At 39.6% G+C, this 54,485-nt stretch overlaps 2 protein-coding genes and 1 non-coding gene across 3 annotated transcripts; all 3 read left to right on the top strand.

Moving 5' to 3' along the window:
- Window positions 1-10,602: 10,602 nt before the first annotated feature.
- Window positions 10,603-11,328, top strand: LOC125236936. The gene has a single exon (XM_048143855.1). The coding sequence runs from the start codon at window positions 10,603-10,605 to the stop codon at window positions 11,326-11,328; it is 726 nt and encodes a 241-aa protein (XP_047999812.1).
- Window positions 11,329-18,060: 6,732 nt separating this feature from the next.
- On the top strand, window positions 18,061-51,718 carry LOC125237201 (regulator of chromosome condensation-like). The gene is given in 15 exon segments (XM_048144196.1): window positions 18,061-18,196; window positions 18,322-18,417; window positions 20,113-20,224; window positions 20,968-21,055; window positions 21,471-21,650; window positions 21,940-22,071; window positions 34,831-34,927; window positions 35,777-35,875; window positions 35,878-35,913; window positions 36,655-36,817; window positions 40,912-41,033; window positions 42,055-42,206; window positions 43,096-43,293; window positions 48,118-48,169; window positions 48,660-51,718. Coding segments are annotated over 15 exon segments (1,854 nt in total). The 5' UTR covers window positions 18,061-18,183; the 3' UTR covers window positions 48,974-51,718.
- Window positions 51,719-52,889: 1,171 nt separating this feature from the next.
- LOC125237256 lies at window positions 52,890-53,082 on the top strand. Its single transcript, XR_007178317.1, has one exon. It is a non-coding gene; the product is annotated as a U2 spliceosomal RNA (small nuclear RNA).
- The last annotated feature ends 1,403 nt before the right edge of the window (window positions 53,083-54,485 follow it).

Consider the following 54,485-nt stretch of genomic DNA (forward strand, 5'->3'; position numbering starts at 1 on the left):
AACAGTTAAAAAAACAATATTATTATATTTCAAAACTTAACAACAAGAACCACTTCTTTTTAAAATTGAAGTAGTTCGAAAACAACCTCTATAGATTTAAAAAATTTTGGGCCCGACCGACTGCCGCATTTGACAAATTGATAAACTATTATAGTGGTGTGAATAACATAAATTACTGTCATTTTATAGGGCGCGGATTCATTTTGGGGGTATTTTTTGTAGAATATAATATGTTACTAGCTTTTGCAATACTCTATACAAACTGCCGCCCCCCATTTTAGGGAAGTGACGTGGGTTAGAAAAGACAAATAGTAATTGCCTATGTTCTCTCCATCCCTTTAACTATCTCCACTTAAAAAATCACGTCAATTCGTCGCTCCGTTTTGCCGTGAACGACGGACAAACAAACAGACACACACACTTTCCCGTTTATAATATTAGTATGGATTTCGAAGTTACTAGTTGGTGGCACTAGCTTTAGCTATATTATATCCCTGTCAGAGATGTTAAAAAATAGGTAGTGCAATGTATTTAAATACAAAATGCAAATACTTTGGTTTTTTACCTAAAAATTACCATACAAATGGCCAATTTTTATACCTATTATACAGTCAGGTTTTATAATTATTTTTACCTAAATTATATTTTATTCTCGCTAGATCCCAGATAGGTGAGAAAAGATCCGATATCGGATCTAAGATGTAAGAAACAAGTCAAAGTCAAAAATCAAAGACTGCGTCTTTAATGTAGGTTATGTATAATTATCGGTCCTACATACCTACCGGATAATGGGAAAACGAACTAACTTGAAAAAATCTACCTTTTGACAGATCGCAACCAAATCCAGATAAAATGTATAACCTGTTTATAAAAAAATCTTCAAACATTCATTCACAACAACCGACCATCATAAATATAACTCAATGAACAGACATCATTCACATCTTTAGACCATTAGTCAGCACATTGTTAGCGCCCCCCGTTTAATAGGGTACCAATTTGTTAACCCCTGCCGTCCTAGCCGAAATGACAACCGTTGACGCTAGACTCCGATCGAAACACAGTCTGGCTCTGTCGCGCCAATACCAAAGAGGATCGAGTATTAGATCGAGCGTTACTGTCGAAGTAAAATGTGTAATTACAGTGCATAGACTGCCATCTCTTGACACAGGCTTAAAACTTTTGAACCTCAGTTTTGACAATTTGGCCCATATTCTTAGCTTGATATGTTTTAAAATGTCAAATATAAGTATTAGCGCCGTCTAGCTGAGCGTACCCCAAAGGTGTAATGCCATCTAGGCCACCGTACCTTTTTCCGTATGGTACTGAGGTACGTTTTTTTCTTAGACTTTATCTGTCTTTACGGAGTTATATATCTTTGCCAATACGGAAGAGTCGTAGAGATAGCTAGCTAAGCTAACGATATTATCGTTAGTGTTTGTGCATTTGGCTATACCGTGTTAGGTCAGAAATTATTTCACTATAAGAACTAAGGAAATTAGAAGTTGAACTTACTTGCTTTACGATTGAGGTGTGTTTTGAATGAATTACTTTCATACAGTTTGTGTGAGGCTTTTAAAGTAATAAGTTGGGTATATTTGATAGGAATTCCTGGAACCGGACCGGATTTTCGATTTTGGTCCTCTGCAATTCCGGTATTGCACGCAATATCGTGAAAAGTTGGTACACTTGAGCCCTGGTTGGTCATACAAATTGACCAAGTGAGGGGGGGGATCCAGTACGAAGCTGGATCTGATCGAAAACCTATCTTGGGTTAGACTTGAACTAACGGCCTATAGATTGACAGAGTGCTGGACCAGGGATCTAAAGTCTAAAAATTTTAAAATCTCACCCTGATTTGTTAGACCTGTACCCCAAAAGCATAAAATTGTTGTAGTAATTCACCGAATCGCATTTCACCGTGAATGAAAAAGATATCACTAGATTTTTTTACTTGACGCACTTTTTCGTGTAGCTTTTGACATTAGTAGAATTAAATTGTAGTATTACATTTTTTGTATAGTATGTTACCGTAGACGCATTTCGCCGTGATCGACTTTTTCGCGTAGCTTTTGACATTAGTATAATTAAATTGTAGAATTATAGTTATTTGTTATACAAGGGGGCAAAGTTGTATTTTAACGCCGAGTGTGGCATTGAAAAACGAGCAAGTGAAAGGATTCTATAATTGAACCACGAGCGAAGCGAGTGGTTCGAAAATAGAATCCTGAACTTGCGAGTTTTTTAACACACGAGAAGTAAAATACATTTGCACCCGAGTATTTTAACGCCGAGTGTGGAATTGAAAAACGAGCGAGTGGGTCATTCCATTGTGACGGGTGGGATATTTATACTCTTTTTTGCCTACATTTTGCTTTATTTCTGCCAAACGGCAACAATTAGCGTATTAAATATGACATTATCAATTACTTGAATAATCAATGCGTACTGTACCATCAAAAAAATCAATATGAAAATGTCATTATTATTATGAGAAATTGATGGTATAAGAAGTGTGACGGGTGGGACTTCAAAGTGCCTCTCCTCTCCGACTTGACTTACACAATTCGCAATTGGTAAGAAACTACGAAACTTTTGTTAAACAACCATTTTTTATTTAATTCCTGATATTATATAGATTAGGTACTAGTATAATTTACGCAAATAACTCGTAAAACAAAAATAATTTTGCTTCTCAATGCTTGTGACGGGTGGGACAGCGCTTTGTGACGGGTGGGACGAGTAACATTTGAGTATACAAATATATGAAAAATATAAAGACATTTCGTTTGTATTTACTTTAAATCAGCTCTTTTATTAATTATTTAATGTTACAAGTAATAATTTCAGTAGTTTTCTTAGAGCATTAAACCAAAAAAAATATTTTTTCAACTTGAATTTTTAAAGGTTCAGAAAATTGTCAAACCTTGTCAAACAGTCTATTACCACATACTTTTATCAGTGGGTCAGAAATAATGTCAAAAATTTTACCAGTTTTAATGAAAAAGACTTCTTCCTGACTCATAGGCCTCATTGCATTCATTGTGTTCTAAAAAGTAATACCACAACCGAATTAAACAATATTAGACATATAATTTGCTTTAATATAACCCAGTTAGGTTTAACTAAACTTAAAAGAAGGATTTTATACTCATTAACTCAAGTTTTATCAGATAACCCATTTTGCTCACCCGTCACTGTGACGGGTGGGACCTACTTTGAAAAGCGTTAAAAGTATACTTTTATTCACAAAAGCAACGCGTTTTTAGCTAAAATAACCAACCTCAACCTAATTGTTACTTTCACAAAGTAAGACATCAAGAGTTTAGATACTTTTAGGGTAAACAAGAAAAAACTTTGTTTTATTGTGACGGGCGGGACGTGAGTTACGCATTGTGTAGACGCCCAATAAATCCTAACCATGAAACTTAATTTAAATTTACTTGCCACTGGTTTAAACAGCTTTAAATATATTTTCTTTTACACATATCACTTTCTCCATAATGTTTATTAAAAGCGCGAAATAGCGCTGCCAACTTAGGGTATATATATGCCACCTTAGACAACTGGTGCTAGGGGTACGTTTGGACACATATAAAATGCAAAAAAATGTCATAAAAAGGAAAAACTCATTGATTCATAAAATTAGGCATAATGTTCTATTCTCTAGATGTAGATTTAAATGTAAATTAAGTTATTTAATTTTTATGCCTGTGGTGTCGGTTTCGCTGGAATGACCCAGCAGCTAATTTGACTTTATTCAAGGTCCAATTACTTTACCCACTAGTGGATAAAATGCGTTTTTACCCGCTGGTATTAAAGAACAAAACACGTGTTTCCGAGCTAGTGAGGGGAAAATTTTTTTGTGTAGTATGTTACCGTAGACGCATTTCGCCGCGATCGATGTTTGTTTGGGACTCTAATTAAATTGATACGTTAATTTACGTTTAATACGTTTTCTGTTGTGTTTTAGTTTAAGTAGTAACAAAGCAGATTTGTATTAGTTTAAGAAGATAATTATTTTTCTTTTAAGGAGTAATAAAGCAGCTTTGTGTCTTAGATCATTTGTTTTGCTTTCTTTAACGCCAAGTATCCGAAATTAAGAATTACACCCAAGTCTACAGAATCATCAATCTACTCAATCTTCATACTGTTGCGTTGAATCACGTCGCCAATACAATACCTACACGATCGAGGTGAAATGCGACTAAAGTAATTAACGATTGAGTCATAACGCGAAAGTTAAATGCACGGTCGAGGTGAAATGCGACTAAAACTAATAACGACTAAAATAATAAACGATTGAGTCACAACGCGATATTTAAATGCACGATCGAGGTGAAATGCGACTAAAACTTACAGCCACTTGAAAAAAAAACTATTAAGACACAATGCGAAAATTAAATATGAGATCGAGGTGAAATGCGATTCGGTGAATTACTACAACAATTTTATGCTTTTGGGGTACAGGTCTAACAAATCCTCACCCTGGACAGAAATTTTACAGTTTTAAATTTATTCAAGCTAATTTTATACTGATTATTATTTTATAACCAGGCAACCACCCAAATTCAACCAAAAAGCATTACAACGTTACAAGATTATCTTCAGATATTAATTTATTGTGATTTCCCCCGATGAGACGCGACGCGGCCCTATCGCGCTCATCTGATAAGCGCGTAAAAAAGTAATGGTGCTCTATGGTCATAAACTCCAGAGTAAATCGTCTTATTTGTCTCTGGTCGTGTTATTTGTTTGTGATTGGGATTCTTGGGATGTGTAAGTAATTGCACGAAATAAAGCACCACATAATTAGAAGAAAAATATGGACAGTAGTTATTTCTAAACACAATTTCTATTTAATTAGTCAAAAAGAAAGATATAAAGTAAATGAATTGACCGTGACGTCACTCCTCAGTATTTCATAGTAATTCCATATTAGCAAATCGTTTCGCCTATTCTAGCCTAAAAGTGACGTCACAAGCCCAGAACTTTAATGCCCTGTATTTTTGTATTTTTTCATTAATTAGATAAAGCGGAAAATTATGTGTTCAGTATTTTTAGACGATCTAAGTAACTGACGGATTAAACAGAATTCCATTTGTTTAATGTAGTCGTCATTCTAATTGTAGAAGGTCAACCAAATCTTGGCACTAAAAATGGCGCGAAATTCAAATTTTCTATGGGAATGGGTGAACCTTCGGTCCTACATTTTCAATGAAGTTTTAAGTGTTATTATATAGCTGGTCGATGATTCCGTCAACGTTTAGGATTAGTTTATTATTTACTTACGTAAGTAGGTATGTATTTTATGCATTGCACAGTGCCTTAGTGTCTCACTGTAATACTGTGTAATTTGTTTTGAAATAAAATAAAATAAAAAAAATTATAGTACTACCATACTACTATGTAAGCCGATTCGACTTTTTAATTTTGAATTTCGACACTCCAAATTCATATGTAAGAGGCAAAAGGCTTGGCAGTTAGCACCTCTCTCATTTTCAATGTTATTAGTAGAAATTAAAATCTTATACTTTTAAACGAGCAATTCTTGTATATTTATTTATTTATTTATACCGACAATCTCGGAAACCGCTCTAACGATTTCGCTGAAATTTGTTATGTGGGGGTTTTCGGGGGTGAAAAATCGATCTAGCGTGGCCTTAGATCCCGGAAAACGCGAATTTTCGAGTTTTCATGAGTTTTTCTTTCGCGTTAGTAAACGTAAAATATGGTCGTTAATTTCGCCGCGCGCGCATCGATTCCGCTTAGCTCAGTCGCACGAGGTCGGTCTAATGTACGCAGATAGATCGTAGGTGTCAGGGTTTCGAATCCCGACCAGAAATTAAGTTTTTGTTTTTTGTCTTTTTTTTTTGTTTTTGTATTTATAAGAGTTTTTTTAGCTTTTTATTAAAATAGAACCGAGCGAAGCTCGGTCGCCCAGATATTGCATATTAATAAAGGTAACATTTTACTAGACGAAATACATGAACCGAAAGCAAAATTCAAAAATTGACCCTCTTATCCGATTTTTACCCAACCTCCAAAGTAGAATAGCCTATCAATTCACTTGTTTTCATTACAAAATATCTGTGGCAATTGTCAACATTTCAAGTTTATGAAAACTTACAAAATACCCTATAGCCGGGTATTTTTATTTCGAGTTTGGACCCGTGACGAACTGCGGTGTCGGGTGACCGTGCGGTGGGCCCGTCGTCACACGGTACGACTTAGGGAAAGTACAGGCCTTCGGGTCTGACCATCCAAAGGTAAATATGCGAGCCAAATGCAACAACTTTGACTATATGAGGCTTGAAATTTCGAAGAAAGCAAATGTCAGGAAACGAAACGCTAAAATTTTTAGAGAAGTGAAAAAAGCCTTTGCCTTTGGCTAGTCTGTGGCCAAGAGTAAGCCCATTTAAAAAAATGTTCGATCATTAAAATACTCGTACCTACCTACGTCAAATACTTATTAGCTCTATTGGCTTGAGACGATAAGGAACGGATATTTCAGAGTTTAAAGTAAAAGTTTTCAAAATAGGTACATCCTCCTTGACTTGATTTAAAGTACAGTCAACCAATTGGAATCCTAGGCCACTTTAGAACTGTGACGTTATAAATCATATTGTAATGTCATGGTGACGTTATAAATCAGATTGTATAGGTGAAAAACTTAAGAAAGTCACCTGTTGTATGTGTGAGTGACGTGTTCGAATAGGCGTTTGTTTTGTTTGTGTAAATATGTTTTCTCTATTCGAACACGTCACTCACACATACAACAGGTGACTTTCTTTTGAAATCTCTTACTGCTTGTCATTTCGACAAAGTTGTAGCGTGGCCTAGGGTTCCAATTGGTTGACTATACAGTATACAGTCTATACTATACCTATATATTCTACTTCGAATATACGACTATCTCTCCCTTCTCCCACCAAACCACTTTGTAACAGCCCATGACTGTACTTCATCCCACCCGTACATATCAAGATTTACTCGAAAAGAGTTTATTGAATGTGTTACAAGCCCCAAGAATCCCGGGAATCCAGATAACGACACCAGATCCCAGTTTACAATCGAAAAGACCATATCCATCGTTTAATCTGACGACCAGCGTGCGTAGCCGAAAGCAAAACGCTCACGAAACGAAACGCTCGTAGATATCTATCTCTATCGCTCTTGCGTATTGGCGCGACAAAGCCAGACTGCCTTTCTCGGCGTTTCGTTTTCGTTTCGCGTCGCAGAAATGCCATTCGGCTACGGAACCAGGATATGTAGCCAAATGAACAAACAATTACGAATCTTACGATAACATCTAGCTCCATCGCTCTTTCGTATTCAGCGCGACAGAGTCATCGCTTACGATCGGTTTGTCAACGAATTGTCATTTCATCTATGCCGGCATAGTATGTACATCAACTAATTGGAACATCACCATGCTTACTACAATGATGTTTAACGTCAAACATCATTTTCCAATTGAAATTCTGCTCAGTCCCAGTTTTCGGTAAAGGAAAACATCGTCACGAAACCGGACTAATTCGAATAAGGCCTAGCTAGTTACCCTAATACTTACCCTTCGGGTTAGAAGCTCAGAGGCAGTCGCTTTCGTAAAACTAGTGTACTATAAACTGAAATATTACACACACAGACTAGTCCACCATACACCATAGATTTGGCGTATTTGCATCCCACACTGACACTAGTGTACTACGCCAAATCTTGGGATTAGTTGTCAAAAGCGGGCCCCAGGCTCTGATGAGCCGAGGCGAATGACGTGAAAATGCAAGGAGAATGGTGATGAATAAGTTAGTTATGGTATATTTTGGTTAAGTGAAAATGTTTGCCTGTTTGGTTACATTGAAACCGTGTACATTGTATTGCACGTTGGGCTTCACGAGGATAGACGGACGGACCCACCGCGCTGTTATCTGACACCGTCACTTCGTCACGCGCCCAAACTCAAATAAAATCGAAATCTACGAGCTAACTACAGGTTATTATTAAAGCGTTATAAAATGACACAACAATTTAAAACTATAATTTTCGTTACAATGTTAGTATGTTATGTTTATGTAGGCACGTAGGTGAGTTATGTAAAAAGTAAATAAAAGTGTTGCTTTTAGTAGCTTTATTTACCAGGTGTCCTCTTTATTTTACTTGATAATAGAGTCCATTGAAAAATTTTGAGCAACTGAGTGGCTAGAACAACTTCACTTGGATTCCTCCTAATAAAGAGGAAAAGTGCCACTTTATTATTATTATTTTTTTATTATTTATTTAATAAAACATCTTACATAGAAACTTAAATGTAAATACAATGTCCCCCAAAACTGTTTACACAGTTTGACTGTGGGATCTGGGTGAGTCTAAAGGTACATAATTATAATTAGTTGTCATGGTAATGAATACAGATCTACATAAGTATATTGCCAAAGATGGTTAGGTAGTTCACAAATAAATGAAGCATCTAAATTTTGTCTAGGTAGTGTTTGAACAAAGCCCTCTTAAATCTATTTTTGTTTTTCTCCGTTCTAATAGCCACAGGCAAAGAGTTGAGTAAATAAATTATCCCTTCAAGCGGGAAAGAAAACCCCTTTCCAAAATGGTGATGGGAAAACGAAAATCACCTATGATGCTTTTAAAATGCGTATTCAACAGACCTGCACGGGGGTACATCAACATAATTTCAAAATTGAAATTCAAGAATCCAAAGCAATATCAAAACCAACTATTCCACGATATTTAAAAAGTTAACCAACACGAGAGCAAGCGAGATAGATGACGAGACAGCGTGTAAGGCTTTCGAGGTGGGCGGGGCGCCCCGCCCACTGAGGCGGTGGAAATCATTTTCATTGTTTTGTGTATTTGTAGACGGAAAGGTTTTGTTTTAAAATAGGCAGTACATTTTGTATTGTATGTATACTGTACGTATAATCTATCACGAGTTTTATAACTTCGACGTGACAACAAAAATGGGCCATTTTTTTCAAAGTTGTCCACCCCACTTTTTTTATAACATGGCATTTTTTACGCGATTCATACTCAGAATCGCGAGGTCTTTCGATCCTCATAGGAGAAATAAAATGTCCCATGATTTCCATACATTTTTTACACCTTCCATTCCGTTACCGCCATACAAAATGTATGAAAAAATTTGGTAACGGAATGGGAAAAAACCTGGGGACCCTTTCTTTTTCCTATTAGGATTGAAAGAGCTTGCGATTCTGAGTCGAAACCACATAAAAATTTCCAAATTAAAAAAAAGTGGGGTGAACTTTGAAAAAAATGGCCCAAATACTACTGTGGCGTAAAGCCAGAAAGGTCTGCGCGTACTGTAGATAAGTACAATAATTACGAAGAAATACTGACTCTACAAGTACATGTCGGCGGCCGCGAGTTCGTGGCCCATACAGTGGTGACGACCTTCGCTCAGCGCAATAATACTAATTATATTTTCCCCTCACTAGCTCGGAAACACGTGTTTTGTCGTTTAATACCAGCGGGTAAAAACGCATTTTATCCTAGTGTGGGTAAAGTAATTTGACCTTGAATAAAGTCAAATTAACTGCTTTAAAATTGATAAAAGTAGGTGAATCTAGTAATAAAGATGATTTACCACCCGTGGAACTACTTACTGGAAGCAGTGATGAACGCATTTTTTGCGTTGTAGTTTCCTCGCTACAGTGAGGGGAAAAGTTTTGTGTTACACTCGGGTGCAAATGTATTTTACTTCTCGTGTGTTAAAAAATTCGCAAGTTCAGGATTCTATTCTCGAACCACTCGCTTCGCTCGTGGTTCAACTATAGAATCCTATCACTTGCTCGTTTTTCAATTCCACACTCGTCGTTAAAATACAACTTTGCCCCCTTGTATAACAAATAACTATTGTTTTACTAGGGGGCAAAGTTGTTGTTTAACCGCACGTGCCAATATTGAAGCCCGAGCAAGCGGAAGATTCCAATATTGAACCGCGAGCGTAGCGAGTGGTTCAAAAAGTGGAATCTTGCGAGGGTTTCAAGGCACGTTAGGTTAAACAAACTTTGCCACCGAGTGAAACACAAAAATTTTCACCACACCAACACTAACAAAATACGGACTATTGGCAGGGTGCAAAGCGGGTGGAGGGGGTAGCTTAAACGATCACAGCGCTCACTACGGCCAAAATTGACATCTTAGTCGCTGACTTGCGCTGTCAAATCCATATTGCAGTAAACATTTTCATGATGTCGTTTTTGAGATAAATTTAATACGGGCCCAGTAAAATTTGTTATGGCGAATTGTAATAACTCCAAGAAAAGTAGCGACTAAATTCTAGCTATTTCCAAGACCGTGGTGGAAACGAAACCACCGTTTAAGTGAATAGTTGCCGTAAGAAGAAAAGTGTCGTCTAATCTCTGAAGTTTTACTTATAGTGCGTAATCATTTGATACAAGTATTGAATTGAATTTACGGTGCATTTATAGTGCAAATTTTATTGGAGGTAGAAAAGCCGACGTGGAAGCCAATCCCAGTTATATAACACTTTAAGTTCTCGCGCTTTGTACACATATTTAAAGTCACATTGACATTGTGAAGACCATAAAATTGGAACCAGAGGAGATTATGGTGAGTTTCGACGTGGAGTCGTTATTCACCAATGTTCCATTAAGGGAGTGTCTGGGCATTGTTAAGACGAAACTCGTGGAGAACGGTCATCCTGAGGGGTACGTCACGCTGTTGGAGCATTGTCTGGAGGGGAATTATTTCCTCTACCATGGACAGTTTTATCTGCAGGTGGATGGAGTAGCAATGGGCAGTCCAGTAGCCCCAGTAATTGCTAACATATGGATGGAGCATTTTGAAGAGTTAGCATTACGCTCCGGACCGCCTGTGATTACACTGTGGAAGAGATACGTAGATGACGTGTTCTGCATTTTGAGGGGCAGCTCCGATACAGTGGAACGGTTCGTTGACCATTTAAACTCCATCCATCCAAAGGTAAAGTTTACCTTCGAGATGGAGAGCGACAGATCCCTACCTTTCCTGGATGTAAAGTTGAAAGCTAAACCAGATGGAACCCTGGCACACTCCGTATACAGAAAGCCCACCCACACTGACAGGTACCTGCAAGCTTCTTCCCATCATCATCCGAGACATCTGCAATCGGTGGTCACATCCCTGGTTAACAGGGCTCGAGACTTATGTGACTCTGAACACTTAGACGAGGAGTTAGCCCATGTTCAGAAGGTGCTGAGGAAAAATGGGTATTTGCAGACAATCCCGCGCAAGACTAAGAAGGGGAGAGACATCCGCAGGTTGACAGGCAACCAGCCTTTTTGCCGTATGTGAAAGGGATAACGGATAAAGTTGGATCAGTACTAAGAAAAGTCTCCATTAAGACTGTATACACACCGTTATCTAAAGTAGCGAGTCTCTTACGCAGTCCTAAGGATGTCATTCCGTACCAAAGTCCGGGTGTCTACAAGATAGATTGCAGTTGTGGAAGTGCGTATATTGGCCAAACAAAGCGCAGCGTTCAAGAGAGGGTGAAGGAACACATAGCGGCAGTTAAAAATCGCCATGTACACAAATCTGCAATCGCCGAGCACTTGCTTACTGCGGAAACGAATCACTGGATTGAGCTACACAAACCCAAAGTTCTTTCCACCGAGCGACACTATTATCCCCGGATTGTGAGGGAGGCGATCGAAATTAAAAAATATCCTAAAAACTTTAACAGGGAAGACGGGTATAGATTATCGCCAACATGGGGACTAGTGATTCAAATGTTCAAACCAAAAGATCTATCTTCGGACCAGTGCGCGGATGTTGTGAGTGCTGTGTGTCGTGCGGTGGGAAATAAACAATAACTAAAAGCGGGTAGATTATATTTATTTGTCTACCCCGAACATTTATATAAATTAATATCGGGTAGTTTTGTGTTGTTTACATCTCCGGTGACACTTTGCTGGGACGTCAGTCTTCCGCGACCACGGCCAGTGCAACCTGGCCGAAACGTTGGGAAAAAAGGTAAAAATAATGTTAATTAATCGCGTTCGACCTGTGTGTGACTTTAAATAGTGGAATAATGTCTTCAATCTATAGAAAATGCCCAGCTAGCACCAATTTATTGCCTTTATTCATCGTCTCAGGTTGGAAAATGTTTTTTTTGAGCGATGGCACGAAACCCCGTTTTAGTCACCAGTTTGTTAATTTCTCACTGAAAACAACGATTTAATGTTATTGGCGATAATGTTGTAACCACCATCGTCCAAAATTGTCTAATGTAGTAAAATAACACAAGATTTCATTAATTTTTTCACAATGTTTACTTACTTCTCGCTTCACAGCGGTTACAATATTGTCACTGTCACGTGGCGTTGTCGTCGCGCACGGTCCCAATAAAACATCAAACTAAATCAAATCCAGCAATCTATTCAATATTTATAATTCAAAATAATTATTTGTAGGTAAATTCTACCAGCCAGCTCAAGGTATCGAATTAAAATTTGTACGTACGTACTTTGCACTCTTGTGGATAAAATGCAATTTTGCTATCCGTTTTTGAATAGCAAAATTGATCTTTACCAGTTGGTGTGGTGAAAAATGAGTGAGCCTTCTGTACTTGTACTATTAAGTATTATAATATGTATATTCTGTGCTACCACATAAGAATAAGGTGGGCTTGCCCGGTGCTGCGACGGGAACTATCGGTAGTTCTTCTGGTTTACTTTTGCTCTTCAATCAAATAAATATAAATTAAATGATAAATTTTCGGCTGCCTCTCGTATGGATTTTTGATGACACTGAAGTTTTGACGTTTTGACATTTTACTAGCAGGCCAGTTGATGTGAAGAAAAAAAAATGTCAGATATAGGACTCAAACGAGCAGATGGATCTCACAATCGCACTATTTTTTTTTTTGCAACACTAGATTTTTTTTTATAAACCAAAAACCTAGCTAACTTTGCAGTTTACAGCTATTTTACCTAAGTCCGTTTTCACATTACCCGATCAGATATCGGAAGTAGGAAGGATTTCAAAGGAACAAATCAAAGATGGCGGTGTAAATATATGGGATATTGGTCCGACATCCGATATCGGATCGGGTAATGTGAAAAGGCACTACTTAACGGCAACCGTGTTGAGCCTCGCATCCACTAAGTGCGTTTTCACATTATCCGATCCAATATCGGATTAGGATCGATATCCCATACATTACAGGCGCCATCTTGGATATTTTCCATTGAAATCATTCCGACATCCGATATCGGAATGTGAAAACGGACGGAATCGCACGCAACGGAAACGCGGAGCGCAGTTACATACATAAGAAATGCAGAAGGCTACTGGACTCCAGGCTTGAAGCAAACGCGGCAATGGTATGTGAATTGCTGGCTAAGTTGCCCGTGTAACAGCACCTTAAGTGGACGTCATCCTGTTGTGGACGCCAAGCTTTAAGCTAGGAACATACTACGTGAACGTCCGCGGTCGCGCGACCGCGACCGCGACCGATCAATGTGCACGGTCTTCGGGACGTGGCTTCGGCTGACCAAAACATCCAGCGAGCCAGATTTCGATCGGACGCCCGTGCGCTCAAGGCCACGTCCACGACCGACGACCGATAGTTTGCACGGTTAAGTGTATATTCATTGTCTAGATCCGCGTCCGCGGTCGCGCGACGTCGGACGTCCGCGTAGTATATGTTGCTAGCTGTACGCGGCCGAGCAACCTGCCTCGGTCGAAGAACGTCTACATCGGACATCTACCGCGCGAGCACGTTGCGTTGCCTCGCGAGCTCGTGACGTGGCTCGCTCTGTGTGGACCTGGCTGATAATGAATTTTGGTTTTTGTAAGTAATTGATATATCGTTTAGTAATGCCAAGTAATGCTGTCCAATTTTGTAGTAACTACAATTTAAGTATGTGGGTGTGTTATTTTCCGTGGGACTCTCGCTTTTGAGTACCTAACGTATTTAGGTACACATGGTAGCAAAAATGGCAAAACTAATGCATACGTACAAGAAAATTTAACCTGCAGTGGCTGCAGTGCATAGCACGGCGTGGCACCAAAATTGCTTGCATAAATCGACTGCAGCATGCACGATTTGCATTTAGATTGGGACTGCAATTTCTTTTTGGAAGGGTGAACAGAAATTACTATAATAATACACTGAAAAACCGCTGTAGGTAACAAGGTAGGTATATTAAATAGTTGGACGTGGAATTTAAATAACAGAAAAAACGAATTACTTACTTACTTAAAGATTAATCAAGAGATAAATAAAATAAAAAGTTACAACTTCCAACTGGGTGTAACGGTGGAGTAAAAATAAAAAAGAGTAGCATTTATTAATAACAATACTTAATGATGTAAAAAATATGTGATTGATGCCACGGAACCCTTGGAGTCGCAATCCTACTTGTTTGTTTTGATCCATTGAAATCGTACATTCAGCCTTGCATCAAATGAGGTAGTTCTAATTTTTTATACATATTGTTAGGGATGAAATAGTGATGTCAAATCCGAGTTTTCCACCTCGAAAGCCCACCGGGTCATTATTAAATACTTGAAAAACCATGACTTTTTTTGGTTTTTCTCATATTTCACCATCAAAAACTTTCCTAAGGGCTAAAGTCATTATGAACAATTTTAAGAATAATGAATTACCAATAAAATAATATAAAAAGTATCTTTGTGGCCCCAGTAGTTTCTGAGATACGCTTAGTTAAAGTTTTCACAATTTCATAAAAACACACTGTATAGTCAAAGTCATATACTGAGGGTGAGGCATGTCCTTAAACTACGAAAACCAATGTTAGTAGGTCCCGCAAGGGGCCATCTGGTCTGCTACCACCCTCCCGCCGAAATCCAGGCACCAAATAGCCTTGCTGCGTTTCATCTATGTACAGTGCCAGTGCCTTTGGACGATGATTGGGTATCAGGTATGTTACCGGAACCAGTAGCTCACGCTGGAAGGTAGCGAGATCTGAGCATAGCTGGGCATTAACTCGTTAATCCGTTAATCGTTAATTAACGAAGTTAACATTTCGATTAACGGATTAACTTTTAAGTTAACTTTAAAAAATGTTAACGGATTCGTTAACTTCCGTTAAATTTCATCGAGTCCGTTAATCGTTAATCCAGCTCCCCAAGCGGCTCGCTGCGCCGCGAAAACCACGTTCTTTCTTACTGCTACTGTAAAAGCCCGTAGTACGGCAAAACCTAGGTTTTATTGGTAAAAGCAGATCCGTCGGTTATAAACGGTCTAAAGACCAATTGGCGATTTTGGATCTTCTAAATCTTATTAGGCGTGCTAGATCGATCACTAACCTGGGAATAGAGTGCAATCATCAGGCATGACAGACAAATTGCGCAACCGACGCATCGAGTTAGAGTCCGGCGCGGGCTTTAGATTACTCTACCAAGTTACCCACAGCATCGAGTTGTCATCTCAAATCTCAATCTGAAGAACCGACGCACCACGATCGTGACCGCATGAATGACCCAATAATTACCAATCCGAAATAAAACCTAGGATTTAGCCAAACAACGGCGGTAATAAAAGCCCTAAGAGACCGTAATTATTACATTTCGGTTTTTTACCGATTGGCGTCACAAGTTTTAATGGTTTTTGGCGGATACTTAGTAAATAGAAATACATAATACCTACAGTGGAGTCCTATTTTTATGACGTGTTAACGGATTATCGATTAACTTTAACTTCCGTTAAATCTACCAAAATGTATCGCTTTAATGATTAACGAAGTTAACTTTTTAAGTAACGGATTAACGATTATCGAAGTTAACTATTTGATTAACGGTGCCCAGCTATGGATCTGAGGCACGGTCTTGTCGGTGGCCGACCGCAGGAAGTTGGGGGCCAAAGCAGTAAACGCATGCAGCACCTTGACAACTAGTTTTCACCCACCCCGTAGCCTTCAACAACATGAAACGAAAAAGAAAAAAGAATACAAGTAAGTGTAAACACCAGCGGCACTTCCTCTTATTGAAAGTGCACCTCACCAACGTGTACTATATCGATACCATCTTCAAATCGAAAAGCTCATCAAAACATCATCCTCCTGGCTCTGCAATGATTAGTAAATACCAACTCAACACTATCCAAAGCGGTGAGTTGGTATTTAGCTGAGCCGTCCCGCAGGTGGCTGCAACACTACGTATATGATCGGAGTTGAGCTTTGTAGAGTATGGAGAGTGGATCGACATGGATTTCACCAGACAGTGGCCGGATCCCGTGGAGCTGAGACCGAAACCGAGTGCCTGTTTGGATCAGCTGTTAGCAGAAGGTCACTTTCCTGGTTTCCGCTGTACGTCGGTAGACACAGGCATACGATCGCTTTCTCAGAGCCCAAGTAAATAATTATCCACAAAGCGGACCCCTTACCACCCCGGACCAGGTCACCTCAAAGAAACAGAGGCGTTGTAGAAAATGCCGTCGCGGATGTACACACAGACCCCAGCATCTGCTCTGAACTTGTCCTCCAGTGAGTAGCCTGGGTAGTTGATGTACGCCGCGTCCGCTGGGTTTTTAATTTGCGTATTCGTCAAAAAGAATATGTGCGGCTTTTCGATTTCAGGATGGTGGAGAACCGGATCGATATAGTGCACGTTGGTGAGGTGCACTTTCAATGAGAGGAAGTGCCGTTGGCGTTTACCTACACTTACTCGTATTCTTTTTTCTTTTTCGTTTCATGTTGTTGAAGGGTACGGGGTGGGTGAAAACTGGTTGTCAAGGTGATGCGTTTACTGCTTGGATCACTTGAACTAATCAGGACAATGAGGAGCTCACTTAGCGATTGCCTTCTCCTCTCATCCAGTCGCCATATCTGGCACGGTGGAGCTATTCGCGGGTTTTTCACTAGGTGAAGGGGCAGCCGTTTGCATGTGGCTGCCGTACAACTGGACCTCAACTCCCTGCGGTCGGCTACCGAAAAGACCGTGCCTCGGATCTCACTACCTTCCAGCGTGAGCTACTAGGTCCGGTAAACTTTTGGATCCAAAATGACTAGCTGTAAGCAACATAACTGATACCCAATCATCGTCCAAAGGCACTGGCACTGTACATAGATGAAACGCAGCAAGGCTGTTTGGTGCCTGGATTTCGGCGGGAGGGTGGTAGCAGACCAGATGGCCCCTTGCGGGACCTACTAACATTGGTTGTCGTAGTTTAAGGACATGCCCGTGTCCTATTAAGTAGTTTAAGGACATAACATTAACTCACCCTCCAGTATATGACTATACATTGTGTTTTTATGAAATTGTGAAAACTTTAACTAAGTGTATCTCAGAAACTACTGAGGCCACAAAGATCCTTTTTATATTATTTTATTGATAATTTATTATTCTTAAAATTGTTCATAATGACTTTAGCCCTTAAGAAAGTTTTTGATGGTGAAATATGAGAAAAACCAAAAAAAGTCATGGTTTTTCAAGTATTTAATAATGACCCGGTGGGCTTTCGAGGTGGAAAACTCGGATTTGACATCACTATTTTATCCTTAACAATATGTATAAAAAATTAGAACTACCTCATTTGATGCAAACCAACCCCCCCTGAAACATACGATTTCAATGGATCATTTCTATTTTACGAAAATAAAATTCACCATCATGATGATAGCTTGCGACACCTAGTTGAAAGTTAAAGAGTTTAATTGTTATACTTAATAACACTAGTGATTGACAGATGGCGCTCTACTACAATCCTATTACAAAGATAAAAAATTTGTTTTAAATTATATTATTGTGATTTTAAATAATGTGAATTTAATTATAATAATCTCCTATTAATCTTTTATTACAATAAAAATTTTGATATTTTCTCCAGCATAGACAATACGATGTAATAAAAAAAACCGGTAACTTCCGACATGCTAATTTGACATTGAAGTGGGCAACACCGCTCGCTCCTAGTCGTTGGCCAAGCGCAGCAAACGGAGATGCAAAGAATTCGCAATCAGATAAATTAATACGTCATCTACCATTATAGAGTGATATTTTATTATACAATTAGTTCGGCTACAGTTGTAACAAACAAAAACACAGTAAGTAATCCGAGTGCTGAATGGCTTAGGTCACACGCTACTGATGCGTTGTTTGGTTCGCGGTATCTCTATACAAATGCATAATATAACCTATTCTCGCTTTGCATAAATCTGTTAGAGTGTAGCCTTGTAATTGATGCAGATGCAGTGTAAGTGGTAATAGCGTAATGCGATTATAGGCATAGTGAGCACGTCATCGATGCGAAGCCATCGTTTTGTGATCGTTTGGCGCGTTTCGACCTCCACTGATACTGACGCGTCTGGTGTATTGCAGGCAGAATGCCGGCCGCGCGGGGCGTAAAACGCACGGCGTCGAAAACCACCTCTGCCACGTCATCCAACGCCCCGAAGAATAAGAAGAAACGCGCAGGTAAGATTTGGAAGAGTTCACTTGCAGTTGTTTTCTTTACCTTTTTGTCCGACGTCAATGACCTGTCAAAGTATGATGGCGGGAAATGCGTCGGTCTTCTGCCCTTTCTTATTTTTACCTGTTTACTAAGCTTTACATACTCTTAATTAATAACTAAGTATGTCTAATTGAAACCCAAACGTATGTTACACGTAACTGTATCAATTATACTTTGAGTATTGAACCCCAACTTATTAGATTTTGAGGTTATGCATTAAAATGTATGTTTCAATCGTAAACATTAACATAATTATATTGAATAGGGTATTCTAAATAACTTAAATAGCTACTGTAATATTATTCATAAATGCTAAAAATTTATTAATCTCAAGCATGTAGCCACATTTATTATTTTCTCTTTACTATAGAAAAAAAACATGATAAGCTAAACCATAGATAAAATCATGGAAAAGTTTACATGCAGTTGGTGTATTACTTAACACAATAATAACATGTTATAAATAAATTCAGGATTACGCAATGTTTACTCAGTGTTATCTATGACTCAGGCATATGAAAAACTGTAATAACTCTCAATACATCCTTAAATACATTTTTCAACCAACTTGTCATATTTTTATAGGGCCTCTAACATAAAAAAAAACTGATTTCTTAATCCCGTTTTATTATTAATATTTTCATATTTTAGTACAGTACTGCTCTGTTTATTGACTATTAGTCTTGCCAAATAATAGAAGTTTATGGCCTTGACTGGAGAATATCTGTCTCATTTACACAAATGTAGCAGTTAATGATGACAGTCATTTGTCTCATTTATATGGCTGTCATCTCCCTCACTTACTTACACATGTATTTGTATGGGTTCAACTGTGGAGAGTTTCAATCACTGCACTTTTATGTAAACAGTTATAAAAAAATAATTGTGGCATTACATGACTAAAGGGTCCTGCTTCAAGTATACACTTGAAGCAGGACCGATAAATTCTTCTCTGTATGACATTCCAACAATAATACATTATTTATAAAAAAAAGTTAAATAAATCTGGAAACAAAATTTACAGTAATAAAAAACAGGTGGACAGATGGACACAGTTGCACCATAGGGTTTCCTTTTGTAAGGTTTTGGGCACAGAACCACAGTATAATAAAGAGTACTATCATACAGTGTGGCCACTCCCGCTCCCGTCTGAAAGTGCCGCCCACCCCCTCTCGGTTACCTCACAGTTACCGCCTGTCAAAAACGCGAACATCTGACCTGTCATATTTCATTCATACAAGCATAGTACGCGTTCACCTGCATGAGCTTAGCATGTGTGCTAGGAACGCGTCATATACATCTCTAAGGAATGAAAAGTAGTTTAAGTATATTTATTATCTTTAGTTGTGACATCAGTAGTTTTATAACTCTAAAGTTATTTTAGTTATTTTTTGTTTCAATCAGTTTGTATTTTTTTATATCTGTCTCTAATATAATAAGTATAAATTAATTATACTAAATCCAAATTAAATTATCTGACCACAATTATGCTAAATTTTGCTGGTAAAGAAAAGTTGGAACACCCACTCGGCATTTAGATACTCTATACATCTGTTATTAAGTACAGTAGCTTTGTACTGAATTATTAATATTATTACTTAAAAAAAAATTGTTACTTAGCATCACAACTATATTGACCAGTATTTTTTTCCTTTCAGCGTTCCAACTTGAAATACCTAGTGCACCCAAGAAGAGGGGTTCCGTGTTTACATGCGGCCAGGGAGATGTAGGGCAACTTGGGCTTGGGGAAGATGTTATTGAAACAACTAAGTAAGTATTTCTACCTTCATATATTCAAGACTCCCAACCTAACATATCAATTGTTACCCCTACATTTATAATTTTAGAAGGGACTTAATCGCGTAAAAACTTACATTAAGATTTACGCCGTGGCTTGCGTGGGCGACGGTCGCGCGATGGTCGCGCGACGGCGATGCGACGCATACGAAATCAAACCTTATCGATACGGAAGTATGAGACGCGACGGCGACGGTCGCGCGACCGTCGCCCACGCAAGACACGGCGTAAACGAGAGTGATCAAGTCCCGTCTAGTTTCTAAAATTATGAATGCAATTCGTATTAGTTTAAATCAATATACCCCTACATTGTTTTAATAATAAAATATTTTCATTTCCATTTTTTCAGTAGAATGTTGATTTGTACCTTGGTGAGACTTAACTTGCTACGTAAATCTCCGAAATTTCACGAGATATAACTGGAATTATCTAAAATTTTGTGTTAAATTAGTATATATTTTTTTATGCCTGTGTGGTGACGGGTTAAGAATTTCACCACCCCCTTTCTTCCCGTGGGTGTCGTAGAAGGCGACTATGGGATATGGGTTAAATTGTGGTGTAGGCGAGAGTCTGGCAACCTGTCACTGCAATGCCACAGTTTCGTTTTCTTTTAACCCCTTATTTGCCAAGAGTGGTCCTGAAGCTTTAGTAGTTTCATGTGCTCTGCCTACCCCTTTATGGGATACAGGAGTGATTGTATGTATATTTTATTTCAGATTCAAGTATGTGTCGGGTCTCGGAGACAAGATCGTGGACGTGTGTGCTGGTGGCATGCACACTATTGCTCTGGACTCCGATGGAAAGGTATTTTTTATCTATTAAAACTTTTACCATAATGCCTACTCAATAGCCGGGTCCACACTGATCGCACGCTTCGCGAGGCCCCGCAAAACGTCTGTGCTCATGTGCAACGTCAAAAGATGGCGGCACTCGGTCAGCTGTTCAAAATAGTTACTTTTCTTTTTAATCTTTATTTAAAAGAAAATGCGAAAACCACGAATTATGTGCCACGGAAATAAATATGTGCAGTTGTTGAGTGCTTATTCTTATCAATGCTAATTCGACTTTGAATTATTGTAGCACAATTGGACTTAGTAACAGGCACGTATTTTATAGATTTGAGAAGTCTCATGGAAGAAGATAGCAAGTACTTCTCGAATTTACTTTGTGACTTAGGTAAGTGTCACTATATAATATTTTTTTATTTGAAATTCTTCAGGTGTGGACCTTTGGCTGCAACGACGAAGGTGCGCTCGGGCGTCCTACGTCCGGCGAAACTGAAGAAGGCACCGCAGGCGCTGTGAAGCTGCCCGCTAAGGCTGTAGCCATCTCGGCCGGAGACTCCCATTCCGCAGCATTGCTGGAGGATGGGCAAGTGTACGCCTGGGGAGCCTTCAGGGTGAGTCACTTAAGACATTATTATAGAACTACATTTATCATAAAGGTGTAAGTCCTATGTCTGTAACTGAAGCTCACCGCTGGGCGAGTAGCTATAAATATCGCCGTGTCTCTTTTATTTACACAGGAGTGATTTTCTTTTGTTCGTTTTTATAGCCGATAGCTCATAGTTTACTAGCTCGCGATATGGGACCAGTGCCTATGGAGGAATGACTAACATGGTCGCAGTTAAACAGATCATATGGACTTTCAACAAGGACTGATTAATCATTATGTGTGTTTACTCTCAGGATTCCCACGGGAGCATGGGTCTTGTGATGCGCGGTCGCGAAGGCAAGGCGTGTCGGGAACCCATCCGGATTGACATTGGTGAACCTGCTGCCGATGTGGCTTCCGGTGGCGACCATCTTGTTATACTGTCGGTGAGTACATTGTCATATATATACTTGTATTTCACGCCAGTTATACACGGTGATTTAAAAAGGAGTGACTTTTGAGGTCACAATTGACAACGTTTCAAAATTTTCAATGTCCCTAAATCGAAAACCATTTCGAGATATACGCTTGTACATCACATAAATCATTTTTTTAATTTTTTTTTCTGCATTTTTAGTATAAAAAATCTTAAAAATAGTTTAAAGGGGAAGTGACGTCAAATAGCTGATTTAGAGCTGCCACTATAACAAAAAAATCTTCCAGTTGAGATGTAATTTGAGTTTGACAGTGACTTATCACAGTTCGTAGCAAAGATATTAAAAACATGGCTTAGTCTATGATTCCATTCACTAGTGGTTGACAGTGACACTTGACAGTCAGACATGTGACTGTTTAAACTGTTAAAACTTTTTTTTTAGGAATGAGTTTGTCGTTTTCTTAGGTGTATGAAACAACACATTTCACGACTGTGTCTTGACGTTTGTAACTTTCTTTCTGCTCGAAGCATAATAAAAAGAATTTCTCATTAAAATAGCAGTTTTTGGAAAAAAGTTGTTTGAGTTCTTTCAAACCAAACAATAAAAAGAGTACTCAAAAATATGAAATGTTGTCAATTAACAACATGGGACCAACGCTGCAATCGCAAAAAAACTTGTGTGTTTCATACATTTTGACTATCGATTTCAGCATTGATCCCATAATAAAAGTTGTTTAGAAGAGCCCGCTGCCGTTGTAACTTCCGGTGGAGAGATCATCTTATACTGTTGGCGAGGAACTACTATTGTATAGTAATTATCTTTTTAGCTTTTGTGATCATCAGACATCTTAACTTTTCCAGCAATTTTGGTGCAGCATTGTCGCGTTAAAAGAATTTATATGTCTGTTTAATAACCAACCCTGGCTGTCAAACGATTGATTTTGCTAGTCCCTTTGAAATAATTATTTTTTAAGCATATTTTAAGTATTAATTAGTATTTAAAGTGTGAAATTAGTATATTTAACATTAAGTTTTGTATAAATATAAGTAGTGAAGTGCTTTAGTGACGTTTACAAGTGTCTTTGATGTCTCAGGTTTGTATTATAGGTTATAAATTTGAAATATCTGTTCGCCTTTGTACACTTTCTGAGTCTTATTATCACTAGTTAGTACCGATTGTGTTTCTTTTTCAGTGTTAATCATTGTAATAGACAAGTGTAGGCATAGTGAAACGTCACTATTTCATGTAAGTAACCGCTGAGCTTGAGTAGGCAATTCCTTGCTTTGTTTTGTGTTTAATTCTTTTAAAAACCCATTTACAATGCAAACACGCAGAGCAGCTGCCGCCGCTGCAGCAGCGGCTCTCCAGCAGGAGCCTGAGAAGTGTGATAAGCTCCAACTTACCTTGCTGGAATTAAAACAATCCAAGGAGTTTAGTGCTCAATTGCTCAGTGAAAGAGAAGACAGTGAGAAGGAGCTATTATCGGTAATTGATAGAAACGATAAGTTAAAAAAGGAACTGTGTACACTAGAGAGTGATTTTAATAATGTAAACTCGGAGCGGGCCCGGCTTCAGGAGACGGTTGACAGGTTTATGGAGTGTAATGCTGCATATGAACAGGCCCTGAAAGACATCGACTCATTGGAGAGAGCACTGCACGATGCCCACGAACACATCTACGAGCTACGGGAGGCCCAAAACCAAGCAGCTGCGGCACACACTCAGACCTTGTTCGAGGAACTGGTCCGGCCTGCATCTCAGTTGGTTACCGCAGCAATTGAAAACCCTTCAGTAACTACAGACTTAACCAATGAGCCCACTACACCAAGGTTAGTAAATTGCAGCGGAAACAAACTAAAGAAGTATATAAAATTAAATAAACTGATCAAAAAAAATCAAAAGATGTCAAAAATTAATAAATTGTTTTTTAAAAAAATGAGATTTTGTAAAGTTAATATAAGTTTAGTAGATAAGTTAGATTTGTATACAGCTCAGTTAGAACACAGTAGATTACAGTATGAAACTGACACACAGGCATTAAAGTTAAAAATTCAAAGCCTAGAGGATTCAATAAAATCTTTAGATGTGATAAATGAGAGTTCAAAAAAGTTATTAGTGAATATTCTTTAGCCATGGATGATTTAATATCCCAGATTAAGCATAATTCAGAGCGGTTTGAGTCGTTGACAAATGCCCAGGCATGTGCATGTAAGCAAGTGACTGGAGATTTGTCGACCAGTGCGCTTGACCCAAGCCTGTGTGACAGTTTACCGCAGGGGCAAATGAATGATAATGGCCCCTTCCACACTTCACAACAAAGCACACCTAAACCTAATGTTATTATGTATTGTGATGAGATTGGGAGCAATATGAGCTCATTTTTAAATTTTTACTTAAGGGGACTTAGTACAATCAATAACTGTCTGCCTCATAGCAGCTTTGAAAATATCATTAAACAAATCTTAAATGACAGTAATATCAATTGTAAGACAACACTGCTTATCTTTATGGGGAATAGGGGTAATGTAAACAAAAATAATTTAGTAAAATATTATGAACAATTAAACTCATTGGCAGTGCATGAAATTATTTTCTTTACATTCCCCTATTGTAACCAGATGTCAGAGGCAGAAAAAAAAGAAAATAACACTAGACATAAGTTGAATGTAGCTTTATATAATCTTTGTACATATAGTAGTAAGGTTAGCATAATTGACACTAACAAATTTGTTAGTAAATACCATATGCCTATGGTGTTTTTGACTAAAGGTAAATGTTACCTTTCAAATTATTATAAAAGACAAATAGCTTTATCGCTATCCTATTTATTTGACATTTCTGCCAAGAATTGGGCAGACAACTCTGCTCCTATTGAGCAGCAAAGTATGAACTTGGAATTGGTTCCAGTCATAACCAATGATTTAAACTAGCTTCTTATAGGGTTTGCAATCCGGATATTCGAATATCCGAATTATTCGAATATCCGCCAATATTTTTATCCGAAAATATTCGAATAATCTAAGTGAAATTATCCGGATAAACGGATAATTTCTATAAACATTATTTTTTATTTATAAGTGATATATTTAATAGGTAGACGTCACTTGAACCAATTTCGATCAATTCTTAATACGGATAATGTTATTGCTAACAAGTTAACACCTATTTATCTTCAAAATCAAACTAATATTTACAAAACAAAGAAAGCATTCGTGAACAAGAAGTAAGCAGAATGCCTCACCCCACGCACTCAGTTCTTATCGAATATTCGATTAATTGGATGATTAAAAAAAAAACAGAAAAACGTTCAAGTATTATTTTTTAATATGAAAACGTTACCCCAACCTACTTTCATTACTGCTAATAGCTAACGTGAAGTTATCTGTAAAACCATACTTAATAAGGAGATTTATACCTAGATTTCCTGGTCCCTTGTTTTTTTGAAATTGAAATTTAGCGCCTCACTCCGAATTTAGCTGTTATCAGTTCCATGGCAATTTAGTACTCCAGAATTCCCTCCACTTCACTAAGAAATATAAGGCATTTTCCTTTTAAGTCTTTAGTTACATGCATACACAAAAATCGGTCTAATTACTACTTATACTTTGAAATCTTAGCCGATCTACTGATCAGCTTGGAAACTAAAACCCATCAAATCGCTGCCGAGCAATTTGAGGCGTTTTGGATTTGAATGTTTAAATAAGTTCGCCTTTGTACCTCCTCCTTCTTCATTCTTTTATATTTTATGTCTGGTATATTTTATGTTGGTGGTACAGTAAAGAATTTACTTACTTATTTATCACCTCTTCCCTTCCAGTGGTACTTTGGTACCAGCCACTGTGCAACTAAGGTTTAAAATGATCCACACCTGGATAGAAAGTGTCTTCGACTAATTGCTTCTCTTTTTTTGGTTATTCTGTTTTGAACAAGTACCCATATCTTTGCTCATTCCTGTTCTAAGACCCTAACCAGGACGCTTTTGTTTAGAGCCTACGAAAAGAGTTTTCAACTTTTTATATTAAGTATCCGATCCGGTCCAAGATGGCATTTGGTACGGGCGTAGGCATTTATGCAAATGACTAGTGACTACAGTGGTAGTATCAGCATGGACAATTATGCCACTGTCTTCCAAGCCGAGACATACCCAATAATTACCTGTGTACATAAGAATATAGTTAGACAAACCCAAGGAAAGAATATCTATATACTCAGCGACAGTCAGGCGGCACTCAAAGCCTTCACATCGCCCAGAGTTGACTCTAGACTGGTATTAAACGGCATCCAAGCTCTTAACAAGCTTGGAAGGCAAAACAAGGTGCAACTGGTATGGATACCGGCGTACTAAGGCTTCATTGGCAATGAAAATGCTGATGAACTTGCCAAGGCCAGGCCAGATCTGTAGACAACTTCACAGATCTGAAGGAACCATTAAAACGGCTATGAAAGACCAAGCAAAGGCTAATCACAAAAAAGAGTGGGATGCCTTGCTAGGTCTGAAGCATTCAAAGCTCTTTATGCGGAGGGTTGAATCTGGATGGAGCAAAAAGTTAGGAAAGCTAGGCAAAAGACAACTCCAAATTATAACGGGGGTGTTCACAGGCCATTACGGGCTCAAAGGAATTTTGGCCAAGAAGGGACACGCTGACTGTGTAGTCAGCGTGTCCCATCTTGGCCAAAATTCCTTGTCGCATGTGCGGCGAAGAGGAAGAGACCATCAGACATCTAATGTGTGAATGTCATGCCCTCGCCAGACAAAGAATGAAGAACTTTGGAGCAGGCTACCTTGTACCAAAGGACATCAGAGAGCTACCCATGAGCCTCATCATCCGATACGTGGAGATGGTCGAGAAGCTCCTGAATAGCTGAAGGATCTTAAGATCGAAGGGGGTAATTTCACAAAAGATCCCGATGGGTCGAAGTGTATCCGGAAGGGCCCCCGCAGATTTAAGATGAGTATCCGATCCGATCGAGCGGAGGACCGACTCCTATACATTCTCGAAATCATTCAAGGCGCCATCTTTGATTTTTGCCTTTGAAATCCTTCCTACATCCGATATCGGATCGGATAACATGACAACGCTGTATGGCCCTATAACCATCATTATATCCAATGATGTTGTCTCACGTTCCACTCTCAACAAGCCATCCTCTCTACCATCCATTTCCAAGATAAAGGTGTTGTCAGAAAAACTTCTCCTTATACCTTACACCTAACTAATTACTACTACTGTCTTATATCAACAGCTCACTATCTGATTGCAAGATTCTAGTCATAGAACTAAAGATAGAGAGCTAGGTGTGTTTTAATTTCTACAGTTTGCTGATTTACGCAAAAAATAAATAAAATATGTAGGTACATTTCGCATTATGGCGCTCATCTATCTCAGCCGTTATCAATTTCACGCTTATACGCACCTGGAACATTAATTTTGTTCCGTTTAATAAATTATCCGAAATTATCCGAATTATTCGAATATTCGAATAATAAAAATGGTATTATCCGAATTATTCGAATATTAAAAACTCGTCGGATAATGCAAACTCTACGAATGAAGCAAAGTTTGGTTCAGGCTCTACCCTCCCTGTCTTCCGATATGAGTCCTAATAGTATGTATAATTCATTCTTTCACACTTTTCTGCAACATTATAATGCAATATTTACTTCAAAATCGGTCGTAGTTAGTGGTGCATCAGTTTTTAGTGAGTGGGCTACTGCAGAGTTACATCAACGAAGACGTGCATTGTATGCCTTGTATGAAGAACGGCGGTTTAATACGAGTGATGAATTTAAAGAACATGTTAAGCAATATTCGAAGAAGTTCAAGATAGATTGTCATATCGCTAAGCGAAATTATCTTAGTAATAAAATAAAAAATAGCTCTGACATTATTAAAGCAACGTGGAAAGTAATTAATGTGGAAACTGGTCGCTCGAAACACGCAGTAAAAGATATTAAACTGAATATTGATAACAAAATTATAGATTCCAATTTCGAAGTAGCAACAGAGTTCGAAAAATTTTTCACCGAGATACCAGCATTCACAACTAAGGATTTAAATTCATCACCCTTATCTGCCGTCACATTATTAGAGGAAAACGTTCCTGAGTGTTGTAGAGACCTTTATTTTGAACATGTTTGTACCTCAGATATAGTAAAGGCATTTAAATCAATTAATGTCAAAAAAACTAGTGACCTCTGGGGGTCTCCGTCCATGCCGTAAAATCCTTAGTTGAGATTGTAGCGCCTGACTTAGCAGTTATATTCAACAAAAGTGTTGACTGTGGCGAGTTTCCTGATCTAATGAAACATAGCAAAATAACTCCTTTATTTAAATCCGGCAGCCACTCTGACCCCACTAACTTTAGACCAATATCTGTGCTGCCAACTTTCAGTAAAATATTTGAAAAATTAGTTCTTTCTCAATTAGTACGACATTTTAACGTTAATAATTTAATCCATAATAAGCAATTTGGCTTCACACGGGGTCGCTCGACAACCGATGCTGGTGTTGAGCTAATTAAGCATATTTTCGATGCCTGGGAGGAGTCACAAGATGCTTTAGGTATCTTTTGTGATTTATCTAAGGCCTTCGACTGTGTTTGTCATGAAACATTGATCAGGAAACTACATTATTATGGAGTTAGAGGATCAGCACTAAATTTACTCAAGTCCTACTTAAATGGTAGAATACAAAGGGTAGATGTCAATGGACAGAGATCAACTGGGTCATTGGTCTCTATGGGTGTACCACAGGGATCAATATTGGGGCCTTTCCTGTTCATTATCTACATAAATGACTTGCCATTCCTTGTAAAGACCCACCATGATATAGTATTGTTTGCAGACGACACCTCACTTATTTTCAAACTCAAACGACAGCTACAAGCTCACAGTGATGTAAACAATGCTATCTCTAAAGTATTGAACTGGTTCAATGCTAATAATTTATTATTAAATGAAAAAAAGACTAAATGTATTAAATTTGTCACTAATAGTAACGTAAGGAATGAGCAAACAAGTGTCGTTGTGAAGGATGAGGAATTGGTGGGTAATATTATTATTCTCTTTATTCATTTTGATTCTTAGGCTAGGCTTTTTTTACGTTTTTTTATAATATGATTATAAAAGTAAAATACAAAACCACATACAAAACAATACAAAATATATAAACACATTATAAAAAACCTAACCTAGGGTGCCGCCAGCAGCAGGGCAGGGCCCAAGCTGCCGGTGGTTAGGGCTGCAGAGAGAGGAACCGTCGAACTATCCGCGCTGTGTCCAAGATCACCGCCTTCTGCATCTGGCCCTTGATCCAGCCACCTAGCGAGAGTCTCTTAAGGTGTTGGTCGAGACTCTTCGCTATGAGACCGTTCGCTGAAACGACTATCGGAACAATGATCGTTGATTCAACATCCCACATGGCGGTTATCTCGTGAGCCAAGTCTAGGTACTTACTGGACTTGTCCTTCTCGGCTTTCACGAGATTCTCATCATGGGGGATGGTGATGTCAACGAGCACTGCCCGGCGTTGCAGTCGATCTATTATCACAATGTCAGGCTTATTGGCTACAATAGTCCTGTCAGTGATAATAGATCGATCCCAATAGAGCGTGGCACGACCATTTTCGAGAACTGGCGCAGGTAAGTACTTGTAGTACGGTACTTCGCGGTCCACAAGGCCGTATTGAAGAGCAAGTTGCTGGTGAATGATCCTGGCTACGAGATTATGTCTGTGCAAGTACTCGCCGTTAGCTAGATGAGAACAACCGGAAATGATATGCCTGAGTGACTCTCCGGGACGGCGGCATGCCCGACAAATGTCGACCGTACCGTCCTTCAGGATATATTTCCGGTAGTTGTTCGTCATCATAACTTCGTCCGCAATTGCACAGGCAAAACCCTCGGTTTCTCCGAAGAGGTCCCCGAATCGTAACCAGTTCACCGATGCGAGCAGATCTACATCGGGTCCCGTGAGGGCCTTGTAGAACCGCCCGTGTAGCTGCTTGCTCTCCCATACCGCCTTGCGGTCCGCAGTACTTAGTACCACAGGTTTGCGCCAGTTCTGTTTCGCCAAGGAGAGCGGCGTGAGGTTTCCGTCCACTGCCACCACATCACGATGCATCCCACACTCGTTGTTAAGGAAGTAATTCCTGAGATTGTACACCTCACGGTTGTGAAGATCTTTGGCGTTTAGGAAGCCTCGACCTCCGCATTTCCGTGGGATGTACAATCTCATAACAGACGAGCGCGGGTGTAACATACGGTGTGTGGTAAGCAGTGAGCGGACCCTCCGATCCAGGGCGTCCAGCTCAGTCTGGGTCCACCGTAGTATGCCAAAGGAGTATGTGAGTAGAGGCATTACCCAGGCGTTAAAGGCGCGCACTTTGTTGCCTCCTGACAAAAGACTGTTAAGGACTTTTGTGAGCCGACTGAAAAAGCGCTCCTTCACCGACCGTCTAATGCCAACATCCTCAATACCCAACGACTGTGACATACCAAGGTACTTATAGGTTTCTGATTCAGAGATAGATCTGAACGACATCGTCTCAGAAAGTTGTAAATTTTCTGAATTTACAACCTCCCCCGCTGTACATGCATGACCGCACACTTATCGACACCAAACTCCATTCTGATGGCGGTACTGAAAACTTCTGTGGTTGTCAATAGCACCATCAGGTCTTGGGTGTTCGGTGCAAATAGTTTGAGATCGTCCATGTACAGAAGGTGAGAGATGACTTCACCCTCTCTCCGAAGCCGGCAACCTAGCCCAGAATCCTTCAGCAGCGTGCTGAGGGGATTCAGAGCTAGGCAGAACCATAATGGACTCAAACTGTCACCCTGGAATATTCCTCGCTCAATCCTTATGAAGTCCTGCGGGCCAGGGGGGTAATCCCTGACTCCTGGTTGACGAAGGACTGTGGTCCACTGCCTCATACATGCAGCCAGGAAGGATATTAAAGCTGCATCAAGTTTATACAGCTCCAATACCCTTCTCAGCCATGAATGAGGCACCGAATCATAGGCCTTCTTATAGTCAATCCAAGCGGCCGAGATGGCCCCCTTGTTCCGCCGAACTTGTTGGCAGATGGTCATGTCTATGAGGAGGAGCTCTTTAGTACCACGGGACCCAACCCTACATCCATTTTGAGCGGGAGCCAGAATGTTGTTAGCGACAATATGCGCGTTAATTTTTGCTCTCAAAATGGATGTAAGGAGCTTGTAAAGTGTAGGCAAGCACGTAATGGGTCTGTAGTTTTTTGCTTCCGTGGTACTACCGGACTTATAGAGCAGGAAAGTAACACCAGTTGTTAGGGAAGGTGGGAGAGAACCAAGATCGAGGGCTTGTTGAAATTGCGTTGCCAAACGCGAGTGCGAACATCGAAACCATTTTAGCCAGAAGTTGTGCAATCCATCCGGTCCAGGACTTTTCCAGTTCTGGGCCGTACGGGTAGCACAACTTACGTCGTCGGGGCTGATGGTGATAGCCCCCATAGGTTCGATGTTCTCGCACTCGCGTTCGACAACGGTCATCCACTCACTCTCCGTGTGTTCGACGGGCACCGACCAGATGCTACGCCAGAAATCAGACATGGCAGTAGCATCCGGCAGCCGCACGTCAGACACACGAGGGTCGGTTTCCTCCCACCTTCGGTATACTTTCCTTTGGTCGCTTTGAAAAAGACGATTCTGCTGGAATCGGTCCACACGCTTTCTGTAGCGGCGAATACGGCTTGCCCATGCATAGACTTTCTGCTTCAGGAAGTCGATGCGCTCTGTGACATTGGCCAAATAGTCGCGGGGCCTGATGTCCGTCCCCGCGAACGCCTGGTTCACAAAGCGCATTACTCGGGGGCGATTATTACCCCCTCTGAAGCAGATCAGCTTTGCAATGAGAGTCCTAAACGAGTTGATACGACGCTCGATCCGTACTTGCCATGCAGGGACACCTCCGACGGTCCTAGTTGCACGGTCAGCGTCCGGAAACTTGACTCGAGCAACACGGCACGCCGCGATGGCTCCGCAGTACATGATCGAGTGTGTATCATCTAGATCTTTACTAGTCCGTATAAATGGCTCTAGTAAAGCGTTTAAGGCTCCCATTAACGCTAGATTGCGTCTATTCATAGGCAGACGTGGTAATCGTGGCCTAGGATTGTTTGTGGAGCGATACTGCGTAATCGCCTCTTCCAAAGACCTCCTCAGTTGCTCATTAGCAGGCTCACTCACGCTCTGACTCGCGAAGTCCCCGCCGTCGTTACCGGAATCAACCCGCGGCGCCTCCGGTGCCAGGTCGGGTTCGGGCACCGGGTCCGGCGACATGGCGGGCAAATCCCGCCCCGAGGCGGGGTCCGCGCGAGCAGCGAGAGCCTCCTGGCGAAGCCGATCAAGTGTGGCGTCATCCAACCGCTTTGACCGCTGAATGACGCGCACCTGATCCGATAGACGCTGCTCCGATACGGTGGTGGATGGCTCGAGTGCCTGAAACAGAGGCAGCATTCTAGAACGGTACGCGGATAGCCGGGTTCCACCCTCTGTGGCCCCATAATAGGCGCGCATGACATTCTCGTTTATTTCTCGAGTCCATGTCATGCGACGCACTACACCACCGGCAGCGGGAGCCGTGGGCGGGGTAGGATGTCCCGCAGGCCCCAAGCGTGCCGGCAGCGGTGGCCGCCCTCGTCGCGCAGGTGGTGGTGGCGGCGGTGGCGGCGGCCCGCTCTCGTCGCTGGACCCGTCGGTGTCGGGCGCCGTGGCGAACTCGTCGCCCGACGAGGATGCGGACGGGGAGCTGGACGAGGCGGGCGAGGATGGTGGGCGTGCGTTTCCTTGTGCCGCTTTGGTGCGTGACCTTGTTAACATTTTCACAATGCACTTATCGCCGTTTGACAGTCCATGTTGATATCCGTGTATTTAGATTGCATTCGTTGCATGTTCGTTAGTATAGGTACATGATTTAATATAGCGCAAGAAAATACACAAAAACTGAACCACAAAAACCAAGAACGGCGATAAAAATACTATAAAAATAAATAAAATTGTGAAAATTTATCCAAAGACACGTCCGTCAGTGTCAGCGGTTTTTTTTTTTTTTTATTATTATTCCTTTATTTATCTTTTTTCTTATGCTAGGTTTTTTACAATATGAATATAAAAGTAAAATAAAAAAACACTTACAAAACAATATAAAAACATATTATAAAAAACCTAACCTAGGGTGCCGCCAGCAGCGGGGCAGGGCCCAAGCTGCCGGTGGTTAGGGCTGCAGAGAGAGGAACCGTCGAACTATCCGCGCTGTGTCCAAGATCACCGCCTTCTGCATCTGGCCCTTGATCCAGCCACCTAGCGAGAGTCTCTTAAGATGTTGGTCGAGACTCTTCGCTATGAGACCGTTCGCTGAAACGACTATCGGAACAATGATCGTTGATTCAACATCCCACATGGCGGTTATCTCGTGAGCCAAGTCTAGGTACTTACTGGACTTGTCCTTCTCGGCTTTCACGAGATTCTCATCATGGGGGATGGTGATGTCAACGAGCACTGCCCGGCGTTGCAGTCGATCCATTATCACAATGTCAGGCTTATTGGCTACAATAGTCCTGTCAGTGATAATAGATCGATCCCAATAGAGCGTGGCACGACCATTTTCGAGAACTGGCGCAGGTAAATACTTGTAGTACGGTACTTCGCGGTCCACAAGGCCGTATTGAAGAGCAAGTTGCTGGTGAATGATCCTGGCTACGAGATTATGTCTGTGCAAGTACTCGCCGTTAGCTAGATGAGAATGCGGACGAGACTAGACTTATTATTATTATTATTATTGTTGATGAAATTAATATTGTATTTTTTTGGACATTGGATTTTTCCTAGAAATATTCTAGACATGTATTTTTATATATACCTAATTATATATTTTTTGTTAAACGATTATTTTTATATGAAATTGTATTTATATTATAGACTCAATATTATTATGAACAATAATTACAACAATAAATTGCTCTGATAATTAGGTTAGATTAAGATCATAACATATATGTAATGAACTATTCATAAGAGCTTGTAACTAGGCCTACATGAATAAAGATATTTTGAATTGAATTGATTTGAATTAACAGTAACATGAGCCTTAATCTTTTACCTAGAAAACGCATGTATGAATTTATTTATTTTTTACCATGATGTACCGAAATCGCTGGAATAGTTACGATCATCGGTGATCATCGATCAATAATAGATAACCCTTATTTCATTTTTAATACAAATTACACCCGTAGTTGTGATTTGTATCAATAATGCTATCTATATTTTTCACCACATCCACTGGTAAAGGCTCTCTTTGCATTTTATCCACAAGAGAGCAAAGTAATTTCATACAAATTTTAACTTGATGTAGTAAGCTAGCTGGTAGATTTTACCTATAAATGATGATTTTGAATAATAAATATTGAATGAATCGAAGGATTTGATTTAGTTTGATGTTTTATAGTCCGTATTTTGATGGTGTGGTGAATAATTTTGTGTTTCACTCGGTGGCAAAGTTTGTTTAACCTTCGTGCCGTGAAACCCTCGCAACTCTCAAGATTCCACTTCATGAACCATTCGCTACGCTCGCGGTTCACTATTGGAATCTTTCGCTTCTAGGGTATCAATTTTGGCACGTGTGCAACAACTTTGCCCCCTTGTAAAACAAATTACTATTGCTGGTGAGTGTTCTCATACAAAACAAGTATATTTGGAGGGAAGTTAAGGTGTGTTTGTGTTTATAGACGACGGGCGGCGTGTACACGATGGGGTGCGGCGAGCAGGGCCAGCTCGGCCGCCTCGCGCAGCGCTCCGCCTCGCGCGACTCGCGCCAGGGCTTCAGTGAGTACCGCACCCGTACCCGTCATAATCTACCCGTCATCACGCCTACTGCCCAAAATAGAAACTTCAAAACGACGACCGGTCTGGCGTAGTCGGTAGTGACCCCGCCTGCTAAACCGCGGTCCCGGGTTCGAATACCGGTTAGGGCATTTATTTGTGTGATGAACATAGATATTTGTTCCCGAGTCGTGGATGTTTTCTATGTTTATAAATATGTATTTATCTATATAAGTATATATATATCGTTGCCTAGCACCCATAGCACAAGCTTTGCTTAGTTTGGGGCTAGGTTGATCTGTGTAAGGTATCCCCAAATATTTTATTTATTTATTTATAACGGGCGAATCTCCTTTTTGACCGACTCAAATCTGTCCGCACATTCTTAACATCGTTATAGAATGACAGCCTTAAATTATGAATTTTATTAGTATTTTTCACTTCATGCTGTATATTAGAACATAACCCTAACTGATTTATGTTATGTTTACGATTTCTTAGTGACTCGAGACATTTTGAGTAATGCCGTAGACACCAAAAATGTCGGTCAAAAAGTCGATTCGCCCAAATTTAAACACGGCCGAAGGTAACGTATGACGTTTTTCAGTATAGAGGGCCCTTTAAAGTTTCGACCTGACAAGAAATGCGGCACATGTCCACCTAACATACCTAAATAAATCGTAAAACAACCCAGAACATCAGATGCAAGCAAAACTCTCTTGTCACTCAGTTTATTTTCAAGTGAGCACTTAAATTAATTTACTTCAAAATACTTGTTATTTTATATTATTCTTTTTACTTACCTAGTACTTACCATTTATATTAGTTAACCAAACCCATCATTCCATCCAGGTGCCCTCCTCGTGCCAGCGAAGGTGACCCTAAAGTGGGCAGCGTCCCATATCTGGGCGGGTTATCATGCTACTTTTGCACTGACACCGCAGCCGACAAGATGTTCGCGTGGGGTCTCAATAACTACGGACAACTCGGTAAGAACAACATAAAAAGTTATCATAGTATTGTATAGACATGGTCTCATAACCTAACCACAAAATTAAAATTTTGAAAAAACCCCCGACCGCGACATAGTGGACCGATTTTCATGAAACATGGCTAAGAATACTCCCGACTAACTCAGCTTTCAAACAAAAAAAACTAAATCGAAATCGGTTCACCCGTTCGTGAGCTACGGTGCCACAGACAGACACGTCAAACTTATAACACCCCGTCGTTTTTGCGTCGGGGGTTAAAAATGTATCCCATATCTGGGCTACCACGCCACTGTCTCTGTTTGTGAAATGATACGGTTCCAGCGTCGCAATAGATATAATGGACATACACTGTTTTTCCACGACCCTCACATATCAGACTGATCGTCAAAACTCAGATCATTACTAAATTAAGGTAATAATAAATTTCTGGTACAGTCGAGTTCACAAACACCTTTACAAACCAATAAATTCCAAATACATATATGTAATTATGTATACACGACCTTACTGTCATCTGACATAGAGACGTGTAAATATATTTTTGGCATGTTGACTTGTAAAGATGTTTGTGAACTCGACCATACAACTCAACCTAAGTCTTAGCCTACCTGTAAAACTATATTTACATAAACACAGGAAAACGTGAACGCAACTGGACTAAGCAGTATTTCTACATTAAATTAGTACAACCTCAATCTACTTACATATTTTTGACTTGTGTCTCATAATTTCTAACAGGTATAACAGGAGAAAAACGCAAGACAGCACTCTACGCGCCAACAGAATGCGACGCATTCACCCAAGGCAGCAGCTGGCAGAGGGTCGCCTGCGGACAACACCATTCATTGGCTCTGGATTCTAAGGGACAAGTCTTTGCCGTCGGTCGGTGCGAATATGGACGGTACGTATTGTCAAAGAGGATCGAGTATTATAGAGAGTTACTGTCGAAGTAAAATATGTAATCACAGTGCATAGTCTGCCATCTCTTGACACGGGTTTAAAACTTTTGAACCTCAGTTTTGACAATTTGGCGCATATAGGCTACTAGACTCGTATCGAATTTAGCACATCAAGTTATTGTTTTCTGTAGTATTTGACTTGAGAAATCAATATTTATAGCTTGCGGGGATTAAAAGTGCGTGATGACTGCGTATTTTTAATTAAAGATGTGTGTATGTTTTTGTTTAAATTATGGATCCGAAAACGGTGTTGGCCATTGGAGTGACGTCACATAATTCAAATCAACTATGGTAATTAGAGGTACTAATCTAATCTCCGTAGAAGCAACCTCTATTGTATTAAAATTCATAGTCGTTGCTCAGCTGTGACAGTGTCAAATATTTTTTCTAAATATACTGACGTCATGTCATAAATATTCTATAGATTAATATGGCTGATGTTGTTTTTGCCTGATCACGTAAAAGTAAACTTTAAATAATTTTTTTGCACGTTTTTAAGTCGTAATAAAATATGGTACTATTTTTTTTTTTTTTTTGTTTAATTAGACAGTAATTAATAATATAAGACATACTTTGAAAAAGGGTCAAGTAGCCTATTATTAGCTTGATATGTTAAAATGTCAAATATTAATATTAGCGCCATCTAGCCGAGCGTCCCCCAAAGGTGTAACGGCATCTAGGCCACCATACCTTCTTCTGTATGGCACTGAGGTACGTTTTTTTATTAAGACTTTATCTGTCTATGTGGAGTTATATATGTCTTTGATATTGTGGACGTTAAATTTTCGTAAGACATTCGTAAGAAAAAAACATCAAACATTTGAATATTGTTTGATGTTTTGGTTATGTGATAGAGCAGACAGCTCGCTTGATGGTGAACGATCACTGCCATGGACACCCGAAACACCAGAAGTCAACGAAGTAAGATAAACATGGAATGGAAGCCGCTTTTAAGAACATTACCGTTCAAATTCTTGGCACCGTTTAACACACATACACAATTACGCCTACATTTACACAAGACAATACGTTTACAGGCCCTGTAATCAAAACTGGTAAACAAAACAATAGTCATCTCTTTTATACTAATGCACACAGATAAGTGTAGCTGAAATGCATATAATGGCACTAACTACCTGTTGCTAACTACCTGTTAACTTGCTGTACGTACTGGCAGCTAAGAATTCGCGGTTCATATTTGACTAAAATTTGACACGAAAAGGGATGGGTTTATGTCATACATTAAAGAACCAAGCATAAATAATTTTAATTTTATGCATATTAAAAAATAACTACATAATTAATTTGTTGTTATGAAGTAACAACCTACATATGAAAATAATAATTATGTCGTACACGTATGCCGCTATAATAAGTATTTTTATGGCTAGATAAATTCAATTTATATCTGTATATCAATGTACAGTCACGTTCAGGTTGTTGTCAGTTGCCATCTATTGTTAACAGGTGTAAAACGTAGGCTTTCATTTTATAAATTTTACCTTTTCAGGGCTGGTCAGGTTTTTCAATCGCCAGATAAATAATATCTGTCAGATAAATGTCAGCTGTCACTGTAATTTATACGTGTGATGAAAAGGATAGTGATTTATTTATTTATTTATTTATTTATTTGAAAACATATTTCAATGACATTACAGATAAATCCAATGCGTCATGAAATTAAATAATAAAAAAAAAACATTACAAAGAATAAAAGTATTATAACTAAACAATTGATTTGGGCGATGACGAAACAGCGTGGCTCCGTTGCGTCGTTTGCCCCGGTGTAGGATTCGGCAAGTTGCCCCGGAACCGCCGAAAAAGCACACCTTTCGGCCAGAAGTCTGCGCTCGCGATGGTGTCCTGCAGCGGCCGCGGCACGCGCACCACGAACGAACTGAAGTGCACGTAATGACGCGACTGTAGCTGGTGTACCCTCAGCGTGTAGCCAGTCTTCCGGCGAACGTACTCCACCACATCGTCAGCCACGGCGGAGTAATGAAGACGGGACACGTAGAGCGCCTTACTCGGTGTTGCAACCCGTAGACCAGAATTAACCGGCTCTGCGGTGCCACACAGAGTCTTACGAGGTGCCCTGCGCGCCTTCTTCTTCCGTTCCACCAGTGTGAATCCCTCCTTATCGACTTTAGCGCGGGAGGAATTCTCTTCCACTGGTTCTTCACACCCCTTATTAGGTGCATTGACCCGGCTGGCTGCGACAAGCTGACCGGCTGCGACGCCAGCATAATCACGCTGACGTGGTTTCGAGGTCACGGGGGGCAGTCGCAACTTTATCTGGTAGATATATTTATCTGGCGACTAAAAAACCGGCCCTTAAATATGTAATTACTTAGATGTCGCCACCGAAAGATAATAAAATAGAACACTACTTTCAAACAAAATACCAGCCGAAAAGTGGTTCAAAGATCATAATACGCCGTACTGACACCGGACGTCACGTCTATTTCTATTCTACAACTTTCTAAATTAACACGTTTAGGGACGCTTAGTGACGTCATCTGTCATAGACCAAGGGAAACAAATGACTACGCGTTTGCTATATCATACGTGTCCACGAATGACACGAATGTGTTCAGATTGGCTATTTAAACCACTATGCCGGTGACACAAGGTCTGTGATCAAAATAATCGAACTCCTATGCCACTGGCACGTACGTGTGTTTAAACAAGTTTACTGGCCTATGTCGGCCGCACAGCAGGCAGGCAAACATGGTCGCGCGATATTAATAAGATTATACAAAAATGAAAGTTTTTAAATATCAATGGATATTAAAAATATTGCATAACATCATCCCCATACAAAAGTAGCTCGTACAAAATAAATCGAAATAATTATGATCCTCGCCAAATTACACATTAAACTTAATCCCATATTTTTCTCCGTATTTGTTGGAACGACTAGCACATGATATTACAAAACAGTACGGCATATTCTTTTTGTAAACATATATTCTAAATATGCCGTACTACGACTGTTCCGACTGGCCGCCATTAGCGCACTGACAAGCTCCGTGGCACAATTTTTAGGCCCCGCCTACCGTGGCACAATATTCGTGGGGTCATTTTTGAGAGCTCTTTAGACATCTAGGTATATTAACAATCGCTGCCAGAAGTGTTGCGAGGTACTTTGCCGGTCTTTAAGATGGGTGTACGCTCTTTTGAGGGTTTGAAGGTCGTATCGGTCCGGAAATACCGCAGGCGACAATAGGCTAGTTTCCTACTAGTCAAATCAGTTTCTTTTTAAGAACTGTCAAAACGATTTGCTATAATGGAATTACTATGAAATACTGAGGAGTGACGTCACGGTCAATTCATTTACTTTATATCTTTCTCTTTTACTTATTAAATATAAATTATTTTAAGTATAGGAAACTAGCCTATTCATCAAAAGTTTAGCTGTGCGGGTCAGGCAGTCTCTGTAGACACTTAGACAGGCACAGTTGAGGACTGCCAGCCATCTAAATGCAACCGCGGGAACTCGTGTGTGTTGATGGTTCTCCATTTTCTCCAATCACTCGAAAAATGTCGCCGAGCGCGTTATATTATCGTGAGTACACAGGTATTGTGGTAAAGCGCTGGTGGCCTAGCGGTAAGAGCGTGCGACTTTCGATCCGGAGGTCGCGGGTTCGAAACCCGGCTCGTACCAATGAGTTTTTCGGAACTTATGTGCGAAATGTAATTTGATATTTGCCAGTCGCTTTTCGGTGAAGGAAAACATCGTGAGGAAACCGGACTACTTCCAATAAGACCTAGTTACACTTCGGGTTGAAAGGACAGATGGCAGTCACTTTCGTAAAATTAGTGCCTACGCCAAATCGTGGCTCCCATGAGCCGTGGCAAATGCCGGGATAACGCAAGGATGATGATGACAGGTATTGTACATACAAAAACAAATGACCAGTATACACCTCGGCTGCAAAGTCCCAAGTTTAAAGTGTCATTTAATATAGGTAAGTACTTTATAAATATAGCCTTATTTTGGACAATTACCTAACAAATTGACTTCAATTTCCAGGTTAGGTCTGGGCGACAGAGAAGGAGACGCGGAGAATTTGGAGCCGGTGCCGGCGCTCGTCGGCAAAAAGTGCGTCAGCATCGCCGCCGGCACTTGCAATAGCTTCGCCGTCACTGATACAGGTATTGTTTGCAAAATGAAGTCTTATTTGTTACAAGAGATGATTTTTTAATTTCGTCACTTGAAGGTTAGGAAAGCTGGAGAAATGTTATTCAAATTGAAATAGTAGTAAAACTCTAAGACCAAATTAAATTATTTCATAGGAAATATTTTAATTTGTGTTTTTTAGTAGACATACTACTATTATTTTAACTATAAATTGAAATAAATGTCATATACAAAGAAAAAATGACCAAGGCCTCCAAGTGGTCAATGCTGGATTCGAACCAGCGTACTCCGTTATAGCCACGCATAGCATTGGACACTTGGAGGCCTTAGGTCATTTTTTCTTTGTATATGATATTTATTTCAGTTTATAGTAGTAAAACTGCTGTCAATAGAAATTGTCAACAATGTAAACAAACCATTATATAAAATATCAATATTTTTGCACTATTTTATTATTTTAAATGTTGAGGATGTGAGATGAATCAATTAAATAACACATGGCTTTAGCCAGTATCTGATAAGTTAGAATGGAAAATAAAGACATTTTGACTACAAGGTTTACTTACATTGTTCACAAATTCTATTGGCGGCGACTTTAGAGATATTGATCGTAATACACGAAATCGAGACGTCGAAATTCAAAAATTGGGCTCTCAGCTAAGGGGGTTTATTCAAAAAGTTTGAAAACTTTGAAATCAACCCCTGACATTCTACTCCAAAATTACTGCGTTTCTGTTTAAAAGTCATTTGTGGTATTCCAAGCTTAAAGGGTCCTTATATTTTATCTGCAAAGGACGGAAATTTGATGAAATCTCAAACATATTTTCTTTGCACTAAAATAATACGAGCGGGGACCCTTTAGGTATGGAGTACCACATATTAACATTAAGCGGAAACGCTGTAAAGTAGGAGATACATAATCGGCTCCTCGATTCAAATGTGAGCGATACAGGTCAGGGAGCCGATTATTTTTATTTGTTCCGATCGATCTTGCGTAGTTATTCGTAGCCGGTAATCGTTACATTGACATGTCAGGTGAAGTGCTCGGCTGGGGCATGGGCAGCGAGGGCCAGCTGGGCACGGGCGCCGCGGCCGACGCCGCCGCGCCCGCCGCCGCCGTCGCCGCCTTCCAGGCCCGCCGCCCCGGCAAGGTCGCCGCCGGCGCGCAGCACACGGCGCTGCTCGCGGTTAGTACACTACAAACCTTTACAACTCCAAACTGTTCTAAACTAGCGAGCAAGTTAGGTGAAGAATACTCACTCCTCACTTGAAGGTTAAAAATCACCTAGCACCAAATGCAAGTAAGCGATAAGCAAACACGAATCTAGCTTCGTACCCAGGGGGAGAGGTCACGTGGTAAAGGCCCGAGGCCCCAGGGGGGATCACGTGGTCTATTTGTATAGCCGACTTAGGTTCCAGGGAGGAGGGTCACGACCCCCTGTTCCCCTGGGTCCGCACATAACGATAAGCTATCGGCGATTAAAACGAACAAAAAATAGTCTCTCCCGTGTAAACAAAAGAGAGAGCGAGCGATTTACTTCATCACTCGGCGATGAACTACAACTCGCTCGCGCATAAAAAGTTACCAAAAGCTAAGTATACAAAATTACCAAAAACTAAATATAAAAAGTTACCAAAAGCTAAGTATAAAAAACAAAGCTAACTAAGAGTAGTTTGGTCTTAATTAATTAAACATAGTTTAAAGCAAAACTAAAAGCTTGGCTTATACAACAAACTTTCTATTCCACAGAAGAATACGTGTCATCTTTTAACTGAAATTGACCTTGACTATAATTATATAGACTTAATTACAACCTACAGGTTAAGATATTTTTGCATGCCCGATGCTGGTGAAATATACTGTGTTATCTATTTATAATAGTATCTGAACAACTTATGTACATATTTCAAGCAAAATAAAAAAATATTTCATTTCATAAAAATAATATTTTTTGCACTCATAGTCTGTGCTCTCGTAATTTGACTACACTACACCGTCTACAGTTCAATGCACATGCAATTAAAATATATTGAAAATATGTTATATTAAAATTACAAATCGAATTATCCTTACAGCTAGACACATCACCCGTGAAAGAAAAGTCCCCGACCCCAGAAATGGAAACGGAAGAGCAGCCAGTAGAAGAAGCGCCAAAAGAGAAGGAGAAGCCGAAGGGCAGACAGAACAAGAAGCAGAAGAGAGGAGAGCAAGAGGATGAGGTGTCTTCCACGTCCAGCGCGCAGCCTGAGGTGCCCGAGGAGACTAAACCGCAGGTATGTCACTTATCATCAGTCCCGGGTGCGCCAAAGTTCATATAAAATTGGTATATAGATTATTGGTAGTCCGAAAATGTTTCTCATACAATTTTACATTATAATGATCATTACTTATAACAATTTTATGTTAATAACTATCGTAACTTCGAATGACTTATGTTCAGCCTCTCTTTTAGGCACTGGTCCCACCGCGAGCTGGTAAGCTGTGAGTTATCGGCTATAAAAACGAACAAAATATAAGCACTCCCGTGCAAAGAAAAGAGACACGGCGATATTGATAGCTCACTGCTGGGCGAGTAACTATAAACATCGCCGTGTCTCTTATATACGCGGGAGTAATTATATTTTGTTCGTTTTTATAGCCGATAGCTCATAGTTTACTAGCTCGCGGTGGGACCAGTGCCTTAGTACCCACTTTTAACGGTCCTGAGCTAGTGCCATCGAGTTTTGACATATATTATGTAACTTATATAAAAACTACACGTTTTCTCAGATATATAACCTAGCTAGATCAATGTTTCGCCTCCGAAATCCCCCATATTACAAATTCCCAAATTAATATATATGAACTTGTACATACATATAGCATTACTATTCGTTTACAATGAGGAGGCACACTGACATTTTATCCCTCCCAGCGGCGCCTTTGCAAGTCCCTAGGCATGTCACTGTCATTCTTATGTGAGAGAGAGAAAAAACATATCATCTCGCTCTCACATATGAAATTCTTTATCTGTGCAATGGACTAATAGGGTGGCGCTATCTGTCATAACCAGAGATCGGATTTTTGTGCGTCATCTCATACTAAAAGTCATTAAAATGACGTAAGTCACTAAGAATGTCGCAAATCCGTCCGATCTCTGGTCATAACCGTTGAGTGTGGCTCCTCATTCCAATGTCAGTGTGGCGTAGTTCAAACATGAAGCGTTTTTTCATCCGCTACTATTGATGCTTACTGTACTATAGGACTGTATATATTAGTCTGTGTTTTATTATTTTGTTTCTGTGTATTTCTATTTCGTCACTACTTTTAAAAAATCTCGTATTTCACGCTGTTCCTCAAAGTTAAAACGCAGTAAGTCTATATGCATTCCATACATACTTACTACAATTTTCTTTTCATTGACAGACGAAGATAAAATTATTTTTTAAAGTAGTGACGATTTGTTTTTATTCATTGAAGAATCCAGAGTATAAAAAATGTGCAGAAAAGAACCATTTTTTTCTAATTTGTATAACGCATTTAGGTAAAAAAGCGGCGAAAATCGTCATCTACATCATCAGTGCGAGGACGCAAACCCAAAAAACAGTAGCGGCAGCGTAGGAAAAGACGTACTGACGTACTTTATTTTTTGTTTTTACAGTATAATAGTATGGTAATAGGAAGTACAGAAGTAGTGCGAAAAGGTTTCCTTCGTATTTTTCCGGAAACGTTCGTATTTTGTCATGCTAGTTCAATCAATGTCAGTACATCTTATACCATAGAGGAAATAAGTAAGGGAAGAGTTCATCTCATCATCAATCACGCGCCAACTAGCGTAAATTATCAGTACTGCTACTTGTCAATAGACGTCACGACGAACAAAAAGTCTATTGCTCAGCAATTTTTAGCTAATATTACAATAGTATTAATCAGTACTTTGCTTTCAATTACTTCAGCTTATAATATAAGGTGTAAACTGTTTTAATATTACATTTTTGGCAGACGCAATAATGTCGGCACCTAGTATCGAGTAGCAGTACTGATAATTTACGCTAGTTGGCGCGTGATTGACGAGTGAATGTCGATAGATGTCACTACAAATAACTCGCATTTACTGATGTATGGAGTTACAACTCTTCCCTTACTTATTCCTCTATGCTTATACTGAGACACGCTCGTACGTTTCCGTAACAATACGAAGGCAAATCTTTTCGCCCTACATCTGTAGTAGGCTTAAGAACTAGATGGCGCTGTCAGCCGTCACAAATTTATTTGAGGATCTACCATCTCCGGATACTACTTTTACTGATATAAATTTTATATGTTAACTGCATTATAATGCGTATTTGTGCTTACCCCTCCTTCCTTTCATATATTCATATCGTCAATTTCGACATGTTCTAGTCACCGCAAAAATGCATGTGGCGCCATCTAGTTCAACTTCCGAAACTCGATATAAAATTCTACTTTGTAAGTCTTATTAAGAGGATACGGTAGCGAAAATGCTAAAATGGAAAGGAGCCCCCCTTTCAACTTGGGAATTTTAGTTAAATATACAAGTGTTATTAACTAGATTTATCGAAAAAAAATTGTCCAATTAGAACAACTCAGTCAAAAGATATTTCAAAAAAATCTTTAAAATCGAGGTTCCGCTCTCGACTCTTTCCTCCTTCAAAACTTAATCAATCGGAACGAAGTTTGAGAATCTGAATAACAATGAAATAATCTGTGTCGGACCGTTTAGCTTTTTTTGTTAATTGTTACCAATCTTGAGTATCACACCTTTTTTTGCGCCACAATGAAAAAGGCCGTTTTTGGAAATTTTTGATTGGCTCTAAAATCTTTAAAAAGCAGAATATCAAAAAAATCAAAACGGTCCGACACAGATAAAAATAATAACAATCTGTGTTGAAATAATCATTGCTCTATCTTCAAAAACCAGGGAGGAAATAGTCGAGAGCGTTTGTATGGAGAATTGACCCCTACCGTATCGTCTTAAAGGTCTTAACTCTTCAGGTAATAACTATGTGCCGTTATTACTTACAGTATTATATGTATGACATAACTAGTATTGAAATAACTAGGATAGGGTTGTAGTTTTTATTAATTGTTGTGAAAGTCCAAATGTCGTGTGGAGATATTTGTATTTATAATATTATATATAAAAAATAGTTGTTTGATAATGTATGTAATTAATCTGGTAGCTCGCGGTATTTAGTTAGTAGTGAAGTCCCGTTGTTGAGATTTTTGTTATTTTTTTAACCGACTTCAAAAAAGGAGGAGGTTCTCAATTCGACTGAATGTTTTTTTTTTTTTTTATTTTTTTTTTTTTTTTATTTTTTTTTTGTATGTATGTTACTCGATATCTCCGAGAATCGTGGACCGATTTTCAAAATTTTTTTTTTGATCGAACTGGTATAACCCCGAGATGGTCCCATTGGCACCAAGTCAGGGTCTGATGATGGTATCCTGGAGAAATCGAGGGAACTCTTCAAATGTTATAGGCACATGTAATGTTTTTAGTCTATTTTTCAAAGGTACACCAGTATTTACGTCTGATGGTAATAATTTTACGAGTATGTGGCTGAGCTGATGATGGAAGGTCAACTCCTCAATGGTTAGGAGTTAAAGGATAATTCTTTCACTACTGTACATGTATTCGGACTGATACATATAATATCACTAGGAACCACTAAAAATCAACAAATAAATAAACTTTTTAACAAAAAATAAAACCGCCTTCAAAAATAAGCGCGTTACAAAACACGGAGAAACTAAAAAGCCAAAAATAATAAACCTTTCAATTCAGATTTCTTATCGTATTGCAATAAGCTAAACATCCAAATTATAAACAAATCAATTATTTTTGGAGTCGGTACCAGCCTGTGTATGGTTGGGTGGGGCAAACAGGCAATAGCAAGGCGACGAATAGGTCTGGTACCGACTACAAAAATAATTGATTTGTTTATAATTTGGATGTTTAGCTTATTGCAATACGATAAGAAATCTGAATTGAAAGGTTTATTATTTTTGGCTTTTTAGTTTCTCCGTGTTTTGTAACGCGCTTATTTTTTTATGTGATATTAATAATAATAATAAGCCCACGGGGGCAGCTTGTGGCGAGCTGACGGTGAGTGGCGACACCGCGGACCCCTATTCCAGAGGGCACTTCCATCTAGCCCTCGCCTCTGCGCGTGCCTTAACCGGCCGGCCAGAGTGGATTCGCAAGAGCGGGACCTATGCTCCAGGTTGGAAGTGTAAAATGTCATAACGCCGGCGGCCTGCTGAACGGATCACCGGGATCTGGCTACCGCAGTCTCACCTCTCGACAACCTTTCAGCCACTCTTCAAGTGTTGCTCTGTTGTCGCACCGTGCGTGCGGCCGTTTTGCAGGGCCCACTCAATGAGTTGGCGAGTCACCGCCTGTCTTTTACAATCTTAAGACTAGTTGTCATGGCAGGTGTCCGATAGTCTCCCCCCATAGACCATTATCCAGTCCATCCGACTTGCACAACAATAGCCTATGACCTTAGTTCCCATCGCAACACAAAAGTGCTGCACTGAAATAGTCTTTACACCTGGCGGGGACCATCTCCGGATGTATCATATTGTGCGCTCGGGGATGGTATCCGCCAGGTGCCTTTAGATTAAAGTGTCTAAAAGGGCCTCTGTGCTGTTGGCTTCGGCCCCACACATGCCTCCCAAAAGTCCGGGACCCCATGGTCCCGAGATATGGTAAGACATACAAATAAAAAAAAACATTAAAACATTAAAACATTTATTTATCTACACAAATTCAACATTCATCATAAAAAGGAAGAAATTAAGCTAAACAATACAGAATTTGAGAGAACATCGCTTGTGCTTTCCCTTATAACGTTGACCTGGTTCCTACACTAGGCGAGGCCTGTGCTGTAGGTAACCAGCTTACATCCGAGTTAACAAATTTATAATAATAATAATCATCTTAACAAACTTATAACAAATTAACAAAACAAATACACCACAACAGGAGGGTTAACAAATTTATAATAATAATAATCATCTTTATTTCAGACCAGGTCCATAATTATACATTTAAATTATACAAAAACATTAATGTTCTGTTTTATTTTCAGAAAGTGAATGGTGATGAGAAGAAGGAAACTCCAATGGAAGTAGAGGAATCTGGTAAGAATTGATTATTTTAATATTTAAAAACAAAATTTAAAATTAATAAATACATGTCTTATAAAAATATAATAACATGATGATACTTTTTGTTCTAGCCGTAAATATTAAAACATAAAAATCGTACTCTTTTTTTTTTTTGGAACTTGAATTTAAACACGTCCATAGCTATATCTATGAATGAGCTATATGAATATTATACCTTATCTACTCGTAACGCCGTGGCTTGCGTGGGCGACGGTGCGACGCGTACGAAATCAAACCTTATCGATATGGAAGCATGAGACGCGACGGCGACGGACGCGCGACCGTCGCCCACGCAAGACACGGCGTAATTCTTTGCCTTTGACAAATTGTATGTTTCCAAGTCCTATCATATTTGAAGTCTGACAAAAGGAGCACATTTTCCATAAATATAGGTTGCTATGCTATAATTTCGAATTTGAAGTATAAATTTAAAAATTACTAAATACATTATTTCACTTTACAGACAACTCACAAGACAAAAAAGAGGACACGAAACCGGAATCAGAAGCCGCTGAACCACCAAAAACGGAAGAACCCACAGAGAAAGCCCCCGAACCAGCACCAGAACCCACACCAGAAAAACCCACAGAAACCACACCACTCTCCCAGCCCAGTGAAGACAAAACAGAGACAGAAAAACAACAAGAGAAATCAGAAGACGTCGAAATGAAGGATGAGAAAGTCAATGGGGCACCCGAGGAGGAAAAAACTGAAGTGGAAGCCAAGAAAGTGGAGGAAGCGATACCAAACGACACAGTTGTGGCCACCACGGCGTGATCCTAGAGTGTAGTGCGCGTTTGTGACGAGATTCCACTTGCGTAGACTGTGAAAAGCTGTTCTGGTGTCATTCATGGTGCCCTGTTGAAGGAACTACACACTGAAGGTCTCCAGACATAGCGACGCTGAATCTGCTTTCGACGATAAAAAATTGCTTGTTAATATGAACTACTGCTGCATTCAGCGACGACCACGCATAAGCGTCTTCATACTAGCGAGCGACTTCTGGTCGGGTATAACCGAATCGGCGTCGGTATGTTTGGGGATATCATAAGCGTTTTATGAGCGTCTAGAAAACTACAGATGCTAGACATAACATCAATTTTTATAGCGCTGACTCAACGCTGAAAGTAAACGCTAGTGTGGGTTGTCCTAGGCGTCATCCATATATTACGTCACAGTGTAAGGGGGGGGGGGGTCATACTAAATGTGACAATCCCTGTTAAAGGGATACAAAAAAACCTGAAATTTGGTGTGACGTAATATGTGGATGATCCCCTATTCAAAACTATACAAATCAAACAAATATAGTAGTTTGTTCCAAGCCGATTTCAATGTTACTATCAACGTCTATCAAACTTGGAAATTTAGTTACACGAAAAATATGGCGACGTATAGCACCATCTATCGTCTGTCAAACTAAGTAATTGCGATTTTCTTAAACTTATTTTAGTCTTTGATCAAGATTTAAAATAAAATACATTTCAGTGTTCAGAGTAGTGACTCCAAACTAAACTTAGCTACCTAAGTATAATGTAGATAAAATATAAGAAAGATTTTAAACGTATCAGTAACAAGCTTTCATCAGTCCATGTAAAATAAAGGAGTGTTTCACTCGTTCTTGTCACAAATGCTTTCAAATTCGGTTAATGTACAGGCTGCTCACACTAACAGTTTTAATAAATGTTTAAAAGTAATGGTTTATTTTTGTAAAACTTTGGAAGTAAGTATTTTGAAATACCGTGTGTGGGCAGCCTTTTAAGGGTTTCATATCAAACAGTAATACATTCAATAGTTCAATTCTCTCTTAATAGGAAATTAGATAATTCCGTACAGTAAGGATTATAAACCGGTTTTGTCTGCTCAAACGCAGTTTTGTCTATGGTTTGTTAAGGACTTTAGTGAGTGTGCAAGAAATCGCATACGATTTTTGCAGATCGATTTGTTGCAAAGCCAGTAAAAGCCTTAAATTGTGGATTAAACTGCTTTGTTTTATTAAATCCGGTTGTTAAGATATAACCGGTTTTTCCCTACATTAGCCGTTGATGTTCATTGTAATCAAATTGTTGTATATTTCATAAATTTATGACGAGATTTAAACATAAGAGTTCCGGTTTGGGGACGGCCGTTCTTTGACCTGTATTTAAGCTAAAATAATTTGTGTATTTCCGTTTTTGACATAATAATGTGATTTCGGTGTAAGTTGAAGGTTTTCCCGCAATGTCATTGGTTTTCTACCAGGGTCCGATTTTGCAAACTAATCACATCGGACTTTGATAAACATTTTGTTAGGTAAATTAAAACGGTCACTCGGATCAGTCACATGGTAGCTCTACATGTTGCTATAGGCTACGGTGCCTGCCTACTAGGTGGGCTGTGTGCTTGTTTGCCACCAACGTGGTGTGAGATAAAGAAATTTGTACTCCCATTTTCGGCATTATTGTCAAATGAGAGAATTCATATTAAACTACAGTTTCGCTAAAGGTTCGTCCACACTTTCCACTGATGTTATATCCAAAAGTGTTCCAAAATCGATGAAATCCGTTTTAATATATTTAATATTTTGTCAGCTTGTAAGCGGTTACATGAGTAATCAGTAGAACTTTGAGTTTGCTAGATATCTATTTAAATAAGTTCGCAAAGTGTATGATTGTAGGTACAGTCTGGAATACCAGGGGCCCGTTTCTCGAAAGGTACAAGCCTTGTATTACAAGTGTGTTTCCATGACAACCCATACGATTTGACAGTTCGCGCACTTGTAATACAAGGCTTGTACCTTTCGAGAAACGGGCCCCAGGGATCCGGGATGTTTCACCACAGTGACATTGACGCTTGAGCTTATTGACACTGTCAATTCTGTGCCTATTTCTGGGTAACTGATAAGTAACATTGTTGGACTTTAGATTGACCCATGGAACATGGCGGATCGTCCTCCGATATATTTTTTTATTTTTTGCATTCTGCTGTTTAATATGATAATAGGTTTATAAGTTTGATAGGATATTATGCAGTGAATAGCCTGCGCAAAGAGTGCATTTAATGAAGAATTCTTTTGGAGATACGAATAACCAATTCTACGGACATCACTCGGCAGTTCGTGGTCCCGGCCGCCATCATGCTTTGTACTGCTGCTCCAGCTATCCTCCAGTGCATCGCGAAGGCCTTGTTCGCAAAAAAACTGCTTATACTATTTTATATATCTCTGTAATTTACTTGACATTGGCAAAGTGCCCTGGTAGCAGAAAGCCATTATTATACGAATAAATAAAAAGTAACATTGTTACTCAGCTTCAATATTTGTTTAACGGGCAAAAGAAGTGTCACTGTTGTGAAATAGGCCACAGGGATCAGATTCAGTAACATTTAGTAAACTTTTTGTTGAATTGTTTATTTTATTTTATAGATATTTTCGTGCATGATTCTAAAGTACAAGAGTACAATTACACGACGCTAATGTTTACTTGTTACGATAAAATGAACTATAGTTATAATGATTGTGTTTTAATAATAAAAACGTAGTGGAAATATTTGGCTTTTATTGGTAACCCTCGTGGCAATAGTACATTACAATAAAAGTGGGGAAGAGGGAATTCGAAACGAGAGGCGACATGTTTTAAGTCGACACGATTTTTTATTTTCATTTTCGCACGTGTATCGTACGACGTTTTTCAGTGCAGATAGCCCTCTTAAAAACTCGTCTCTGTTTCTGTCAAAAAAATGTCATCATATACATAATTAACACTTTCGAAACCGGGCTCTACGCGGCGCTACGACATTTTCGCTACATACGGGGAAACCCATGTAATCTTTGACATACGATGTTAACTTTGACATACATTTTTAAAGTCAACGCCATATGTTAGGATCCTTATCAAGCACAGAGACGAAGGGTTAAGGGTCCCCCCACATCTAGCGTCTCGCGAGCGTCGCGTCGGGCCAACTGTATGGGCAAAGCCTGACGCGGCGTCGACGCGACGTCTTTTTCCATACAGTTGGCCCGACGCGACGCTCGCAAGACGCTAGATGTGGGGGGACCCTAAGTTTCGACCTGACCAAGAAATGATCCACTGCATTAGTGCGAGCAAAAAGCACCATCTGTACTGAAAGTCTTTTTACTCGTCAACTTTAATCTGTCAATTAGGACACCACAAAGCACAAACTAAACTATACGTGCTGACTATTCAGTGTTGGATAGTCTGACTTTCACTTGCTTTCTATAATACAGTACTCTATCCTGTTTGATCATAACTCCACAGATTAATAAATAATTAGTTACTACGTAACTCGCATGAAACCTATCTATGTATAGGAAATCAATAAGCACGTCACATGATATTATACAAAACAGCTTTGATCTCGCAACGATGAAGTAAATACTGTTAAATTTGATTGGCATCAGCATTTTATTATATACAGAAAACCGATCACCACAAAACATCAAAACAAAACTAATAATCTGGCTTCCGATGCTGCAAGTATAGTAAGATTAATAAGGTCCTTTGCGTCCGACCTTTAAAAATATTCCTTATTGGACACACGAAGCACATGGACCCTTTACATAGGGAACGCCACATATATGTTATTAGTTACTCAATATCCCGCTAGATGTCGCTGTGCTACTGCGGTGGAAATCGTACATCGCGGTGTTAAGATTTTTCCTGATTCAATGACCCTCTTTAAGCAAGTTTGTATAGTTATCGCTTCTCGGCCTTTTGGCTAAGATCAAAGTGTAGTATCTGTTCTTTTCAGCTTAATATCTGAAAGTTCCCTCACTGAGGGACCAGTATATTAAACTGATTTTTGTAAACCGACGGGATGTTCGGGGCTCGCTCCACTCCCGTCACGGGTCGGCCCGGCATTGCAGTGCCGCCGGGATTGGCCCACATAATAGGCTACTTTCGTTCGTTGATCGGAGCGCTATCAGTTCCCGTAATAAGGTCTTTTGCTCATTTAGTTCAGCCAGACCAGCGATCACTGAACAATTTGTCAAAATTATACAATATGATAGTAACATTCCGGGCCGAAAGGTTGATTTTATGAAAACTTTTTTTTGTTGCTCTGCTAAGTAGCTCTCGCTCTCGGTCGGCGCAGTCAACATTCGTTCTCGATCCAAACCGGCGCCCGCCGATCCTATACACGCCATGTTGCGGTCATTGATGGGATTTTATTCCTAACAGTTCATAGTTCGTGAACGACACAAGCCTACCACATAATTACGCAAAGCGTTTTAAAATCATATGATGAGAATAGCGTTGCGGAATTTCTAAAGCCTCCGCCACGCAAAGCGTTTTGATGAGAATAGCGTTAGCGGAGCGCAATGATAGCGGCGCCGGCGGAACGCTGGAGTTCCGCTCGCAATCCGCGCTCGTTAGTTCCCGCCGGCGTCCGCTGGGCGCAACGCCAGCCGTCCGCCTACGCTATCAATAAGCGCATGTGTGGCCGAGCTTTAAGTATTTTCTTCCTACTTTACTGAACTGTGACGCACGTAATTAACCAATTAGTGAAATAGTCCTAGATCAGAAATGTCACCGTGATCTCTCGTGACTTAGCAGGGAAGAAAACTTTTCCATAACTCGACGTGACTCGACTGTACAAAGGGAGACTAAGGTAGAGCAGAGTCTCATTCTACTTATTATAAGGAGTTTTCCAGGCAGGCAGGCAATTATGGTCGCGCGATAAGTGATAAAATAGCAGGCCGTCCCTATCGCACTCGATAGGGACGGCCTGATATTTTATCGTTTTTCGCGCGCCCATGCTTTCCGTGCAGAACGCAGCTCTACTCCGCTCTGTCGAAAAATAAATAAAAATAAATTTTATTTATGATATGGTTTATTAGTAAAGGTTTCATGAACCAGAATTTATTTGGAATACAAACACTACAGATTTTGAGCGTTTACAGAACAGGGTTCGATAAAATAATTATCAGAAATATTTAAGACAATTTTCATGTTGGATATAGGCGATTGAGGCAATACAAACGCAGGTTCTAGCTATTGTAAACTGTTTAAAAAAAAATACAGCATACTTAGACACGGGGCAGCTACTTAAGGATCTCTAGATTATTTCGAACCCTGTTAAAAAATATGAAGGAGTTTATCAAATTTCAACAGCATTATCATTAACATCTCATATCAAAAATTATAAATATATGAAAATGGCGCCAACACACATTACGTAAATATCACATTCACTCTCAACATAGCGAATACCAAATTGGCAACATTTTGAATATTTCACGTCTCACACTTTTGTTTTGTATATGTCAATTCGAACTGCTATAATATTTTGAATC

The sequence above is a fragment of the Leguminivora glycinivorella genome, chromosome 20, assembly GCF_023078275.1.
Source record: "Leguminivora glycinivorella isolate SPB_JAAS2020 chromosome 20, LegGlyc_1.1, whole genome shotgun sequence".
NCBI classification, from domain to species: domain Eukaryota; kingdom Metazoa; phylum Arthropoda; class Insecta; order Lepidoptera; family Tortricidae; genus Leguminivora; species Leguminivora glycinivorella.

What these genes read in the sequence shown, in the direction of transcription:
- LOC125236936 (XM_048143855.1), top strand. Translation starts at nt 10,603, where the DNA reads ATGGTGAGTTTCGACGTGGAGTCGTTATTCACCAATGTTCCATTAAGG.